At 39.9% G+C, this 72,089-nt stretch overlaps 1 protein-coding gene across 4 annotated transcripts; it reads right to left on the bottom strand.

The window, feature by feature from the left end:
* Positions 1-16,090: 16,090 nt before the first annotated feature.
* LOC104244967 (uncharacterized) lies at positions 16,091-67,217 on the bottom strand. 4 transcript variants are annotated; one of them, XM_070147540.1, is made up of 12 exons: positions 66,986-67,217; positions 66,498-66,539; positions 66,314-66,402; positions 65,687-65,748; positions 53,241-53,327; positions 50,434-53,132; positions 49,999-50,086; positions 39,278-39,463; positions 29,583-39,197; positions 28,908-29,510; positions 28,738-28,825; positions 28,056-28,652 (listed from the first exon to the last, which is right to left on the bottom strand). In XM_070147540.1, exons 10-12 carry the CDS (start codon positions 28,949-28,951, stop codon positions 28,350-28,352), a joined length of 435 nt encoding a protein of 144 aa, XP_070003641.1. In that variant the 5' UTR covers positions 28,952-29,510; positions 29,583-39,197; positions 39,278-39,463; positions 49,999-50,086; positions 50,434-53,132; positions 53,241-53,327; positions 65,687-65,748; positions 66,314-66,402; positions 66,498-66,539; positions 66,986-67,217; the 3' UTR covers positions 28,056-28,349. The 4 variants fall into 4 exon arrangements, 1 of the variants encoding a protein (XP_070003641.1); XR_011400237.1 differs by lacking the exons at positions 28,056-28,652; positions 28,738-28,825; positions 28,908-29,510; positions 29,583-39,197; positions 39,278-39,463 and adding exons at positions 16,091-16,368; positions 23,345-23,414; XR_715635.2 differs by lacking the exons at positions 28,056-28,652; positions 28,738-28,825; positions 28,908-29,510; positions 29,583-39,197; positions 39,278-39,463 and adding an exon at positions 23,179-23,414.
* Positions 67,218-72,089: the final 4,872 nt, after the last annotated feature.

Below are 72,089 nucleotides of genomic sequence, written 5' to 3'. Positions count from 1 at the left end.
AGGAAAACTTCTCATTCTTGAATTCCTGTCATGCGAATATATTGATTCTAGTACTAATCTTCTGTTATTTTATTCTCTCATAGATGATGAGGACACGTGCTACCGGTCAGGATGGACGACCACCAGTACCACTAGTTGGGGCCACTAAGGCCGAGGACACAGTCGAGGCCGTGGTAGGGGAAGGGGTGTAGCCCGCACATCAGCTAGGGTAGCACTTGCAGATCCACCAGTCGGCACAATTCAGGATCAGGTCCCAGTTGTGGATGCTCCAGCAGCACCAGCTCAGGCACCGACTGTGCCTATTGTGATTCCAAGCCTTGAGGAGGCTCTAACTCAGATTCTATCAGTGTGCACTGGCTTGGCTTAGGCGGTCTCAGTTACTATGGTTGCAGCTACTTCTCAGGCTGGGGGAGACACTCAGACTCCCGTTGCTCGCACACCTGAGCAAGTTGTGCAGGGACTTCAGACATTGGTGCCACCTCCAGCCCAGTCGGTTGCACTTACACAGGAGTATGTGGTACCAGTTATGCCTGACGACGAGCAACATCGATTGGAGAGATTTGGTAGACTTCAGCCTCCGACTTTCAGTGGTATTGCGAGTGAGGATGCCCAGGGTTTCTTGGACAAGTGTTAGAGGATCCTTCGTACAATGGGTATTCTAGAGACCAATGGTGTAGCATTTACTACTTTTCAGTTTTCTGGAGATGCCTTTACTTGGTGGGAGGCTTATGAGAGATGTAGGCCTGTTGGTGCAGCGCCCCTTACCTGGCAGCAGTTCTTCATTCTTTTTCTGGAGAAGTATGTGCCATAATCTCGTAGAGAGGAGCTGCACAGGCAGTTCGAGCAGTTGCGACAGGAATTTATGACTTTGACACAGTATGAGATGCGATTCTCTGAGCTAGCTCATCATGCGGTCTGATTGGTTCCCATAGATCGAAAGAGGATCAGGAGGTTCGTTGATGGCCTCACATATCAGCTTCATATTCTTATGACTAGGGAGAGGGTGTCAGGTGCTACTTTTGAGGAGGTTGTTGACATCGCCCGTGAGATTGAGTCAGTTCGTCACCAGGAACGAGAGGAGAGGGAGGCCAAGAGGCCTCGGGGGTCTAGTAGCTTTGGTAGTGCTCCTTCAAGGGGTCAGTTTCAGCACGGCAGATGCCGTCTATTCAGTCATGTTGAGTCAGCTTGCTCAGGTTATCGTGGGGCATCGTCGGGCCATGGGTCTCACAGTTCTCATCAAGGCCATTCATCACTCAGTGCTCTTCTAGCCTAGAGTTCGTCCTGTGCTCCATCAGTTCACGGATCTTTTATGCTAGGTGCATCTGCTAGTCATCCCGGTGCTATGGGTTCCCTTTAGTCCCCATCTCCAGCACCGGGGAGTTGTTATGAGTGTGGAGAGTTTGGGAATATGAGGAGGCAGTGTCCTCGTCTTTTTGAGGGTCCGTCTCAGCAGAGGGTTCAACCCTAGACTTCATCTCAATTTACTTCACCACCCGCTCAGGCAGCTAGGGGTGGTAGTCAGGCTCATTTCTATGCACTCCCAGCTAGAGCAGATGTTGTTGCTTCAGATGCTGTGATTACAGGTATTGTCTCAGTCTGCCACAGAGATGCCTCTATATTATTTGATCCTGGTTCGACTTTTCCATATGTATCATCATACTTTACCCATTATCTGGATACGTCCCGTGGGTCTCTTGTTTCATCTGTTCGTGTATGTACTCCGATGGATGATACTATAGTTGTGGACCATGTATACCGGTCGTGTGTGGTGACTATTGAGGGTCTGAAGACCCGAGTGGACCTATTGTTGCTCTGTATGGTAGACTTTGATGTGATATTGGGCATGGATTGGCTATTTCCGTGACGTGCTATATTGGACTGTCATGCTAAGACAGTGACATTGGCTATGTCGGGTGTGCCATGGATTGAGTGGCGAGGTTCGACTGATTTTGTCCCCAATAGGGTGATTTCGTTCTTGAAGGCCTAGTGGATGGTTGGGAAGGGTTGTATTTCATACTTAGCCTTTGTGAAGGATGTCCGTGCAGAAACTCCTAGTATTGATTATGTTCCTGTTGTGAGGGATTTCCCCGATGTGTTTGCTACAGACCTGACGGGCATGCCACCAGACATGGATATTAATTTTGGTATTGATATGGTGTCGGGCACTCAGCCCATTTCTATTCCACCGTATCGTATGGCACCAGTGTAGTTGAAGGAGTTGAAGGAGCGGCTTTAGGAACTCCTTGATAAGGGGTTTATTCGGCCTAGTGTGTCGCCTTGGAGTGCACCTGTTCTATTTGTGAAGAAGAAGGATGGCACAATGAGGATGTGCATTGATTACAGGCAATTGAACAAAGTAACAATCAAGAACAAGTACCATTTGCCTCGTATTGATGATTTGTTCGACTAGCTTCAAGGAGCGAGAGTGTTCTCCAAGATTGATCTCCATTCAGGTTATCAACAGTTGAAGACCAGGGACTCGGATATTCTTAAGACAGATCTTAGGACCCGAATGGTCATTATGAGTTTTTGGTAATGTTTTTTGGGCTAACCAATGCCCCAGCAGTATTCGTGCATTTGACGAACATCGTGTTTCTGCCTTATCTCGAATCATTTGTCATAGTTTTCATTGATGATATTCCGGTGTATTCGCATAGTCAGGAGAAGCACGCGATGCATTTGAGGGTTGTGTTGCAGAGATTGAGGGAGGAAAAGCTTTTTGCAAAGTTCTCCAAGTGTGAGTTTTGGCTCAATTCAGTGGCTGTTGGGGCACGTGGTGTCTAGTGAGGGTATTCAAGTTGATCCGAAGAAGATAGAGGCGGTTCAGAGTTGGCCCAGATTGTCCTCAGCCATAGAGATTCGCAGCTTTCTTAGTTTGGCGGGTTATTACCGCCGTTTGTTAAGGGATTTTCATTTATCACATCACCCTTCACCAAGTTGACTCAGAAGGGTGCTCCATTCAAGTGGGCGGATGAGTGTGAGGAGAGCTTTTAGAAGCTCAAGACTGCCTTGACCATAGCTCCAATGTTAGTTTTGCCATCAGCTTCAGGTTCATAAACCATGTATTGTGATGTTTCGAGAGTTGGTATTGGGTGTGTGTTGATGTAGAAGGGTAGAGTTATTGCTTATGCTTCCCGTCAGTTAAAACCCCATGAGAAGAACTACCCTGTTCATGATTTGGAGTTGGCTACCATTGTTCACGCGTTGAAAATTTGGAGGCATTATTTGTATGGTGTGTCTTGTGAGGTGTTTACTGATCATCGTAGCCTCCAGCACTTGTTCAAGCAGAAGGATCTCAATTTGAGGTAGCAGAGATGGTTGGAGCTGCTAAAGGACTATGATATCACTATCTTATACCATCCGGGGATGGCCAATGTGGTGGCCGATGCCTTGAGTAGGAAGGAAGTGAGTATAGGGAGTTTGGCATTTATTCCAGTTGGGGAGAGACCTCTTGTAGTTGATGTTCAGGCCTTGGCTAATCGGTTCGTGAGGTTGTATATTTCGGAGCCTAGTCGGGTATTAGCTTGTGTGATTTCTCGGTCTTCCTTATTTGATAGCATCAGAGAGAGCCAGTATGATGATCCACATTTTATTGTCCTAATGGACAAAGTTCAGCATGATGATTCCAGATATGTGACTATTGATGATGATGGAGTATTGAGGATGCGGGGCCGGGTATGTGTTCCCACTGTGGATGGACTTCGGGAGTTGATTCTAGATGAGGCCCATAGCTCGCGATATTCCATTCATCCGAGTGCCGTGAAGAAGTATCAGGATCTAAGACAGCATTATGGTGGAGGAGAATGAAGAAGTACATTGTAGGATTTGTACCTCGGTGTCTCAATTGTCAGCAGGTGAAATATAAGCATTAGAGACCGGGTGGCTTGCTTAAGCAGATGGACATTCCAGAGTGGAAGTGGGAGCGAATCACCATGGACTTTGTAGTTGGGCTCCCACGAACTAAGAAGTTTGATGCTATTTGGGTGATTGTGGATCGACTGACCAAGTCCGTGCACTTCATCCCAGTGTGTACTACCTATTCTTTGGAGCGATTGGCAGAGATATACATCCAGGAGAATGTTCGTTCGCATGGTGTCCCAGTTTCCATCATTTCAGATAGAGGTACTCAGTTTACTTCACAGTTTTGGAGGTCTGTGCAGCGTGAGTTGGGTACTCAAGTTGAGTTGAGCGCAGCTTTTCACCCTCAGACGGACGGGCAGTCCGAGCGCACTATTCAGATATTGGAGGACAAGTTGCGCACCTGTGTCATTGATTTTGGAGGGTCATGGGATCAAGTTCTACCGCTCTCAGGGTTTGCTTATAACAACAACTATCAGTCGAGTATTCAGATGGCTCCATATGAGGCTTTGTATGGGAGACGGTGTAGATCATTGGTCGGTTGGTTTGAGCTAGGTGAGGCTAGGCCATTGGGTACAGACTTGGTGCAGGATACTTTAGAGAAGGTGAAGGTGATTCAGGAGAGGCTTTGTATAGAACAGTCGAGACTAAAGAGTTATGTTGACAAGAAGGTTCGAATGTGTCCTACATGGTTGGTGAGAAGGTTCTATTGACGGTTTCACCCATGAAGGGTGTTATGAGATTTGGGAAGAAGGGTAAATTGAGTCCTTGGTTCATTGGGCCTTTTGAGGTGCTTCGGCGGATTGGGGAGGTGGCTTATGAGCTTGCTTTGCCACCCAGCTTATCGAGTGTGCATCCGGTATTTCATGTTTCTATGCTCCGGAAGTATGTTGGCGATCCGTCTCATGTTTTGGATTTCAGCACGGTCCAGTTAGATGATGATTTGACTTATGATGTGGAGCCAATAGCTATTTTGGAGCGTCAGGTTCGAAAGTTGAGGTCAAAGGATATAGCTTCAGTGAAAGTGCAGTAGAAAGGTCGGCCCCTGGAGGAGGCTACCTGGGAGACCGAGTGGGAGATGCGGAATAGATATCCTCACCTATTTGAGGTTTCAGATATGTTTCTTGACTCGTTCGAGGATGAACGTCTGTTTAAGAGTGGGAGGATGTAACGACCCGGCCGGTCATTTCATGAGTTGCTGCTCCATTTTTCCTATTTCTGCTTCTTATTGCCTTGTTTAGTTGTATTATGTGTTATCGAATTGGTTGATTCGGGTTCAGAGAGGTTTTGGTAAGGTTTGAGACACTTAGTCTCTTTTGAGTAAGCTTAAGTAAGAAAAGTCAACTAGATGTTGACTTATGTGAAAAAGGGCTCGGATATAAATTCCGAAGGTTCGGATAGTTTTGGGAGGTGATTTGGGACTTAGGAGCGTGATTGGAATGTGTTTTGGAGGTCCGAAGTAGATTTAGGCTTGAATTGGCGAAATTGGAATTTTGGAGTTTTCCGGTTGATAGGTGAGATTTTTGATATAGAAGTCGGAATGGAATTCTGGAAGTTGGAGTAGGTCTGTTGTGTCATTTGTGACATGTGTGTAAAATTTCAGGTCATTCGGACGAGGTTTGATAGACTTTTTGATCGAAAGCGGAATTTGGAAGTTTTCGGAATTCTTAGGCTTGAATCCGATGTGATTTTGGTGTTTTGATGTTGTTTTGAGCGTTCTGAAGGTTGAAACAAGTTTGAATGAGGTTATGGGATATGTTGGCATGTTTGGTTATGGTCCCGAGGGCCTCGGATGAGTTTCGAGTGGTTAAACGGATCAAATTTCATGTTAAAAAGCTGCAGATTTTGGCTTCAGTTCTGTTGCATGTTTTCCTTCTTCGTGATCGCGTGAGGAGGCTCATGATCACGTAGAGCTTGGGTAGGGGCACTCCAGGTTTTTCATCACGTTCGCGTATCTGGAGTCGCGATCGCGTGAGTTGTGCAAGTAATGAATCGGGAACGCGTAAGTTCATTCGCGATCGCGTAGGTGTAAAACCCTGTGCATTGCGTTCGCGTGGGAGATGACGCGTTTGAGTAGAGTGAAATTTTGGGCCAGCAGAGTTTGTACTTCGCGGTCGCGATTAAGTAAATTTAATAGCTGGGCAGAATGTTTAAAAAGGTCATTTTCGCGATTTTTGGCCTAAGTTCACCATTTTGACTCGGTTTTGGAGCTTCTTGAGAGAGATTGAAGAGGGAATCAAAGAGAACTTCTTGTAGGTAAGAATTATGGACTTAATACTCAACCTATTTTGATTTCTACCTAATTAAACATGAAATTTGGCGGATTTGAAGCTTAAAATTAGGGAGTTAGGGCTTGGAAACTTGAGACCTTAATCTAGGGATTTGAGGGGTCATTTGTGGTCGAATTTTGGTATTCTTGGTATGTATGAACTCGTGGGAGGATAAGGATTCCTTGGATGTTATTTGTATTGAATTTCGAGACGTGTGCCTGGGGGTCGGGTTGGACCAATTTCGGAATTTTTGGTATAATTTGATCATTTTCGCATGGGCTTCGTTCCCTTAGCATATTCTAATGTTATGATTCTGATTTTGGGTAGATTCGATGTGGGTTGAGGCCGAGGCAAGAGGAAAAGGCATCGCGGAGTAGTGTTTCATTCGGTTTGAGGTAAGTAACTATTGTAAATTTGGACCTGAGAGTATGAAACCCCGATATTTTGTATTGTTTTGATAAATGAGGGATGCACATGCTAGGTGACGAGCGTGTGGGTGTGCACCGGTAGGGATTGTGACTTGGTCTGTCCCGTAGTGACTATTAAGCCGCGTATTTGATTTGAAATCTTATGATATTCTGTATTTTAGAGATTGATACTATATTTTGGGTTGTATGCCATGTTTGGGGCCTTGTGCTGACCTGTTGAGACCCTTAGGGTCATTTTTACTATTTTCTTCACTCTATTTGTTTTGAAAGCATATCCTCAGTCATGTTTTACCTATTTATTATTTAAATCTGGTTTTATCACTCTACTTCTTAAAACGTAAAAACCGTTTGGGTTGAGTTTCCCTGATTTCCACTGTTATGCCCGAGTGGCTGTGAGGTTAATGACTGAGAGGGGTGGATGGCCTTATGGATCGGGCTGCATACCGCAACAATATTATATGTATATATTATGGATCGGGCTGCACGCTGCAGCGATACTTATATGGATTGGGCTGCACGCCGCAGCGATATATACATTTGATCGGGCTGCGCACCGCAACGATATGACGCTTAGGCTGTAGGAGCCCCTCCGAAGTTTGTATACCCCCAGTGAGCGTAGTCGACTATAAACTATGGACCCGGGCTGCACGGCGCAACGATTATTATGATTATTACTATTATGAGATATTATTGAGTCGGAGTGTTGAGTATGAGTACTTTGTGATGAGAGCTGAGTCACGCATGACTGAGAGGCTTGCCCGAGAGGCTATTATTTATGAGTGATACCTTGCCCGAGGTGCCCCTTTATGACATTTTTGCTGATTTCACTCTTCTTTTATAATGAGCCTCTGTTGAAAACTACTAAGTAAATGATTTCAAAGTATTTCAATTGAAACTGAAGTTTTACAAAGTAACTGGCTATTAAACTGTGGAGTTTGACTTGATATTCTGTTGAATACCTTTACATATATGATTTTTAACTGCTCGTCACTGCACTCAAACCTTATTTACTTTAGTTACGTACTGAGTTGGCGTACTCACGTTACTCTCTGCACCTTGTGTGCAAATCCAGGTACCCGAGTGGCAGAGTGAGGGTCCCCAACATTCTCAAAGCTTATCGGAGAATGCAAGGTAGCTGCACGGCGTCCGTAGCCCTACTTTCCTCCTTCCTATCTTAGTTTTCTGCATTTCTAGACTTATTATGTATTAGTCAGTCAGATTGGGTTGTATTTAGAGGATCTTGACTTGTGATACCGGATTGTTGGGTTGTGTTGGTATATTTTTGTACTGTTTTTCGCACATTTCAGTGATTTATATATTTCTTATGAAAATTCGAGACTTAACCAATTTTAGAAAATGGTTTTATAAACAGAATTCACTGTGGTTACTTGTTTGGGTTGGCTTGCCTAGTATTGTGATAGGCGCTATCACGACCGGGGTATTTGGGGTCGTGACATACTTTTACCTTGGTAATAAAATTTTATAATTACCACAAAAAAACTAATAGGATTATAAGGTTAATATTTAGAATTCTGATTATGTCCTTTTATTATGAGTTATTATGCTTAATATTATAAGGTTATTTTTGTAAACCGACATTGTATTCATGTTTTTATAATAATATCGATAGATATAAATTACCAAAAAATAATAGTTAATAATGTGAATATACTTGTTACCAAAAAAGTGTTAATATGAAACTCATGATATTAAAGACTAACTTTTAGCTAATTCATTTTGTTAATCACTATTAGTCTTTTTAGTTACTTTTTTTTTTTTTGTCTTTTTAGTTACTTATACGAAAAAATGGGTAAGAAAGACTTTCGTGCATATTAGAAGACTTGAGAGATTGAACCATAAGAACTTACTTCGTGTCGTATCTTTTACAATATAAAGAAGAAAAAACGTTTGGTCTTTAAATATGTCAACATTACCTTGCAATTTATTTAGAATTGTTATCATTCATACTCTCATATAATTAATTAACCATTATTATTTTTGCTCTTTCTCCTTTATGTATGCAAGACGATTCGAACATCACGGTCATCAAGACAATCTAGGCGGTTCGAAGTGATTTTAAGCATCCAAAATGTATCCCTTTTTGTTGTCAATTTTTCCAATAGTACAAACATGAGTTATGATGTAGACATTACTAAGATCAGTCATATAACGTTTAATGTTTGTTTGCATGACTTATTTATCCATAAAAATATATAGTACACGAGTAAATAATGTTTCCTTTGGATTAAAAAAATTAATATTTAAATTTTAATGGGTTTTTAAACCTTTTTCCTGGGGATTAATATTCTCCCAAAGAACCACTTTGCTAATGGAACTTTTATGAAATAAAAAAATTTAGTCGAAATAGCAATAACCAAATAAATAAATACACACAATAGAGCTTAAAGGAGTACTCCTACACTTCAACACATCCATAGAAAAAAAAAAAAACTAATTGGTTGTTACAAAATTCAGTGTAGCAATTGAAAACACCAAGTGTCTTGGAATTCCGACTAAGTTTGATAAGATGAATGCAGGGAGGTCTGATTATACCAAGCCACAAGTTATACAAATTAGTTGACACAAGTCATTCCTTCTCAAATTGGGACTCCTTTACCGAACAGTTTTCTTATCATTTAATCGATTTCTTTTCGACTTCAAATCCTAGATATTAGAGTATTACATATTATGTAAAGTTTTGGGTGTTACAATTTTATCCATCATGGAGTTATTTATTTAAATAAATACTTCAATTTCATAAGGGTAAAAAAGTCTGTTAATATTTTAATGATATTTTGTCGTTCAATATTTAGCGTTTTAATATTCGTGCTTTTTTAATAACTAGTCTCTATGTTCATGCGTTGCACGAAATATTTTATGTCAAATATTACAAAACACGTAGTAAAATTAAAAACTTTCACTTACCTAAAAATTCTAATTAACCTAGCTACTTATTAGTGAATATGTATAAAAGTTCAATACTCATTTTCTTAAAACCAAACATATATATTATATAATTCAGACAACTCATTAATAAAAGTTTGACAACAATATAAGGATAAAATGGAATTAAACATTATGAGAGTTATGTTAAAAGTAGTAAAATCACTTTAAAATCCAACTTATAGGGATATTATTTTGCTTCAATTTTGTAATACTCCTAATAAATATAATTTCAGTATTTTAAAAATATCTGACTATATACAATTGATCTAACTTCACCTGAATTGGAACGTATGTACTCTACGTTTACCTAGAGGAAAGTTTTGTATGTTTAATCTTAGGTTTCGAAATTCACATAAGTTATTAAAGAATAACTTTTAGTTGAATTTAAAGTCGTAAATATTAGATAAACTTTTCATAAGACAATCTTATCCAACATGAAATTGTCTTTAGAGGGAACTTAACGTTGAAAAGACATAAAAATCGATGAAGTGATATATATATTTTTAGGAAAAAAATTGATTTAATATATATTACTATAGTTTAAATATTAAATAAATATTTGTTGGACGTAAAAGCATATCATACGAGTAAGTACAAGCTCTTTGATCATTCAATATTATAGCTTGTTTGGTCAAGTTTTTGGGAAGCCAATTTCCTTAAAAAGTACTTATTTTGGAGAATTGAGGTATTTGACTAAGCTTTTAGGGGGAAAAATTACCTTTGAGTAGCAGCATAAGCTGTTTTCAAAAGATTTAAAAAAAAAGTAGTTTTTCCTTGGAAACATATTTTAAACTTAGCCAAACACAATTTGATGCTCTAATATTAGAAAATGTACTCTTCAAATTACCTAGCCAAATTATAAAAAAAATTTTAAAAGTACTTTATTGAAAAGCACTTTTAATAAAAAAAATACATTTCAAAAAAAGTAAATTTTAAAAGCTTGATTTAACAAACTATTAATTTCTAATTTGTTTCCTAACCAGATAGGCTAGAAAGCAGACCGAACACAATAACTAAGAAACATTCAAAATTATTCATTGACCCAAATACAAATATATGCACAATTTCCAAAAAGGAAAACATAAAGCAAAAGAGAGCTAAGAATAACTTCAAGAACTTTATCGTGTTTTGTGAAACTCCCTAAAAAGATTGGTGATGAATAATGCGGAGTAATAATATTTTTTAAATAAAGTATTTGGCTTATCCTTTTTGTACATGAATTGATGTAATATATTTAATTTTCATACAAATTGGAGAACCAAAAATCAAGCGTACAACATGCATATTGCTATCCATAAAGTATAATGATACTATCCTTTAAGCCATATGCATATTGGCGGTGAGTACGATAGTAGTCCAAAACGAATTAGAATTTTACATCCATGTGTAGTTAAAATCGAATAAGAAGTTTATCCGCGGATAATGTTTTGAAAATTACAATTACATCCATTTTTAACTTGATTCATTAACAAATATTTTAATTTTTTAAGGGTATAAAAGTCTATCAATATTATAGGGATAATTTTGTCATTCAACATTTAGCGTAAATTATTTGAGCTTTTATAATAATATAGATATAGATAGATATAGATTATCTTTATTTTATACAATTCTTTTTTACAAAATTTAAACATTTTCTTTGATATAGTCTCTCACAACGTTACAAAAAATAAAACATATTAATACTTCAGCTTTTAGTTCAATCGAACGCTGTTTTATAAAATGAATGGAGAGTAGTCTACTTTTCTTTCTTACATCTACCTACAGAATCTATGACGAGATCATATACTACTGCCACTAACTAGAAGATTAAGATAGTGGGTTACATCAAAGAACTCCCAGTGAGTTTCGGTTATACTTAGGTTGTCACTTGTCAGCACTATAATATAATTAATGTGATTTGGATCTCTTTCCAGTTGATTTTCTCAGATTATTTGCGCAACTGATCAAGAATGACAGTATTATAGTATTATCTTTTCGGGAAACCAAATATATTGAATATATGTTTTCATTAACTTTTCAATTTAATAAAACTTCATGTGCTTCCTTTCTATGCAGTTTTTAAGGATAGTACAGAGGGCAGCACAGCTGCAAAATTTTGACGAGTCCGGAATTTAAATGTTGTATTTTTGGACTCAAAATACATAAAAAGGTGAAAAAAACTTAGTGACCAAAATATGTAAAACACAGTTTTGAACTACGTTTTACCTTAATGGCCGTTTCGGACGATAAAATAAAACGCGGTTCATTAACGCATTTTATATAAAACACCTTTTGTAAGTATGTTTTACCTGTTTTGTGGGCCCACCAATAACTCTTCTGCGCTTAACTGACATAACAATAATTCAAATATGTAAAACGTCCTTTTAAAATGCGTTTTACTTCCAAAAATTTGATCTCCCCCCCCCCCCTGACCCGGATTGGGTATTCCTTATTTAAAGGCGTTAAGGGTTTTGCAAAAATTCATTCAGAAATACTCCAACTTCGTGATAAATTTTTCTTATTGCTAAATTTTCAACCTTTTTTTCATAATGTCTAAAGAGCGAAAAGTAAGGTTTCATTATAGTGGGGTGGGGATGGGGGTTGAGGTAGTGGTGGCGAATAACTTAGTGAGCTATAGTTTATTTCCACAGAGTCATGTTAAGTTGCCACTTACAATGGAGCACGATAGACTGGTATCGTTGTTATACAATAAAATGAGGTTGAGCAAACGTTCGGCGAATCTTAAAATAACCAAAAGATATCCGTATTCTGTAACTCCGCAAGGGGTTACTTGTTACGCTGAGTTTAACATCGAAGATGATAAAACTTTGAGAGATTTTTTGGGGACTCCGGATGTGCGATGACCCAAAAGGTCACCTCGATTTGTGTACGCAGTCCGGACGCGTAGTCGGAAAGCTTAAATATGAAATTTTGTGAAAAATGATAATGTTTTACTGTAAAATGAATAAATTTGACTCCGGTCAACATTTTGGGTAAACGGACCTGGAAATATGGGACTTGGGCGTATGCCCGGAATCAAATTCCGAGGTCTCGAACCCAAGAAATGAATTTTTAAAGGAAATTGTTTTCTGAAATTTTTTAAGGAAATTTTAAATGAAGTTTGATTAGAAAGAGATGATATCGGGCCCGTATTTTAGTTCCGGCGCACGGTACAGGTCTTATATATGGTTTAAGTCATTTCTGTAAAGTTTGGTCGAAAACAGATGTCGTTTGACGTGATTCGGACCTAAATTGCTAAATTTGATACTTGATGAAGTTTGAGAAAAAGTTCTTGATTTTGAGGTTTGATTCATTGTTATTGAGGTTATTTTGGCGATTTGATCGCACAGATAAGTTCATATGATGTTTTTGAGTTAGTATGACATTTGGTTTGGAGACCCGAGGGCTCGGGTGAGTTTTGGCATATTTTTACACTTAGGAAAAAGTTGCAGATTCAGAGAAGTTGAAGGTCTCTGAAGCCAGGTCTCGGGGTCCGCGGTGGAAGCTTCGCGGCCGCGGTGAGGACTTCGCGACCACGGTTGGATATGTTCGGTCCGCGGTGAGCAAGGCCAAGCCTTCGCAGCCACGCTCGATTTCTTGCGGTCCGCAATGGAGCTCCGCGGCCACAGTCCTTTTTATGCGGTCCGCGGAGAGGGTCTGAGTGGAGTATATTTAAACGGACTTTTCAGTTATTTTTCACTTTTCAAAACCCCAAAAACATAAGAGGCGATTTTTCAAATAACCTTTCTTCTCCAAATCAATTTTAAGTCATTTCTAACTAGTTTTCTTTAATCATTAACATCTTTTAACATGATTTCAACTTCAAATCAATTATTTTCATGGGGGAAATTGGGTGTTTTGGGTAGAACCTAGGTTTTTCAAAAAAAAAAATGGGGATTTGGACCTCGATTTGAGGTTCGATTTCAAAACAAATTACATATTTGAGCTCGTGAGGGAATTGGTAATCGAGTTTAGGTCCGAATTTTAGGTTTGGACCAAGCGGCCCGGGGTCGATTTTTGACTTTTTGGGGAAATCTTTATAAAACCTATTTTCATGCATTAGAATTGATTCATTTAGCATTTATTGATATCGTTAAGCAAATTGTGGCTAGATATAATCGAGTTGGTGATGGAAACAAGAGGTAAAGCGGTAGTTGAGGCTTGAATTGTGTTCGTTGCATCGAGGTAAGTGTTTGGTCTAACCTTAGCTTGAGGGATTAGGAGTTGTGTCATGTTTGCTATTTGCTTCTTGTCGAGTACGACGTACATGCATGGTGACGTGTATCTATACGTTGGTGTCAAGCATGATCGTGGGTCTTATATTGTGGTTTTCATGATTTCATTGTATTATCCATGCCTTGATGAAGATTCCTAATTGTTGTATAAAGCTTGTGGAAAGAATTGTGACCTATGAACATTGAGGAGCGTTGGCTCAAATTGTATAGTAAAATTGTGAAAGTACAAGTGACAATTGATCTTCTAGAGCATTGGCTCGAGTTGTGAAATGAGTTGTGAAAGAATAAGTGATAATCGAACCTCTAGAGCATTGACTCGAGTTGTGAAGTGAATTATGAAGTAAAATTGAGAAAAAGTTATTAAATTGTTCCCTTGCCAGGATATTGTTGCTTTGTTAATTATCTCCCTTGTCGGGATGTTGAGATTATTGATGTTGTTCTCTTACCGGGATTTAATTGTTTAATTGTGTTCCCTTGCCGGTATTTCTATTATTATTTTGTTTTTTCCCTTGCCACTTTGTTTGTGATTGTTATTTGGGTGAGGAAGAGTGTTAAAGCACGAAGGGTGATACTGTACATTGTTTGTTATTGTGAAGAAAGAGTGTAAAGCACGAAGGGTGATGCCGTGCATTGTTTGTTATTGTGAGGAAAGAGTATAAAGCACGAAGGGTGATGTCGTGCCGCACAACGTACCATTCCGTGCCGATTCTATTGATTATATGGTGAGGAAAGAGAGTAAAAGCACGAAGGGTGATGCCATGCACATTTTGATTATATGATTATTTTGGTGAGAACGAGAGTAAAAGTACGAAGGGTGATGCCGTGCAAATTGTTGATTTCTGCTTCCTTGTTGATATTCTAGTTATGTTCTTTCATTCCTTACTTGATGTCTTTCTATTCGGAACTATTATCTCCCCCACAGCATGTTTCCCTCTCCCACATTGACTGGTTATTTCTGTATTTCTTTCCGCTGTATATATATATATATATATATATATATATATATATATATATATATATATATATATATATATATATATATATATATGAACTGCACAGGTTTATTTGGTAGTCTGGTCCTAGCCTCGTCACTACTTCGCCAAGGTTAGGCTAGACACTTACCAGCACATGGTATCGGTTGTGCTGATACTACACTCTACACTGTGTGTAGATCCAGGAGCAGCTTTCGGACAATAGTTGGAGTGATTCCTTTAGTCCACCCAGAGACCCAAGGTAGACCTGCAGGCGTCCGCAGGCCCTGGCGTCTCCCTCTATCTCTATTTCCTGTTTCATTTCCTTTTGTTCAGAAACAGTGTATTGTATTTCTTCAGACCTTGTATATAGTAACTCTTAGACAGTCTGTGACACCAGGTTTTGGGGTATTTGAGGTTTTAAAAGTTGTAATAGATGTAGCCTTAAGATATATAATTGTTGACTTCCGCTTATTTATTTAAAATTTCGTTTTTATCATATTATCGACTTGTGTTTATTAAAAGGAAGAAAAAAAATGAAAGTGTAGCAATTAGTTAAGGATTGGCTTGCCTAGCTCCCATTAGTATGCACCATCACGACTCCCGATGGTGGGAAATCCGGGTCGTGACAGGATGAATACCGGAAACTTATTTTGATAAAAATGTTGGAAATATACGTGAAGGTTGAAGACATTCACAATAATAAGGTTGTGTAAAGTAGGGATAGCCCTCAATCGTCGGGTGATTATTCTGGAGCAGTTTTAGCCGAACAGGTTCCAGCTGAAAGAGTGTAGCCGGATCTAAACTTATTTCCACCGGCGAACGATTAATGAGGAAATAATTTTTCTCCTACTTTACATAATCCACAAGACGACTAGTAAACTTCAATTTTCCTTTGTGTTACGATGTTTATTTTTGTTGTATTGAATTTGTATTATCCCTCATATATTCCACAGAGGGTACCGTCTAGATATGAATTTTACAAGTTATGAACCCACGTCCAGTTGGAAAATGCGTAGTTTTGGTGTGTTAGATCACGGTGGTTCATCCGGGAGTCATAACCAACAGGATAATATCCATCATAGAATGTCAACACATTACAACGTGCAAGTCAAGTGATATAGCTATATTTAAAGTATTTATCAATTTGAGTAGCTTATTATTTTGTTATTTGTGCAGTGAAAAATGAGCATCTTGATGATCATATCCTCACTCAGTTGCCCATAGACGATGTATTTACTCGGGATTTGGCAGATGTGCAGAGTCATGAAAATAATAGTGATTATGACAACAATGTTGTCATGACCCTAAATCCAGACTCGGTCGTGATGGAGCCTCTCGTGAAGACAAGGCCAACCGACACACTCCCAATTCAATTTAAGAAATTAAAATAATACAAATTAAGTCTTTAACATAATAATAATTCCAAAATAAGGTAAAACAATACAATTGCGGAATAGACATAGCCCGACATCGGGGTGTCACCAGTCATGAGCATCTACTAACCGATTTAAAAACAGGAAGGGTCTACATAGTCTATTACAGAACTAAAACAAGAGAAAATAAGATAGAGGAAGAAGCACTGGGTTGCGAACGCCAAGCAACTACCTAGTGAATCTCCGAATCTGCCTGAGCTGGAAGAATCAACATTCGCTAGCGGGACCTGAAGCGCCTAAATCTGCACACAGGGTGCAGGGAATAAAGTGAGTACTCCAACTCGGTGAGTAATAGTAATAAATGAAGGCTAAGCGATAAGAAATCACGTAAGAGCACATCAACATGCTATAAAGAAACAGTATAAAACCGGTAAAAAATAATGAAACAGTGAAAACATATAAAGACACCTTAGTTCAGAAGAAGCTTCTTTAAAACACATTTTTAACAATTAAACAATTAAATGAAAAGCAGCTAGAACAGATAAACACAAAAAATCCGCCCATCGGGCACAATGTTAACAAAATCCACCCCTCGGGCAATATCATGGAACAACACCAGCCCCTCGGGCTATATCTCATATCACAATGGGTACCCGCGCTCACTGGGGGTGTACAGACTCCAGGAGGGGCCCCTTATGGCCCAAGCGCAAATCAAGCCATCTCGTGGCATAATCAATAGGCTCCCGGCCTCATCTCAAGCCACCTCGTGGCGTACAACTCAGGCCCTCGGCCTCATAATCATAAATCAATGTATCCTCACAACACAGGCCCTCGGCCTTACTCAGTCAGAATCTCATAAGCCACTCGGACAACAGTAAAACATGATGCTCATCCTAAATTATCATTTAAAATATCATTTAATGTATTAAAATAGAGTAAACATGGTTGAGTTATGAAAACAGTAGAATATAGCATGACTGATTACAAGTATAAAGTCAAAACAATGAGAAAATATCAGTAAAGATCCCCTAAGAGTCCAAATAGTTGGCACGAGGCCCAAATATGCCATTCCGCCCAAAACATGATGATAGCAAACAGTTTTCCAACAAATACGCAATAAAACAGTCATTCGGGACGGACTAAGTCACAATCCCCAACGGTGCATGACCTCACGCTCGTCATCTAGTATGTGCGTCCCCTCAATATAGCACAACGATCTGTAATCTGGGGTTTCATACCCTCAGGACAACATTTACAATCATTACTCACCTCGATTCGGTCCAAACTCTAGCCCGCGATGCCTTTGCCCTCTCAAATCGACCTTTGGATGCTCTAAATCTAACCAAAATCAGTACATAACCATTAAAATATGCTAAGGGAACAAAGCCCACTCAAAAATATCCAATTTACATCAAAAATCCCGAAATTGCTCAAACCCGGCCCCCGGGCCCACGTCTCGGAACCCGATAAAAATCACATCAATAGAATCCTCATCCTCTCACGAGTTTACCCATATCAATATCATCAAAATCCGACCTCAATTGCACACTCAAATCCCCAAAAGTATTCTCAAACTTTTCTTCCATTTTCCCCCAATTTCCACTCTAATTTCTCAAATTAAATGATGAAATTCAAGACTAAATTATGGAATTAAACCAAATATGAGTGAAGAATACTTACCCCAATTGCTCCACTGAAAATCCTATTAAATTTCACCTTCTCCCGAGATCTCCAATGGCTTTTATGATATTGGACTTAAACCCTCGATTTTTAAATATAAACTATCTGCCCAGATTTTTCTTCATCGCGAACGTGACATCTCCCTCGCATTCGCGAAGCACACAGCTTCACTGACCGGAATTCCTTCTACGTGAACGCGAGAACCCACTCGCGAACGCGATGCACAGCTGACTCAACTCTTCGTGAACGCGACCTCTACTACGCGAACGCGTAGAACAATCGCCTTGGGGACCCAGCTATTCCTCTTCCTCTATGCAAACCCGACATAAGCCTCACGAACGCGGTGGCCATTGACCTCACCCCTTCGCGATCGCGGAACCATCTTCGCGAACGCGAAGGCCAACTCCACAGCCTCACACCCTAACCCTTCACGAATGCGGGACATGCATCGCGAACGCGAAGGCCAAAAACGTGCAACACCAACAACAGTAATTCTGCAATTTCCACCAACATGAAACGATCCGTTTAACCATCCGAAACTCACCCGAGGCCCTCGGGACCTCAACCAAACATGACAACATATACCATAACCTCATTCAAACTTATTCCAACCTTTGGAACGCTCAAATAACATTAAAACACCAAAATCATATCGGATTCAAGCCTAAGAATTCCAAGAACTTCCAAATTTCGCTTTCTATCAAAAAGTCTACCAAACCTCGTCCGAATGACATGAAATTTTGCACACACATCACAAATGACACAACGGACCTACTCCAATTTTCGGAATTCCATTCCGACCCATATATCAAAATCTCACCTATCAACCGGAAACACCAAAATCTCAATTTTGCCAATTCAAGCCAAAACCTTCCGCGGACCGCCAAAACACATTCTGACCATGCTCCTAAGTCTCAAATTACCTAACAGAGCTAACCAAATCATAAAAATTCCAATCCGAGGTCATCTACTAACAAGTCAAATCTTGCTCAAACCTTTTAAATTTTAAACATCAAACTGAGAACTGTTTCTTCCAAATTCATTCTAATTACCCTGAAAACCAAAACCAACGATTTACATAAGTCATAATACATCACACAGGGCTAGTCATGCCCGAGAACTGGCGAGCAAAGTGCAAAAGCTCAAAACGACCGGTCGGGTCGTTACATCCTCCCCCACTTAAACATACGTTCGTCCTCGAACGTGCCCAAAGTTGCTCTAAAAGCCAACCAATCGCTGAATAACCTTACCATGCACATACCTGGGGGTGATCCCACATCACCCTATCTCATATAGGTCCGATAACATAATGTAACTGAAATTTCACAATCCAACCTAGCTCATAAACCTTAGAACCATATTTCCACTTCTGAAATCATCCACAAGATCAAAATCTCACATCTCTACTTTGAATAATCCCGAACAAGCTGTAATAACTAATACCCGCAACCTCAGGTGCAATTACATGATATACCACATAACTCAAACACTTGTAATGATAACTTCTAATCACAACAGTTGCACACAACAACCGAATACCGATAGTAAACCTCTTATCAACTAAAGTCTCATTCCAACACTTTCATATATTGTCAATGATAAATTAAACACGTAGAAAGTCAATAACCATTCCTCAGATCAACCATTCATGAAACCCTTCCTCTTTTGACAAGGACTCTAGTTAATTTCTGAGCCGAACATTGATATTATCCTTCCAACATACAAAAACTGAATCCGTTTGTATTCATTTTAGATCCCGACAATCTCATCTAATCCAACACAACTACTCTGGTGACACGACACATCAATACAATCTAAAGCCACAACTCGTGAAACCCGCGCATCAATAAGCAATAATCCGAACGTACTCAAATCATAAAAAATGACTCAAAGGAGAGAGATGTACCGCAAGCTCACCAGTACCACCACACACAATGTTGAGAACCCATCACACCTCGTAGAAACAAAGCACACGAATATAACCGGAAGGGTCATACCTCCACATAACTTCGCTACAATGCGCGACCCTATCCAAACACTAGTCCACATGAAACACCTCAAGTCACTATGCTCAAAATCGACAACCACGTGCAACTTGATGTCTAGAACCAAAGCAAATCATCATACCCACGGTGAAGCAATGACATAATGCCACACAAACTCGAAAGGACACAGCCGATACACCATCCACCGAGTAATACCTAATACTCTTCCCCCTCAAACTCCATTGAGAGACCCTAATAAAACCGCACCACATGTGCCTATAACCAACAAGTTCCAATGCCTCGCAACACGTAAAGGTAACTTATAGATCTCTCCAGGTCACTAATAAGCTCAACAATAATCGAATCAACACATCCCTCAATAATACAACTCGGAGTCAACCAAGCCGACTCAAGTTGGAACTCACATCCACATTGTCCTGCCAATGAACCCCTTATTAAGGAATCCCTGAAGTTGTTCCTTCAATTCTTTTAACTTCGCCGGTGCCATACGATGCGGTGCCCGACACCAAATCAATACCAAAATCAACAACCCTGTCCGGTGACATTCCCGACAGCAGGATACATATCCGGAAAACCCCTCATCACCGGAACTGAATCTATGGTAGGAGTCTGTACACTGATATCCATCACGAAGGCCAAATAGGAAAGACAACCCTTCCCAGCCATCCGCTGGGTCTTCAAAAATGAAACCACCCTACTGAGAACATAATCCGTCGAACTTCGCCACTCAATCCGTAGCATCCACGGTGTTGCCAACGCCACTACCTTAGCACAACAGTCCAAAATAACATGACATAGAGACAACCAGTCTATACCCAATATCACCTCCAAAACCTAACATACCAAGCAACAAAGATCCACTCGGGTCTCCAAACCTCCCATAGTTAACACACAAGACCGATATATGCGGTCCACAACCATGAACTAACCTGTCTATGAGAACTCCTAGTCTCCAACTCCATATAGCACATGAATCACCATATCCGATCCCAACTCCGCTGTTCGAATATACAACACACCTATAATACCCAATCATCCCACGAGAGGTACTACTATAATTCTTCTGTGCCACCAAGCAAACTCAAATATTAGCAGTCGATCCATCAAGAGAGTGCCGCAATACTAATGATGTATCCTCAACTCAAACACATCGCCCTTTCTAAAATGTATACCCTCCTCAAGCCACACCAATCCGTGATCTCATTTATCTAGTCAACTGAAACTGTCCATGCTGTCTAAGAATTTGCGACCTTCCTTTCAAATCTTAACCGTGACCTTACACATGCAAATCTCAATACTACACAACATATCACACATACCATATCATCCTAGGATACACATGAGAACTTTATACCCCTTGCAGGCTACAAGTAGCTACGTACTCAACTAGCTAAGGACTTTTCATTGATCCCATCTAGAAGAAAATCACTACACATCCCATGCTCCTCACACTCGTAGAAAATACGCATCTCTAATTGTGGTAGAGACCATCAAGAACTCTCCGAATTCCATTTAAACAAAACTAAACCGTCAGGACTGAATCCTTCTAACTCAACCAAGCTACGCAGGCTACTAAAACCCAAGAGCATTGTCATGAAACACTTGTGTAAACTCACTACCTCATAAACATCCAAAGAACTAATCATATCCTTACCATGCCGATCCGGCCTACTACCAAGCTATCCCATCTATCCGAGTTTCCTTTTGATTTACCTTCAACTTGATACTCCTTTTTGCTATAACACCACAATTCCTCAACCTAGACTCACCACACAAGACCCAAGCATAAAACTACACCATCTAAGGCTCATAAGTCGCTGAGTACTCTCTTAAATATTCCCAAAAGCACCACGTTCAAAATACCTACCCCGAAGAGACTTCCTGCAAATCCAAAGTCATTACCTTCACCTTTCTGATACTGCTATATAGAATCTCCTAATGATATAGAAATACCACGAGTCTTGACACCCTCCAATGCAAACCTCAGTTTCTAGCCAAACATACAACCAGAAAATCTCTGATTATTACATGTAAAATCTTGAACCCACTAGAACCATTCTCGAGAGTCATCCACTCTACTGAAACCTCAATTAAACTGATCAAATGAATCGAACAACCTGTGCCTCATTAGCACTCCGACACCGCAGGATGTAACCTCACCTACAACCAAGCAACTTCCTGCTCTATGCACCGCATATCCTTTACCAATAACCACTCAAGACATTTCGTGATTCTCATACACCTATGAAGCATAATAAAACCTTTGTCAAAATTTTCCTTTACTCGAGCCATCCTCGGTCTCAATCTCCGTAAGCCATAACTGATTCACCAGCACGCCTCAAACTGGAACCAACATAGCACATAATTGTGCAATCAACTAATCAATAGCAGACTCCCCCACTTGGCTCGAAGCCATTGGTCAAAACACACACAATAACTCATAACGCATATACTCTATTGCTGCCATAATACCATAGTGAGATTAAACTCAATCCTTTATAAGCTCGTGAAACACAGACCATCTAGTATTTTAAATCTTCTGCAAATCTCGCATTCACTCTCGTAACAGTTAAACCCACTCTCTAAGGCGACCCAAATTCAAATTGCAACATATATATTTTCCTGGTAACAGAGATCTTCCAATAAACGACATAAAGGATTACGGAAACTTCAGAACAATCCGCAGGAGATAACCCACATGCTTCGCCTCAACTAATATCTCTTTATATCCTTCCACCATCATAGACATTACGCAGTCACTTGATCTTCCTGAGTCTGAACTCATATCACAACTTGAAATCCACTTCACTCCCCCAACTAAAAAACATGAAAAGATTCTTCACACATCCATAACTCGAGCATCTATTAGTTCCTCTATTTTTCAGCAGACCCTTCTCGTCGCTTCCAAATCATATGAATATATCTCGCAGTCATAACAGACTCATCGCAAAGCCATCCAGCCAGCACTTCTACTAATAGGGACACTACCGAACATATAAGTTCAAAAACATATGCTCACACAATCAAAGAATAACAAGCCATCGATGCACATCTGATATTGAGTGCTCATGCACACATACGAACGTGTGGAAGGAATCCAAAGAGTTACATTCCAAGCTGAATCAAAGACGCACGATAAGAATTCAAGAATGCGAAGTTTTTCCTAAAGGTTCTGCAGCCTCTCGAGGATAAGTACAGAAGTCTCCGTACTGATCCGCGAGACTCTACTAAAACTGCTCATGACTCGTAAGACCTAGGTAACCTAGGCTCTAATACCAACTTGTCACGACCCTAAACCCAAACCCGATCGTGATGACGCCTCTCGTGAAGACAAGGCCATCCGACACACTCCCAATTCATTTTAAGCAATTAAAATAATACAAATTAAGTCTTTAACATAATAATAATCCCAAAATAAGGTGAGACAATACAATTGCGGAATAAACATAGCCGGACATCGGGGTGTCACTAGTCATGAGCATCTACTAATCAATTTAAAAACAGGAAGGGTCTACATAGTCTATTACAGAACTAAAATAAGAGAAAATAAGATAGAGGGAGAAGCACTAGGCTTAGAACGCCGAGTAGCTACCTAGTGAATCTCCGAATCCGCCTGAGCTGGAAGAATCAACACTCGCTAGGGGGACCTGAAGCGCTTGAATCTGCACACAGGGTGTAGGGAGTAAAGTGAGTACTCCAACTCAGTGAGTAATAATAATAAATGAAGGCTGAACGATAAGAAATCACGTAAGAGCACATCAATATGCTATAAAGAAGCAGTATAAAACCAGTAAAAAGCAATGAAACAGTGAAAACATATAAAGACACCTTAGTTCAGAAGAATCTTCTTTAAAACACCTTTTTAACAGTTAAATAATTAAATGAAAAGCAGCTAGAACAAATAAACACATAAAATCCACCCCTCAGGCATAATGTCAACAAAACCCGCCTCTCGGGAAATATCATGGAACAACACCAGCCCCTCGGACTGAAGTTATGAAAACAGTATATATAGCATGACTGAGTACAAGTATAAACTCAAAACAGTGAGGAAATATCAGTAAAGATCCCCTAAGGGTCCAAATAGTTGGCACGATGCCTAAATATGACATTCCGCCCAAAACATAATGATAGCAAACAATTTTCCATCAAATACTCAATAAAACAGTCATTCGGGACGGACTAAGTTACAATCCCCAATGGTGCACGACCCTACGCTCGTCATCTAGCATGTGCGTCACCGCAATGTAGCACAACGATCTGTAATCCGGGGTTTCATACCCTCAGGACAACATTTACAATCATTACTCACCTCGATCCAGTTTAAACTCTAGACTGCGATGCCTTTGCCCTCTCGAATCGACCTCCGGATGCTCCAAATCTAATCAAAATCAGTACATAATCATTAAAATATGCTAAGGGAACAAAGCCCACTCGCAAATATCCAATTTACATCAAAAATCCCGAAATTGCTCAAACCCGGCCCCCAGGCCCACGTCTCGGAACCCGATAAAAATCACATTAATAGAATCTTTATCCTCTCACGAGTCTACCCATATCAAATTTATCAAAATCCGACCTCAATTGCCCATTCAAATCCCCAAAAGAATTCTCAAACTTTTCTTCCATTTTTCCCCAATTTCCACTCTAATTTCTCAAATTAAATGATGAAATTCAAGACTAAATTATGGAATTAAACCAAATATGAGTGAAGAATACTTACCCCAATTGCTCCACTGAAAATTCCCTCAAATTTCACCTTCTCCCGAGCTCGCCAATGGCTTTTATGATATTGGACATAAACCCTCGATTTTTAAATATAAACTGTTTGCCCAGATTTTTCTTCATCGCGAACGTGATATCTCCCTCGCGTTCGCAAAGCACACTGCTTCACTGACCGGAATTTCTTCTACGCAAACGCGAGAACCCACTCACGAACGTCATGCATAGCTGACTCAACTCTTCCCAAACACGACCTCTACTACGCGAACGCGTAGAACAATCGCCTTAGGGACCCAGCTACACGAATGAGGCATAAGCCTCACGAACGTGGTGGCCATTGACCTCACCCCTTCGCGATCGCGGAACCATCTTCGTGAACGTGAAGGCCAACTCCACAGCCTCACACCCTAATCCTTTGCGAATGCGGGACATGTATCGCGAACATGAAGGTCAAAAACCTGCAACACGAACAGCAGTAATTCTGCAATTTCCACCAACATGAAACGATACGTTTAACCACCCGAAACTCCCCCGAGGCCCTAGAGACCTCAACCAAACATTTCAACATATCCCATAACCTTATTCAAACTTGTTCCAACCTTTGGAACTCTCAAAACACCAAAATCACGTCAGATTCAAGCTTAAGAATTCCAAGAACTTCCAAATTCCGCTTTCGATCAAAAAATTTACCAAATCTCGTCCGAATGACCTAACATTTTGCACATACATCACAAATGACATTACGGACCTAGTCCAACTTCCAAAATTCCATTCCGACCCCTATATCAAAATCTCACCTATCAACCGAAAAACGCCAAAATCTCAATTTAGCCAATTCAAGCCTAAACCTTCTGCGGACCTCCAAAACACATTCCAACCACGCTTTTAAGTCCCAAATCACCTAACAGAGCTAACCAAATCATAAAAATTCCAATCTGAGGTCATCTACTAACAAGTCAAATCTTGGTCAAACCTTTCAAATTTTAAGCTTCAAATTGAAAACTGTTTCTTCCAAATTCTTTCTGATTACCCTGGAAACCAAAACCGACGATTTACATAAGTCATGATACATCACACGGGGCTAGTCATGCCTAATAACTGGAGAGCAAAGTGCAAAAGCTCAAAACGACCGATCGGGTCTTTACAAATGCCGACAAATCTGGATATGGCACACCTTTCCCTGACGAGGGTGATGATGAGGAGGAAGAGAATGCCGAACCTGAGATGACAAGGGAGCATGCTCCACCTCCCATTAGACCAAGAGTGTACGAGTCCCACTTTCTGTTTCATTCAAGGCACATTCCCTACCTTGATCATTTGCCAAGTATGCCGGATATGGATGCCCTCACAAGGGATCTTGATGAAATTCGCACAACAATGTGGGATGAGACTAAACCAATGGTGCTGGCAAAGGTCATGTTTTTTCCTGACAAAGCTCGCCTAACTAGGGCTGCAAAAATGTACAGCGTAAGAGAGTGTCGTGAGATGATAGTATGGGAGTTAAGTCTGAATGTATACAAGGTTGTTTGCCATAGATGGTTTATGGGTTGTTATTGGATACTAAGTGCAAGCAAAAAGGAAACAGGGTTCTGGAAAGTTGGTAAATATATTGGCACCCTCAACTGTGAAATGGACACATTCAATGGCAATCACTTCAACTTGGATGTTGACTTGATTTCTCTTCAACTCATTCCACACATTGAAGTGTCCATAAGGTACAAGATCAAAAACTGTATTACATCCATCCACCAGGAATATGGGTGTAGTATTACCAAAAGAAAGGTATATCTCGGGCACAAACGTGCATTTGAAATTGATTATGGTGACTGGGATAAGTCATTTGCATCTCTAGCGAGGTATATGGCCGCATTGAAACACTTTAACTCCGGGACTGTTATTGAATGGAAGCTTGAGCGGAGTGTAGAATTACCGGAATATATATTCAGATACGTGTTCTGGGCATTTAAACCAGCAATTGATGGTTTTGTGCATTGTCGTCCGGTAATTTTCATAGACGGTACTCATGTCTATGAAAAGTATGATATTAAGTTGTTGATCGCAGTTGCAGTAGATGGCAATGGACAAATATTTCCACTAGACTTTGCCATCTGTGCCAATGCGATGCACAACTGACTCAACTCTTCGCGAACGCGTTCTCTACTATGCGAACACATAGAACAATTGCCTTGGGGACCCAGCTATTTCTCTTCCTCTACGCGAACGAGGCATAAGCCTTGCGAATGCGGTGGCCATTGACCTCACCCTTTCGCGATCGCGGAACCATCTTCGCGAACACGAAGGCCAACTCCACAGCCTCACACCCTAATCCTTCGCGAATGTAGGACATGTATCGCGAACACGAAGGTCAAAAACTTGCAACACCAACAGCAGTAATTCTGCAATTTCCACCAACATGAAACGATACGTTTAACCACCCAAAACTCACCCGAGGCCCTCGGGACCTCAACCAAACATGCCAACATATCCCATAACCTCATTCAAACTTGTTCCAACCTTCAAAACTCTCAAAACAACATCAAAACACCAAAATCACATCGGATTCAAGCCTAAGAATTCCAAGAACTTCCAAATTCCGCTTTCGATCAAAAAGTCTACCAAATCTCATCCGAATGACCTGAAATTTTGCACACACATCACAAATGACACAACGGACCTACTCCAAATTCCAGAATTCCATTCCAACCCCTATATCAAAATCTCACCTATCATCCAGAAAATGCCAAAATCTCAATTTTGCCAATTCAAGCCCAAACCTTCTGCGGACCTCCAAAACACATTCTGACCACGCTTTTAAGTCCCAAATCACCTAATGGAGCTAACCAAATCATAAAAATTTCAATCCGAGGTCATCTACTAACAAGTCAAATCTTGGTCAAACCTTTCAAATTTTAAGCTTCACACTGAGAACTGTTTCTTCCAAATTCTTTCTGATTACCCTGGAAACCAAAACCGACGACAGGTCGGGTCGTTACAAATGCCGACGAGTCTGGATATGGCACACCCTTCCCTGACGAGGGTGATGATAAGGAGGAAGAGAATGCCGAACCTAAACCGACAAGGGAGCATGCTCCACCTCCCATTAGAATAAGAGTGTACGAGTCCCACTTGCCGTTTCATTCAAGGCATATTCCCTACCTTGATCATTTGCCAAGTATGCCAGATGTGGATGCCCTCACAAGGGATCTTGACAAAATTCAGACAACAATGTGGGATGAGTCTAAACCAATGGTGCTGGCAAAGGTCATGCTTTTTCCTGACAAAGCTCGCCTAACCAGGGCTGCAAAAATGTACAGCATAAGAGAGTGTCGTGAGATGATAGTATGGGAGTCAAGTTTGAATGTATACAAGGTTGTTTGCTGTAAATGGTTTTCGGGTTGTCATTGGATACTGTGTGCGAGCAAGAAGGAAAAAGGGTTCTGGAGAGTGGGTAAATATATTGGCACCCACAACTGTGAAATGCACACATTCAATGGGAATCACTTCAACTTGGATGTTGACTTGATTTCTCTTCAGCTCATTCCACACATTGAAGCGTCCATAAGGTACAAGATCAAAAAGTGTATTACATCCATCCACCAGGAATGTGGGTGTACTATTACCAAAAGAAAGGCATATCTCGGGCGCAAACGTGCATTTGAAATTGATTATGGTGACTGGGATAAGTCATTTGCATCTCTACCGAGGTACATGGCCGCATTGAAACACTTTAACCCCATGTCTGTTGTTGAATGGAAGCTTGAGCGGAGTTTAGAATTACCAAAATATATATTCAAATACGTGTTCTGCACATTTAAACCAACAATTGATGGTTTTGTGCATTGCCGTCCGGTAATTTCCAAAGACGGTACTCATGTCTATGGAAAGTATGATATTAAGTTGTTGATCGCAGTTGTAGTAGATGCCAATGGAGAAATATTTCCACTAGCCTTTGCCATCTGTGCCAATGAAAGCCAAGAGACGTGGATGCTATTTTTGAACCACTTGAAGCAACACGTTGTCAAACAAACACAAACTGGCCTGAGGCGCATCCCATCCCGCCCGGATACGCTATTAGGATAATCCTCATCACGTTGCCTCTTTATCGCAGGATGCGCTGTAGCATGATTGTGAGTAGTGCTGGTAGGAATGGTAGAAGGGGATATCGGTCCATCAGCAACCTACAGAAGAATAAATCAGCTCAGTATATAAAAATATATATTAGTAATGTACGTGTTAAGTCAACAAAATTTTAAATTATTTTACCATGGTCTCGTCGGTCTTCTGAATATAAGCATCTCGTATCCTGCTCAACATCGCACAAAGTGGCCTCCGTAACGGGCTAGGATGAAGCCTTAATAAGAAAATTATAATGTTATTTATGGCGAATCAATGAGATAAAAACAAATGTAAATTTAATAGTAATACAAACATACCTACGTCTGTGAAAGATCCCCAGCACCCGTCGACGATAAGCCATAACTCAGTCGGCGCCCACCATCCATATCTTTGGTCGACCGATCCTCAGCAGTGGTCGCTAGGCCTGAAAAGTACTTCTCCCAATCATCTCCGGTAATGCTCATGACCGTGATCAACAATGGATCTGACGGGGTCACCTGCGATGCTGTTGGAGTGAACGACAACTGAAGGCTGAATGACGGCATGCTGCAGTGATGCTCGTCTGGCTGATGGAGGTCACCCAGCAGATCACCTCCAACATCCTCAATAGGTGCCTCAACGCCCCCTTGCTGGGGACCACCTCCTTGTCGGCCCCCACGACCCCATGGGACAGCCCTGCCTCGTGGGGTATCCCTGCCTCATGGGAAAACCCTACCTCGTGCTCCCCTACCTCGATGGTACTGCTCTGGAACCACATAATCAGGGACGTGCACTAAGCGATCATTCTCTCGGGCTCGTTGTAGTGTCCGGGCAACTAGATTTGTAACCTGCTGGCCATACTCGTGCAAAATGGTCGCTCCCTCACCGGCATGCTGATGCATCTACAGTCCCAACCAGTGGAATAAATGTAGGCCAATAGCCTACACAACATGTAAAATATAAACTACGGAACGCTAGGTGATAGTTATAAGTAAGAATACCAAATAACATACCAGTGCCTCGTGCCTCCCGACGTATGGGACGTATCGACCGCCAGCTCGATGAATGGTATTCCCAATGAAAAGTCGGGTAATGCCGCGGTACCATCCCATATAATCATGCCCAATATCCGGCCGACTCGGTAAATGGGGCAGAATCAGGTCAAATCACCGGTCCCAAGTAAATATTTGCTCATGTAGCCATGCCAAATATTCGGCGTCCACTTTGGTACGATCATCCCGCTGGTAATGTGTGGTTTGTCAGGTGGGCAGTGTTGATACTATGACGACCAGGCCAGTCATCTCATGAGTTACCGCTCTGTTTTTCCCATTTCTGCTTCTTATTGCTTTGTCTATCGGTTCTATATGTGATCGGGTTGGTTGGCTCGGATGTTGACTTATGTCTTAAAGGGCTCGGATGTGAGTTCCGATGGTTCGGATATTTTCGGGAGGTGATTTGGGACTTAGGAGCATGATCGGAATGTGTTTTGGAGGCCCGGAGTAGATTTAGTCTTGAATTTGCGAAATTAGATTTTTGGCGTTTTCTGTTTAATAGGTGAGATTTTGATATAGGGGTTGGAATGGAATTCCGAGAGATGAAGTAGTTCCGTTGGGTCATTTGTGATGTGTGTGCAAAATTTCAGGTCATTCGGATATGGTTTGGTTGGATTTTTGATCAAAAGTGTAATTTAGAAGATTTTGAATTCTTAGGCTTGAATCCGATGCGAATTTGGTGTTTTGATTTTTTTTAGCATTCCGAAGATTGGAGAAAGTTTGAATGATATTATGGGATATGTTGGCATGTTTGGTTGAGGTCCCGGGGGCCTCGGGTGAGTTTCGGGTGGTCAATTAGACCATTTCATGTTGTTGAGAATTGCAGAAATTGCTAATAAGTGTTGCAGAGAAATGGACTTCACATTCGCGAGTAGGCCCTCGCGTTCGCGAAGGGTTAGTTGAGGAGGCAGATGATTTAGCCTTCGCATTCGCAAGGAAGGCTCCGCATTCGCAAAGGGCTGTAATCAGGTGCATCGCGTTCGCGAGGTGGAGTCGCATTCGCATAGAGGGAATTGAACAACTGTTTTTCAAGGTATTTTGTTCATCGCGTTCGCGAGAGAGGGAGCACGATCGCGAAGGGTCAAGCTGAGGAGCCATCGCGTTCGCGAGTGGCTGGTCGAGTTCGCGTAGAGGATTTTTCTAGTCAAAATTGGTTTGTGCAATGCCTCGCGTTCGCGAAGAAGAAATTAAGGCCTGGGCAGAATGTTTAAATAGTCATCTTGTCCGCGATTTTTGGGGTTTATTTCCACCATGTTTGAGAAATTTTGGAGCTTTTTGAAGAGGATTGAAGAGGGATTCAAGGGGAAACGCTTGGAGGTAAGGTTCATGGACTTAATACTCTATTCTAATGTGAATTCTACCTAATTAATCATGGAAACTAAGCCTAAAATTGAAGAACTAGAGCTTGAAATTGGAGACCTAGAATTTGGGATTTGAGGGGTCGTTTGTGATTGGATTTTGATGCTTTTGGTATGAATGAACTCGGGGAGTGATAAGGAGTCCACTGATGTAAATTTTATCGGTATCTGATACGTGGGCCCGGGTGTCGGGTTTGGCCAATTTCGGGATTTATGTTGTAATTTGATTTCTTTCGAGTAGGCTTTGTTCCCTCAGCATATTTTGATAGTTTTGCACTGAATTTTGTTAGATTTGGAGCATCTGGAGGCTGATTCGAGGGGCAAAGGCATCGCGAGCTAGAGATTTGGACCGGGTAGAGGTGAGTAATGATTGTAAATATTGTTCTGAGGGTATGAAACCCCGGATTGCACATCGTTGTGCTATATTGAGGTGGCTCACATGCTAGATGACGAGCGTGGGGTTGTACATTGTTGGGTATTGTGACTTAGTCCATCTTGAATGATTGTTTTACCGCATATTTGACTGAAAGCTATTTGTTATCATCATGTTTTGGGCTGAATGTCATATTTGGGCCTCATGCCCACTATTTGAACCCTTAGGGGATTTTTATTGATATTTCCTCACTGTTTTGACTTTATACTGGAACTCAGTCATGCTATATTCTACTGTTTTCATAACTCAGTCATGTTTACTCTGCTTTATCACTTAAATGAGATTTTAAATGATATTTTGGACTGATCACCACGTTTTACTATTGCCCGAGTAGCTTGTGAGATTCTAACTGAGTTAGGCTAAGGGCCTATGTTGTAAGGAAACACTGATTATGATTATGAGGCTGAGGGCCTGAGATTTGTACGTCGCGAGGTGGCTTGTTGATATGAGGCCGAGAGCCTAGTGATGATGCCACAAGATGACTTGATATTGCGCTTGGGCCATAAGGGGCTCCTTCAGGAGTCGGCACACCCCCAGTGAGCGCGGGTACCCATTGAGATGTGAGATATAACCCAAGGGCTGGTTATTATTCCATGTGTTGCCCGAGGGGCTGATTCTGTTGGTATTGTGCCCGAGGGGCGTTTCTTTATGTGTTTACCTTTTCTAGTTGGCGTCTTTTACTTGCTTAACTGTTTTAAAAGGGATTTTAAGAAGCTTAAACTAAACTAAAGTAACGTTGCATAATTTCACTGTTTCATGACTTTTATTAGCTTTTACTGCTTCCTTATAGCCTGTGATGTGCCTTACGTGATTTCTTACTTCTCAGTCTTTATTTATGATTATTACTCATTGAGTTGGAGTACTCACTTTACTCCCTGCACCCTGTGTGTCGATTTAGGTGTTGTTGATCTTGCTTACGAGGGTTAAGAGATCCCGGCAAATTTCGGAGTTCACGAGGTAGCTGCTCGGCATTCGCAACCCCGTGCTTCTCCCCCTTTATCTCGTTTCCTTTCTCTTGTTAGTGATTCTTTAATAGCTTGATAGACTCTTCAGACTTGTAGTACATTGTTAGATGCTCATGACTAGTGACACCCCGATGTCGGGCTGTATTCGTTTTAATTTTGCAAATTATACTGTTCACTGCTTATTTTGGGATTTTATCATGTTTAAGACTAATTACTTATTATTTTAATTGCTTAAAATGAAGTGAGAATGTGTCGGCTGGCCTTGTCTTCACGAGAGGAACCATCACGATCGGGTCCGAGTTTAGGGTCGTGACAAGTTGGTATCAGAGCCTAGGTTACATAGGTCTCATGAGTCATGAGCAGGTTTAGTAGAGTCTCCCGGATCGGTACGGAGATGTCTGTATTTATCCTCTAGTTGTGGCTACTAGAGGCCGAGGGCGCGGTCGTGGTCGTGATAGGGGCAGGGGTGTGGCCTGCACAGTAGCTAGGGCATCACAGTTGCAGATTAGTGAGGCCCGTTTCTATGCACTTCTAGCTAGACTGGATGCTATTGTTTCCGATGCTGTTATTACAAGTATTGTCTCAGTCTGCCACAAAGATGCTTTTGTATTATTTGATCCTGATTCCACTTTTTCTTATGTGTCATCATAATTTGCTCGTTATTTGGATATGCCTCATGAGTCTCTTGTTTCACCTGTTCATATATCTACTTTGTTGGGAGATAATGTTGTTGTAGACAGTGTGTACCGGTCATGTGTAATGACTATTGGGGGCCTGGAGACCCGAGGGATCTGTTGTTATTATGTATGGTAGACTTCGATATTATTTTGGGCATGGATTGGCTATCTCCGTGTCATGCTACTGTCATGCTAAGACAGTCATATTGGTTATACCGGGTGTGCCACAGATTGAGTGGCGAGGTTTGACTAATTATGTTCCCAGTAGAGTGATCTCATTCCTGAAGGCCCAACATATAGTTGGGAAGGGTTGTCTTTCGTATCTAGCCTTTGTGAGGGATATCGGTGCAGAAATTCCCAGTATTGATTCTGTTCCAATTGTGAGGGATTTTCCCAATGTGTTTTCTGCATACCTGTCAGGCATGCCATCGGATAGGGATATTAACTTTGGTATTGACCTGGTACTGGGCACTCAGCCCATTTCTATTCCGTCGTATCGTATAGCACCAGCGGAGTTGAAGGAGTTAAAGGAGCAGTTTTAGGAACTCCTTGATAAGGGGTTCATTCGATCTAGTGTGTCACCTTGGGGTGCGCCGGTTCTATTTGTGAAGAAGAAGGATGACACTATGAGGATGTGCATTGATAGGCAGTTGAACAAAGTAACAGTTAAGAACAAGTAGCCTTTGCCTCGCATTGATGATTTATTCGACTAACTTCAGGGAGCGAGAGTGTTCTCCAAGATTGATCTCCGTTCAGGTTATCACCAGTTGAAAATCAGGGACTCAGATATTCTTAAAACAGCTTTTAGAACCCGATATGGTCATTATGATATCTTGGTGATGTCTTTTGGGCTGACTAATGCCCCAACAACATTCTTGCATTTGATGAATAGTGTGTTCCGGCCTTATCTCGACTCATTTGTCATAGTCTTCATTGATGATATTCTGGTATATTTGCATAGTCAGGAGGAGCACACAGAGCATTTGAGAGTTGTGTTGTAGAGATTGAGGGAGGAGAAGCTTTATGCAAAATTCTCCAAGTGTGAGTTTGGCTCAATTCAGTGGCTTTCATGGGGCACGGGGTGTCCAGCGAGTGTATTCAGGTTGATCCGAAGAAGATAAAGGTAGTTTAGAGTTGGCCCAGACCGTCCTCAGCCACAAAGATTCGTAGCTTTCTTTGTTTGGCAGGCTTCTATCGCCGGTTTGTTCATGGGTTCTCATCCATTGCATCGCCCTTGACCAAGTTGACTCAAAAGGGTGCTTCATTTGCATGGTCGGGAGAGCTTTCAGAAGCTTAAGACAGCCTTGACTACAGCCCCAGTGTTAGTTTTGCCATCAGCTTCAGGTTCATATACAGTGTATTATGATACTTCAAGGGTTGGTATTAGGTCTGTATTAATACAGGAGGGTAGAGTTATTGCTTATGCTTCTCGTCAGTTGAAGCACCATGAGAAGAACTACCCCGTTCATGATTTGGAGTTGGCTGCCATTGTGCACGCGTTGAAGATTTGGAGGCATTACTTGTATGGTGTGTCTTGTGAGGTGTTTACTGATCATCGTAGCCTCCAGCACTTGTCCAAGCAGAAGGATCTTAATTTGAGGCAGCGGAGGTGGTTGGAGTTGCTAAAGGATTATGATATTACTATATTGTATCATCCGGGGAAGGCCAATGTGGTGGCCTATGCTTTGAGCCAAAAGGTGGTGAGTATGGGAAGTTTGGCATATATTCCAGTTGGGGTGAGACCTCTTGCAGTTGATGTTCAGGCCTTGGCCAATCGGTTCGTGAGGTCAAATATTTTAGAGCCCAGTTGGGTATTAGCTTGTGTGGTTTCTCGGTCTTCCTTATATGATCGCATCAGAGAGCGCCAGTATGATGATTTGCATTTGCTTGTCCTTAAGGATAGAGTTCAGCACGATGATGCCAGAGATGTGACTATTGGTGATGATAGGGTGTTAAGGATGCAGGGCCGGATATGTATGCCCAATGTGGATGGGCTTCGGGAGTTGATTCTGGAGGAGGCCCATGACTCAAAATATTCCATTCATCCGGGTGCCGCGAAGATGTATCAGGATTTGAGGCAGCATTATTGGTGGAGAAGAATGAAGAAGGATATTGTGGGATTTGTAGCTCGGTGTCTCAACTGTTAGCAGGTGAAATATGAGCATCTGAGACCTGGTGGCTTGCTTCAGCGGATGGATATTCCAGAGTGGAAGTGGGAGCAGATCACCATAGACTTTGTAGTTGGGCTCACACGGACTTTGAAGAAGTTCGATGCTATTTGGGTGATTGTGGATCGGTTGACCAAGTATGTGCACATCATTCCTGTGTGTACTACCTATTCTTCAGAGCGGTTGGCAGAGATCTATATCCGAGAGATTGTTCATTTGCATGGTGTCCCAGTTTCCATCATCTCAGATAGGGGCACTCAGTTTACTTCAGAGTTTTGGAGGTCGGTGCAGCGAGAGTTGGGTACTCAGGTTGAGTTGAGCACAGCTTTTCACCCTCAGACGGACGGGCAGTCCGAGTGCACTATTTAGATATTGGAGGACATGTTGCATGCTTGTGTCATTGATTTCGGAGGGTCATGGGATCAGTTTCTACCACTTGCAGAGTTTGCTTATAACAACAGCTACTAGTCGAGTATTCAGATGGCTCCATATGAGGCTTTGTATGGGAGGCGGTGTAGATCTCCAGTTGGTTGGTTTGATCCAGGTGAGGCTAGGCTATTGGGGACTGACTTGGTGTAGGATGCTTTAGAGAAGGTGAAGGTAATTCAGGAGAGGCTTCGTACAGCACAGTCGAGACAAAAGAGTTATGCTGTATTTCAGCACGGTTCAGTTGGATGATGATTTGACTTATGATGTGGAGCCAGCAGCTGACTTATGATGTGGAGCCAGCAGCTATCTTGGAGTGTCAGGTTCGAAAGTTGAGATCAAAGGATATAACTTCAGTGAAAGTGCAGTGGAGAGGTTGGCCCGTGGAGGAGGCTACTAGGAGACCGAGAGAGAGATGTGGAGCAGATGTCCTCACCTATTTGAGGCTTCAGGTATGTTTCTTGACTCGTTCAAGGACGAACATTTGTTTAAGAGGGGGAGGATGTGACAACCCATCTAGTCGTCTCATGAGTTACCGCTCTGTTTTCCCCATTTCTGCTTTTTATTGCTTTGTCTATTGGTTCTATATGTGATCGGGTTGGTTGTCTCGGGTTCGAAAAGGATTTGGTAAGGCTTGAGACACTTAGTCTCTTTTGAGGAAGCTTAAGTTGAAAAAGTTAAGTGGATGTTGACTTATATGTTAAAGGGCTCGGATATGAGTTCTGATGGTTCGAATAACTTTGGGAGGTGATTTGGGACTTAGGAGCGTGATCGGAATGTGTTTTGGAGGTCCGGAGTAGATTTAGGATTGAATTGACAAAATTGGATTTTTGGCATTTTTCGGTTGATAGGTGAGATTTTGATATAAGAGTTGTAATGGAATTCCGAGAGTTGCAATAGTTCCGTTGTGTCATTTGGGATGTGTGTGCAAAATTTTCGGTCATTCGGACGTGGTTTGGTTGGGTTTTTTTATCAAAATCGTAATTTAGAAGATTTTGAAATTCTTAGGCTTGAATCCGATGCGAATTTGGTGTTTTGATGTTGTTTTGAGCGTTCTGAAGATTGGAGCAAGTTTGAATGATGTTATATATGTTGGCATGTTTGGTTGAGTTCATGGGGGCCTCAGGTGAGTTTCAGGTGGTCAATCGGACCATTTCATGTTGTTGAGAATTGCAAAAAATTGCTGATCAGTGTTGCAGAGAAATGGCCTTCGCGTTCGCGAGTAGGTTCGCGTTCGCGAAGAGTTAGTTGAGGAGGCAGATGATTTAGCCTTCGCGTTCGCGAGAAAGGATCCGTGTTCGCAAAGGGATGGAATGAGGGGCATCGCGTTCGCGAGGTGGAGTCGAGTTCACATAGAGGGAATTGAGCAGCTGGGTTTCAAGGTATTTTGTTCATCACGTTCGCGAGAGAGGGAGCGCGACCGCGAAGGGTCAAGCTGAGGAGCCATCGTGTTCGCGGCTGGTTGCGTTCGCGTAGAGGATTTTTCTGGTCAAAGTATGTTTGTTCTTCGCGAACGCGAGGCGTTGACCGCATTCGCGAAGAAGAAATTGAGGCATGGGCAGAATGTTTAAATAGTCATCTTGTCCGCGATTTTGGGGTTTATTTCCACCATTTTGAGCGATTTTGGACCTTTTTGAAGAGCATTGAAGAGGGATTCAAGGGGAAACTCTTGGAGGTAAGATTCATGGACTTAATACTCGATTCTAAAGTGAATTCTACCTAATTAATCATGGAAATTAAACCTAAAATTGAAGAACTAGGGCTTGAAATTGGAAACCTAGAATTTGGGATTTGAGGGGTCGTTTGTGATTGGATTTTGATGCTTTTGGTATGAATGAACTCGGGGAGTGATAAGGAGTCTATTGATGTAAATTTTATCAGAATCCGAGACGTGGGCCCGGGAGTCGGGTTTGGCCAATTTTGGGATTTGTGTTGTAATTTAATTTCTTTCGAGTGGGCTTTGTTCCTTTAGCATATTTTGATGGTTTTGCACTGATTTTTGTTAGATTTGGAGCATCCAAAGGCCGATTCGAGGGGCAAAGGCATCGCAAGCTAGAGATTAGGATTAGGTAGAGGTGAGTAATGATTGTAAATATTTTCTTGAGGGTATGAAACCCCGAATTGCACATCGTTGTGCTATATTGAGGTGGCGCACACCCTAGATGACGAGCGTGAGGTCGTGCACTGTTAGGGATTGTGACGTAGTCCATCCCGAATGATTGTTTTACCGCATATTTGACTGAAAGCTATTTGCTATCATCATGTTTTGGGGTGAATGCCATATTTGGGCCTCATGCCAACTATTTGAACCCTTAGGGGATTTTTATTGATATTTCCTTACTGTTTTGACTTTATACTTGAACTGAGTCATGCTATATTCTACTGTTTTCATAACTCAGTCATGTTTACTCTGCTTTAACACATAAATGAGATTTTAAATGATATTTTGGGCTGAGCACCATGTTTTACTGTTGCCCGAGTAGCTTATGAGATTCTAACTGAGTTAGGTCGAGGGCCTGAGATTTGTACGCCGCGAGGTGGCTTGTTGATATGAGGCCGAGAGCCTAGTGATGATGCCACGAGTTGGCTTGATATTGCGCTTGGGCTGTAAGGGGCTCCTCCACGAGTCTGCACACCCCTAGTGAGCACGGGTACCCATTGTGATGTGAGATATATCCCGAGGGGCTGGTTATTGTTCCATGTGTTGCCCGAGGGGCTGATTCTGTTGGTATTGTGCCCGAGGGGCATTTCTTTATGTATTTACCTTTTCTAGTTACGTGTCTTTTACTTGTTTAACTGTTTAAAAAGGGATTTTAAGAAGTTTAAACTAAACTAAAGTGACTTTGCATAATTTCACTGTTTCATGACTTTTACTGGCTTTTACTGCTTTCTTATAGCCTGTGATGTTTACGTGATTTTTTACTTCTCAGTTTTTATTTATGATTATTACTCACTGAGTTGGAGTACTCACTTTACTCCCTGCACCCGGTGTTCAGATTCAGGCGCTGCTGATCCTGCTTGCGAGGGTTGAGAGCTCCCGGTAGGGTTCGGAGTTCACGAGATAGCTGCTCTCCGTTCGCAGCCCCGTGCTTCTCCCCCTTTATCTCATTTCCTTTCTCTTGTTAGTGATTCTGTAATAGCTTGATAGACTCTTCATACTTGTAGTACATTGTTTGATGCTCATGACTAGTGACACCCAATGTCGGGCTGTGTTGGTTTTAATTCCGCAAATTGTACTGTTCACTGCTTATTTTGGAATTTTATCATGTTTAAGACTAATTACTTATTATTTAATTGCTTAAAATAAAGTGGGAATGTTTCGGCTGGCCTTGTCTTCACGAGAGGCGCCATCATGACCGGGTCCGAGTTTAGGGTCGTGACAGATACGAGCTGTGAACTGCCAAATTGGCGAAATACCCGCTTGGTGGCATGATGCTCCACTATATCAAGGCAGATCAATGGGACGGAAGAGCCCCACATAAGCCGGCCGGCCGAGCAATAACTGGGCAAGCCAGCTATCAATGCGTCGATGTATGACGTCCAGATGAACTATTAAGTAAGAACAGAAAACATCAGTATACGCAACTTGTATTTGAATCTATGACAAGTAAACTTAGATATACATTTACATGTGCGCCATCCAGCAAATCCAAAATATCCCTGCACAAGGAGAGATTATGCTGAGCCTCGTACTCGCGCGTATGTCCCTGCCGGAGAACCCACCTCCTAGCTAGAGGGAGCAACGCTGGTGGTACACCCGGATATAATAGTGGTAGAGGTGGCTGCAATTGTAGAAACTGCTCCCAGGCCCAAACCTAACATAAAAAGTTGACGTAAAATTTAAAATACATTTTTATTAGGTATGTTAAAATGAATAGAGTATTCGAATATGTTGTCATTTGTAGTAGCGGTAAAAATCCAGCAACGTCATGCTGGGTGCCCATGCTCGCCCGACACATCTTCCTGTACAAGTAGGCGAGAACAACAGCACCCCAACTGTACGGGGGTAAATCATCTAGATGCTCAAAATGATGAAGAAATCTCAAGCTGACTAGGTTCCCCGAAGTGTTCGGGAACAAGTCCCCTCCAAACATAAGGAGTAGCAGCAACCTTGTATACCCGCGAAGCAATCTACAAAGAATTGGAGTTCATGCTTGGCGTAATTATCAATCAGGATGTGTATATTTGGCAGTGGAAAGTCGTCCTTGGGACTTGCTCTGTTTAAGTCTCGATAGTCAACACATACTTTGACTTTTCCATATTTCTTCGGAACTGATACAATGTTGGCTAACCAGGTTGGGTATTCAACTACCTTGAGGACTTTGGCTTTGATTTGCGTACTAACTTCCTCCTTGATTTTCAGGCTCATATTTGGTTTAAATTTTCTGAGTTTCTGCTTCACCGACGGACACATGGGATTGGTAAGCAACTTGTGAGTCACTATGGACGTGCTCAAACTGGTCATGTCATCATATGACCATGCAAAGATATCCTCATACTCCTTCAAGAAACGAATGTACTCCTCCTTCTCTATCGGTGATAAGTGAATGCTTATGTGAGTCTTCTTGACGGTTTCGGCGTCTCCCAAATTTACTGCTTCAGTTTCGTCCAGGTTGGACTTAGGCTTATTTTCAAAGTTCTCAACCTCTCTGACAATCTCCTCAACTATTTCATCTTCTTCATCCGAGTCGCTATCCTTACATTGCGTTGCCTCATTACATATCACAGTCACTGGTTCATCAGGAAAAGTAATAATAACGTTGTAGAAAGAAAAGTGTGGAAGATAATAATGAATAGTAAATAGCAATGCATTGATTAAAACTGAAAACACCCAAAACAAGTACGGTTCGATGAATCGAGCAATTATTTTGAAACAAGTGATTCTTTAAAACAAAATTACTGAAAATATCTTAGATGCCTAGCATGGCTATAGAAATAAAATTAAGTTGATTGCCAAGTAATCCCGGGACTCGGCGGGCCCGGGATGGTGTGGCAGTCCAGTTCGTGAGAACAACTCCCTTCTCCACAGTCTGAATAGTGAGGCCTTCTTCCTCCTCCTCAATTATTGCACTGCAATCCATGTCTTCGTCCTCCAGGAACAGATTCCTCAGCCCAGCTAACAATTCTTCTTCTGCAGTTCCCAATATTGTATCAGCTTGGTGAAAAGTCTGACCCAGATATGGCACTAGTTGCTCGAGAGGATAATAAGATCCACGCCATGGAGGCGACCAGTCATCATACTCTTGCCATGTATACTGGTATATGAGCCCGAAGGTAGTACCATGACGTTTTAGCTGTATTGGTTTGGTGATGCCTTGGAGATTCTTCCCAAGCCCTTTGCCGGGTTCATACCCAGACCATGCTAGTATGCTTTCTATTTTGTTACTCCACCATTTGTCTTTCTCAACGGCATTGACGCGTTCGATGTGATGATAGGTTTCCCCTCCTAGCCTTCTTCTGTTCCCGATAGCTGGGATGGTTTGATTGGTGTAAATGGAGTTACTCCCGTCCTCGTGAAAGTTCACCCCCTAATGGTTACATTCGAACTTCATGGCCTGGTGTAGTGTGGAAGCCACAGCCACAGCGGCATATATCCACGGTCGGCCCAACACAAGATTTTATGAAACTGATATGTCAAGCACTTGGAATTCAGCGTCGAACCAAGTGTGCCCCATCTGCAGACAAACACTAATCTCCCCAATCATGGCCCTTTGAGACCTATCAAAGGCTTTCACGTTCATGCTTCCTGCCCGTATTTCATGGAAACCTTTGAACAATCTTTTAAGAGTATCCAACGGACAAATATAGAGTTTTGAACCTCTATCAATCAGAACTCTGGCAATGAATTTGTCTTCAAATTATACCGTGATATGCAATGCTTGGTTATGATTCAACCCTTCAGGCGGTAGTTCGTCCTCGTGGAAGATTATTTTATGACTTTCCAGCACCTGTCCTACCATGTTGGCCATCTCTCTGCAGGTGATATTGTTGGGTACATAAGCTCCACTTAACACCTTCATCAAAGCATTTTTGTGCGCCTCTGAATTTTGCAACAGTGATAGAATGTATATCTGAGCTGGGGTTTTGCTCAAATGATCAATGAGGGAGTATTCCCTCGCTTGTACTTTCCTCCAAAGGTCATCTGACCTGTTTCAATGACATGTTGCTTCGTAGTGGCATCCTTACTTGGTCCTCCCAAGTGTTCAGGTGTATAGATTCTTCCAGTCCTGGTCATTCCTTATGCAACATCAGATTCTTCCATCTTTGCCTTTCCTTTTCGATTAGCTTCGACAACGTAATCCCAGGGTATTGCTTTTGAATCGAAAGGAGGTGTGGTTGATACTGTCACTGTGAAAGGTGTGGCCACTTCTACTTCAAATGGAACAGGGGTGGCTGTAGGTGGAGCTACCTCTACCTCAAATGGAACCGATGCAGCTACCTCAACCTTGACTGGTGACTGAGTCTGTACTACAAAAGGAGTAAGTGTGACTGCGCGTTTAAAGTCATCGCCTTCTCGAATAAGCCCGATTGACCCCTTAGGATCTCATTCTTCATCCATCCCGATCACATGTATTCCACCGCCCCTATGATTCAGGAGAGGATTATTGCGGATATTGGGTGTAGCTTCTTTCGCATGTATGACCTTGTTGTCAATCAGTGTCTGGATTTTATCATTCGATGTTAGGCACTCGTCAATGATGTGCCCCTTCATACTAGAATGGTATGCACATGTTTTGTTTGGGTTGACCCATTGGGATGAGTTCTCCACTGCCACAGCAGGAATAAGAGTGACGTAACCAGCGGCCTTTAACCTTTCATACAGCTGGTCGATGGGTTCATCAATGGCGGTGTATTGTCTGGGTGGTTTGCGATCAAAATTGGGTCGTGGTCTTGGATAATTTTGGCGAGTTGGAGGAGATTGGAATTGAGATGGTTGAGAATTATAGGTGTGATAGACAATGGCTGGTTGGGGATATCTGGGAGATGAGGGTTGATATGTAGGTGGAGGTGTTTGGTATGTGGGTGGAGGTGTTTGGTATGTGAGTTGAGATTTTAGGCCCTGAGCCACCATTACTGCCTCGACGTCTTTTTTTATCGATATGCCTCCTGATTGTAATACTTTGTTTGTGGCCTGTAGTGCCTCAAAGTTTGTTACCATCCCGCTTTTGATGCCTTCTTCGATCCTTTCACCAAGTTTGATGATATCAGAGAATTTATGGTTTTCAATAACCATCAACCTTTCATAGTATTGCGGATCCTGTGCTCTAATGAAGAATTTGTTCATCTGTTCTTCATCCAAAGTTGGCCTGACTTTGGCTGCTTTCGACCTCCAACGAGTAGCATACTCGCGGAAAGTCTCAGTGGGCTTTTTCTTAAGGTTTTGAATGTAGAAAACATCTGGTGCATTTTCTGTATTGAACCTGAATCAGTCCATGAAATCAGACGCCATACTCACCTATGGCTTGGCTTTCAACCGGCTACTATCTAGCCTTGGCTTTCAACCGGCTAGACCCACAATTAGCACAAATAGCAAAGAAAGAAGAGAGAGCTTGAATGTATGTGTGTGTATTCTGAACTACTGTTTTTGTTTAGGAGAATCAGAATGAGAGTATATATAGCACTTAGTGAGGTAAGAACAAATAAGGTAAGGATATGTCAGTTCATAAGACAAGGGTAATCGAATAAATCAACCAGTTAATTGGGGATTTAACCAATCAAATCATGCAGAAGAATCTGGGAAAGACCCTTTAGAATAGGGAGAGCCAATCAATGGTACAAATTAGGGCTCAAATAAGGTAAGAGAATCAATCATACCATATAAAACTTCTGAATCAGAATAATAGTCTAATTAAGGAAAATTGTACTAATTAAAGTCACGAATAAGGTAAACAAGAAAATCACAAAGAAATACTAATTTGAACGGGAAAATATGATTCAAATGACTAATAAAATCATCCATGATGATTAATTGACAAAAATAAATAGATAACGGAAGAAAAATTGAAGAAATTAGTGCCATAAACAGAAGTACCTAGGGTTTAAGCATATACATGAAAATCGGCCCAACCAGTAAAGGAATAATCAGGTTTAACACTTGAAAATTAAGAAAAAATCATTTGAAGAGAACTTAGGACAAACCCTAGCTCTGAGAAGTCACTGAAATTGAATAATGATAAGGAAAATAGAAATTTTTTCCGAAGAAAATATCAAATAATGTTCAAAACGTTTCAAATCTACAAAGATCTGAACAGACCCAATTAGCCATGAGATTAGGGTTTTGAATATGACAGATGTGAAAGAGACTTGGTCCAAAGTCATAGATTCGTATTGAAAATAGGAAGAAATAGCAGTCACAAACGATAATGGCCATAGGTAGACCTTTGAACGGTCTTTGAACAAAATATGAGTTGGATCCTTTCAAGATCCCTTCATGCAACAAAAGGGTCGAATAACCAGGAGAGGTAAGAGGCCGGTAGGGAATCAAATCACCATGGAATCTCATGGAATAGGTAGGAATCGAAGGGATTTAGGGTAGATTTTAGGTGACGACGCTAGGGTTTGGGCGAGTCTATGAGAGAATAGGGAGACGAGGGATTCAACGGCGTCGAAAGTGATAAATGAGTCGGGTTAGGGTGTCCTAATGCACCCTAATCATTAGGTGAAGACTCTTCAAATTCAAACCCAGTTCCCAAAAGGAATGAGTTGTCCTTCCAAATATCATAAACCCGATTTCGCTCTAGAAAAAGGGGGCGCGTCAGCATGGCGACTCTGCTGGGGATATTTAGGCTTTTACCATTTCAGACTATTATTGTGGATTCATACCTCATTATGTGCAATTACTTGTTTAATTCTTTTAAGCATTCAATTCCCTTTTCAACTGCAAAACTGACTTGTCTTCTTTGTTTCTTTCCTTACTACTACTTTAAATTATGAAGTTGCTGTATTTACTACTATCTTAACGTGAAATTACGTGACAACATGCTTTTAATTATTGCATGATCATGTTCAACATCATACTTCACTCGTGGGAAATAAATACTATAGCAACGCTTATAATGAGTGGTTGCGCTCTTCCTATATTATTACCCCCTAAATCCGAAAAAGGCATATTTGCGGTAAAACCAGTCGATCAACGGTGTAGTCGACGGTTCTGTGCCTTTCCCCTTGAGTTGTCCGCTCAAGGGTACCAGTCTAAAACCCCATAGAAACACTACTCTATTTAAATTACGCATGCATCATGGCCAAACCTAGTTGGGTCAGTTATGTTGTCCACATAATGATCCTTTAAGATAGTCTTGTCCAAAGTCCACTGGGTTTCCCTAAACCCAAACGGATATCATCACGTTCTGTGCATATATTTGCAGAACTAAAGGCTTCATGCTAATTGTTGATATTAAATAGTCGAGTTTGGTGGGGGTATGGTCTTAACCCTTTTGTTTTGTAGAAAATGAAGAACGAGGTCCCTAATTTCGGTATGGTTAGCACGGCCCCACTCTAGCTAGACTGTTGGAGGAGTCTTCCATCAGATGACCAAATCAATGAGTGGAAAGAGAGGGTCGCCAGAGCTAGCGAAAAGTTGGAATATCTGGAATACAGTCTGCTGGAATTAGAAGGAAAAGTGAGGAAGAGAGTCACCGACTGCCAGAACGTTAAGGGAAACGAAGGAGAACACCTGGCAAAGGCATTTTTACTGGTGAACCTAAGTGAACTGGAGGATTTGATCAACGAGAGCATTCAACCTGAGGAAGGTCCTTCTGGGACCAAGTAGATAGGAGTTTTTCTTTTCGCTTTATAAAATGTAATAAGGCCAATGGCCATTAGTAATTTTCATTTCCTGTTTATTTAGTGTCATTTTGGGATTCGTCTACTTTTTATCAATGAAATGAGGCATTTAGCATCCTAAGTTCTCCAAATCAATTTGTCGCTAGGCCTAACTCGGGCACTAAGAGGTTCCCAAATTAGGACATGCTTTACATTCTTGCACTATGTGTTTAAATATTGCAATACTTTTTATAAACCTCACTAACTTGGTTACCTTTTTGTTTTTACTTTTTGTTTTATTATTCCCCTCCCCAAAGGTTAGTTCGTGCACTCTGGCAACATTATCCTATTCCAAGAGATCCAGGGGCCCTCCACCCACTCCTCCTCTTAGTCCCATTAAAGGCAAGAACAAAGGGCTTGGCAAGAACCTTCAAGGAATCTCTAAACCCATAAAACTCAAGAAACATGGCTTTACCTTCGGTTTAGGATATGGATACACTTGGGAGGAATTCGGTCGCCACCATGGCGTGGTCCTTATTATCCACTAGAGCAGCCAATACCGCATCTGGAGCAGACTTTCCAACAGGCTGACATTATTTATGGATCAGATGAAGAAGAAGCACTTGCAACGGTGAAGAACTTGTTCCTAGAAGACAATGATATGGACTGTTGTGTTGTTCTCGAGGAAGAGGGGGAGGAAGGCCCTTCCATACAGGCTGTAAGTAGAGGGGCATGCCTCAATAACTGGACCATCAGGACAACCAGAGCCCGATGAGCCTCGGGGTAGCAAGGCTAAAACAAGCATTGTCTTCTTTACTAAAAGATTTTATTTTTCGCATATTTTCAATTCCCGCAATAAGATCTCCAATGTTTAAAACGATTATGCAATTTATCAAAGCATTTTTTATCTTATGAATCGACGCTCATTATTATTTTTCTCTCATTAGTTTACTTATACATCATTACTATTACTTATCTTGGTGAACCAATGACTGTGACATGCAACGAGACAACGCAACAAATGGACATAGATTCAGAGGAAGATGACATACTAGAAAAGATTGTTAAAGATGTTGAGAATTTTGAAAATAGACCGAAGTCTAACCTGGACGAAACTGAGATTATCAACCTGGGAGATGCAGAAAATGTCAAAGAAACACGAATCAGCGTTCACTTATCGCCGTCAGAAAAGAAGGAAAACACAGAATTTCTAAGAGAATATGAGGACATATTCGCCTGGTCGTATGATGACATGACTGGTCTGAGTACATCTATTGTGGCTCACAAACTGCCAACCGATCCAACATGTCCGTCGGTAAAGCAAAAGTTCAGAAAGTTCAAGCCTGATATGAGTTGGAAAATCAAGAAAAAGTCACTAAGCATGTCAAAGCTAAGGTTCTCAGTGTAGTAGAATACCCGACATGGTTAGCCAACATTGTACCGGTGCCAAAGAAGGATGGGAAGGTCAGAGTCTGTGTCAACTACCGGGATCTCAATCGGGCCAGTCCAAAAGACGACTTCCCTTTGCCAAACATACACATCCTGATCAACAATTGCGCCAAGAATGAGTTGCAATCATTTGTAGATTGTTTCACGGGTTATCATCAGATCTCTGGATGGATGAAGAAGATGCTGAGAAAACAGCTTTTATTACGCCATGGGGAATGTATTGTTACAAGATGATGTCGTTTGGGTTGAAGAATGCAGGGGCCACCTACATGAGGGCCATGACCACCATTTTCCACGATATGATACACAAAGAGATTGAGGTATATGTAGATGATGCCATCATCAAGTCCAAGAAAGCCACCGATCACATGGAAGATTTGAGGAAGTTCATCAATAGACTAAGAAGGTACAACCTAAAACTGAATCCCGCAAAGTGCGCATTTGGGGTTCCTGTTGGAAAATTACTTGGGTTTATTGGGAGTCGCCGAGGAATAGAACTAGATCCATCAAAGTCAAAGCCATTCAAGAACTACCACAGCCAAAGAACAAGAAGGATGTGATGAGTTTCTTGGGAAGGCTTAACTACATCGGTCGGTTCATAGCACAGTCTACAATTATCAGTGAGCCAATCTTTAAGATATTGAAGAAAGACACCGCTACCAAATGGACTGATGACTGCCAAAAAACTTTCGACAGGATCAAGGAATACCTGTCAACACCACCAGTTTTAGTCCCGCCTGAGCCGGGTAGACCCTTATTACTCTACCTTGCAGTATTGGATGGAGCTTTCAGTTGCGTTCTAGGGTATCATGACAAAACGGGGAGGGGGGAGGGAGGGAAGGAGCAGGCCATCTATTACCTCAGTAAGAAGTTCACCCCGTACGAGGCCCGGTATTCTCTATTAGAACGCACTTGTTGTGCTTTGACTTGGGTAGCTCAGAAGCTGAGGCATTACTTCTGTGCCTATACTACATATCTCAGATCAAGGATGGATCTTTTGAAGTACATCTTTCAGAAGCCCATGCCCACTAGCAAGCTAGCCAAGTGGCAAATCCTGTTGAGTGAGTTTGACATTGTTTACGTCACTCAGAAGGCAATCAAGAGACAGGCACTAGCAGATCACCTTGCTTAAAACCCCGTGGACGGAGAATATGAACCCCTAAAAATGTATTTTCTTGATGAAGAGGTATTGTTCATTGGAGAAGACATTGCAGAATCCTATGACGGTTGGAGAATGTTTTTCGATGGAGCAGCAAATTTCAAAGGAGTTGGCATAGGAGCAGTCCTAGTATCAGAAACCTGTCAGCATTATCCGGTGTCCACCAAGCTCAGGTTTCCCTGCACCAACAACATGGCCGAGTATGAAGCCTGCATCCGAGGGCTCAAAATAGCCGTTGACATGAACATTCAAGAGTTTCTAATGATCAGAGATTCAGACCTACTTATAAATCAGGTCTGGGAAGAATGGGCAACCAAGAACTCCAAGATACTTCTGTATCTGCATTATGTACATGAATTGAGAAAGAGGTTCGTAAAGACATAATTCCAACATGTTCCCAGGGTTCAGAATGAGTTTGCCGATGCATTGGCTACCCTATCATCCATGATACAACATCCAGACAAGAACTTCATTGATCCCATTCCAATAAAGATCCATGATCAGCCTGCTTATTGTGCGCATGTTGAAGAAGAGGCAGACGAAAAACCTTGGTTTCATGATATCAAGGAATACTTGGCGAAAGGAGAATACTCAGAACTTGCAAATCCTACTCAGAAACCTTTTAGGATTAGTAGTCCTAAGTGCCTCCAGGACTGATAGGAATGGGACAGGTAATAACATGCAATAAGTAATCGAGACTAACCCGCGCTTTAAATACCTTAACAGGGTGGGAAGGGTAGATATGGATATGATGACCGCGCGATAACGTCACGTGTAGCCCCTCATTGAGGAGTGATTACCGGACGTTGTGTCGGGTGATCCATATTTTTAGTAAACCTAGGACCCCTCCCCCCTTCCTTTACTCTTATTTCTTTAACATTTTCATTCTAGAATCCGCTTCCTCAAACTGCTCTTAAACTTTGTCTATTTTCAAACTTTTATATGTGAAATCCCCTCCTATCTGAGCTTTATTTGTCTACATGTTTATTGTACCCCAAATTCACAATAATTGTCTGGCCGGGAACCACACTAGTGGATTCTGAGGGGTGCCTAATACCTAAGGGCTTGGAATAATTTCAAGCCCTTACCCTATCTCTGGTTTTTCAAAATCAAACTCTTTTGGTGTCCTAATGCACCCTAATCATTAGGTGGAGACTATTTAAATTCAAACCCAGTTCCCAAAAGGAACGAGTTGTCCTTCCAAATGTCATAAACCCAATTTCGCTCTAGAAAAAGGGGGCGCGACAACACTCAATCACTCAGCACTCGGCACTCAATCACTCGGCACTCGGTACATGCACTCACTGCTAGTATGTCAAACTCCGGATGGGCGGATCTTGCCCAAGCGCTAAAATAAGCCATCATGGTTTGTTGCGCCGTGCAGCCCGATCCCATCATGAATCAATAAAACCTATTGCAGCGTGCAGCTCGATCCCATCAATAATAATATATATAAAGCCAATATTGCTGGTTGCGGCATGCAGCCCAATCCACAATATCTCTCATAACACGACCCTCAGGCCCCAACTCAGTCATCAATCTCTCCAGTCTCTCGGGCTAACAAATCTCATGCCAATCAACCCAAACAATGATAACATGATGTGACAACAATTGATAATAAAGACTGAGATATGATATGCAAATGAATAGATATGACTGAGTACATAACTGTAATTTAAGCAAATAACTCAACAGCAGAAATGACCTCGGTGGGTCTCAACAGAATAAGCATGTAGCCTAAACATGATTTCTAACATGATTCACAGCTCATATAATCAATCAAGTAGGGATAACATGGAGGTAACAAGATATAACAGCAAAACAAGTCTGATCATAGTGTAATAGTCGACTAGAATCATGATTTCCTCAGTGCATGTCCGCACGCTCGTCACCTAGCATGTGTGTTACCTCAATACATCTCTTATAACACAGTTTCCATGGTTAAATACCCTCAAATTTAAGTTTAGATATGTTTCTTACCTCGAGCAAGCCAAATCCAATACCGAGCAAGCCAACCCATACTCTAGGAATGCCATCCCACGCATATCAACCTCCGAACGGCTCGAAACTAGCCAAAAGAAACTCAACTACATCAAATAATGCATAAAGAAACAATCCCAAATGATATTGGTGGTATCTCAAAAATAAAAAGCCCAAAGTTAACCAAAAAGTCAAAACATAGCCTACACCTCGGAACCCGACAAAACTCACAAAATCCAATGACATATTCAATTATGAATCCAGCTATACTAGTTTCACTCAAAATCTGGCTCGGAATCGATATTCAAAACTCAAAAATTCACATTATGAAAGTTTAGTCAAAACCCTCAATTTCTCTTTCAAAATTATCAATCAAATGCCAAAAACGAAGATGAAATCACAAAATAAAATCAATACCGAATAGAAAATACATACCCCATTCCATGTGGTGAAAATCGCCTCCAAAATTTCCTAAATCCCAGCTTCATAGCTCCAAATATGATAAAATGCCCGAAACCTTCGAAATAGAGTACTTAAAGGTCTGCTCCAAGTATACTTTTCACGCACGCGGAAGGACCATCGCGTTTGCGATGCACAAAAATACTTTGCCACAAAAGACCCGACGCGTTCGCGGCATAGACCTTGCGAACGCGATCTGCACCAGATCCAAACCTTCGCGAATGTTGCTGATACTTCATGAATGTAAAGGCATTTCTTCTAGTCCCCAGCTTCTCAACTCACTCTATGCGAACCCGAGCTAAAGAAGGCGAACACGATGCTCAGGTCTCACAAAGGTACGCAAACGTGAGAACACAATCGCGAACATAATGAAGAAAAAAAGGTTAGATCCAATAATACACTATGCAATGAAAAGGGTCAGCTACACCAGAAATTAGCAGTGCCAAAGAACATGGAAATTATCTGAAACTTACTTGAGCCCCTCGGGATCCCGTCCAGACATGCAAACAAGTCCCAAAACATAACACGGACCTTCTCGAGGTCTCAAATCACACATAACAAGATCAAAAATCACGAATCGCACCTCAAATCGAACTTAATGAATGGTTGACTTTTAAACCTCCAAAACTTGTGCCGAACAATATCAAACCAACTCAGAATGAACTCAAATTTTGCACACAAGTCCCAAATAATATAATAAAGTTGTTGAGATTCCAAATCATCAAAGTCAACTCTCAGTAAAACTTATGAATATTCCAAACCTTCAAATTTCCATCTTTCGCCAAATAGTGCCAAAACCTTCTAGAAATATCCAAATGCAAGTCCGGGCAAACGCCCAAGTCCAAAATCACCATACGGACCTAACAGAACTATTAAAACTTTGATCCGAGTTCAAATACTAATAAGCCAAATTTGGTCAATTCTTCCAACTTAAAGTTTTCTAGTTGAGAATCACTTTTCCAAATCAATTCTGAATCACCTGAAAACCAAAATTGATGATTCACGCAAGTCATAAACATCATACGAAGCTACTCAAGACTTTAAATAGCTGAATAGAATGCAAATGCTCAAAACGACCAGTGGGGCCGTTACATTCTCCTCCCACTTTAATGTACATTCGTCCTCGAACGCGCCTAGAGTCGTTCCAAATCCATCAAATCGCCGTGTAACTTTACCACGCACATATCCGAGGGTGATCCCACGTTACTCCAATCCATGTAAGCCTGAAAACACAACATAATTGAAGATCATTACTTTAACCTTAGTTCATAAGCCTTAGAACCCAATTTCCAACATCCAAAATTCCTTACAAGACCTGAACTCGCATTTACACACTGTATAAGTCTCAACAAGCAGTATCAAGCCATAATAATCACCCAAGATATAATCACATGATATACCAAACAACTCGCATACTCGTAGCAATAATTGCTGATCACAGTAGCTGTTCAAAACAAACCCGACACTGGTAGTAAACCTTATATCAAATAAAAACTCATTCAAAACCTTTGTACACTGCTGAGGATGAAAGAAACACGCATAAACTCATAACCACTTATTAGATCAACAAGTCATGGAGCTCTCTCTCTTGTCCGACAAGAACCAAAGCCAAATCCCAAGCTGACTTCCGATATTATTCTTTCAAACATACTGTAATCAATTCCGATAGTATCCATTTTGGGTCCAATGACCATATATCATCAAACACAACTATTCTATTGACATGCCACACCAATACAACCTAAAGCAACAACTGTACAATCTGTGCACCAATAAGTAACAATTCAAAAGTATTCAAACATGGAAAATGACTCAAATGAGAGAACCATCCCGCAAGCTCAACAAGTGCCACCACAAACGCAATGCTACGAACCCATCACACATAGTAGAACCAAAACACATGAATCTATCTAAAATGATCATATCTCAACATAACTCTGTTGCAACACGTGACCCCATCCAAACAATGGCCCTATGAAATACCTCAAGCCACAATGCTCAAAATCGACAATCAGACGCAATTCCACATCAAGTACACGAAGTGCATGACCATAACCATGGAGGAGTGAATAACATTATATACCACGGCCCGAAAAGACCATAGCCAAGGCACAATCAACCATTCAACTCCCCAATAACTATCTCACTCAAAATTCGCTACAAGGCCCAAATAAAACCGCATCTTATAAGCATATACCCAATAAATCACAAGCCCTCGTAGCATAGAAGAGTAATATATAGAACATATCAGAACACGAGCAAGATCAACTCTAACTGAATGACACACCTTTCAGTAATAACAGTGCTGAGTCAACAAATCCGACTCGGTGTAGAATACACATCCTCATTGGGCCTACCAATGGGCCACCATATCAACTCCAGTCATCCCCAAATGGACAAATGGCCCTCCAAAAGTCCACAATGACCTAACCATAACACATACTACCTTCTAGTTAACTTTGGGCACGTCTTCACAATCCACAAACACGTCCCAGTCTCCAAATCCATAGATAACATGAATTACCATAGCCGGTCCCAACTCCACCACACCATATGAAAACACGAGAACTGCATTATCGACCCTTGGTCACAAGCAAATTACATACTCGATTAGTTGGAAACCTTCCTTGATCCCATCCAGGAGAAAATCATAACATGTCACATATCCCTCATACCTGTAAATAAATCCATCTCAAGTTATGGCAAAAATCACCAAGAACACTTCGAAACCCATTTACACATAACCGAGCCATTAGAAACTCTCTCGGCGCATGATAACTAACCTGTGCACGCCATGGGTAAGAGTGCTCAGATTCTTACTCAGAAGGTGCTGATGATGCAAGCAGCAACTTTGCAATGAGGTATTCAGGCTAGGAAGAGAGGAAACAACGCAAAAACAACATCAATTGAAAAACAAAGCATAACCGAAGAAGAGATTAGCCAAATCGAGGAGGTAATCATAGAAGAAAAGGAACTTCCTAAATCCCCCTTGTTAATAGAATGGGATCGAATTGTGCAATCCCCGATGAGTAGCCGCAAACTCACATGGGCGGAAGAGGTGATGCAGCAGAAAGCCAAGTGAAATGATCATCAATTTGGGATAATTTTGATGTTACAAAAAATTTCAAACGCAGGTTTCAAGTTGGAGTATGTTCAACCGGAAGTACATGGACAAACAAAAGTTTGCGCAATAGATTACTTGAGTACTGTCGTTATATGTTACGTACTTGGTGCCCGCCCCCATTCTCTATTTTGAATGGATTCATCCAGCGACTGTGGGAAAAATATGGTATAAACAAAATTTCAATGTTGAGGAATGGCATAATTTTGGTGAGGTTCAACTCAGAAGCAGGGGAAAATGATGTCCTTGAAGGAGGAATTTATCACTTTGACAACAAGTCGTTCATTGTTAAAGCATGGAGTGCCGCCATGGAATTCACAAAAGAGGAATTACAAACGCTACCAATTTGGATTAAGCTTCCTAGGCTTGATTTCAAATGTTGAAATCCAAAAGGGCTTAGTAAGATAGGAAGCTTAATTCGAAAACCATTAATGGTGGATCGTAACACTAAGAAGAAGAAGGGTTTAAATTTTTCTAGGCTACTGGTTGAAGTGGAACTAGATTCCAATCTACTGGACACATTATTTTTTAGAAATGAGAAAAGGGATAGTGATTAAACAAAAAATACAGTATGACTAGAAGCCAACCCTATGCAAATTTTGTCAAATATATAGACATTCAGAGGATGAATGTAAGAAAAAGAAAGCTCCCAAACCAAAGGTGCCCAAAGAGCAAGGGGAACACCCTGATCAAGCTAATTATAGGAACAAGGGAGTCGAGCAAAAAGAAGGTACAAAGGCAGTAAAGGGGAAAAAATAGGTGGAAGTTAATGTACGAGAAAGGGCGGGCACATAGAGAACAAATAAACAGGTTGACAAAGGCAATACACCAACAGCTGGTTGGGTTACCCTTGTGAATAGGCATGCAGCAAGACAAAATCCATAATTGACAAAGTAAAATTAGATAGTGGTAGCACAAAATTCGTTTCAGGCACTTGGTAAAAAGGAACAACGAAGGAAACAGTTGGTGAGTCAAGCTATAAATGAGGGAGGACATGACTTTCCTCCCTTAGCTAATGGTTAGCATCCTAGCATGGAATGTTAGTGGCCTCAATGCCCCTAACAAACAAAAGGAGGTTAGACTCCATTGTAATGAACAAAATATTGGTCTAATAAGATTGTTGGAAACTAAAGTTAAGGTATGAAAACTTGATAATGTGATTAACAATATGTTAGGGGGTTGGCAGTACATCACTAATTTGGAGCAACATTAGAATTGAAAAATTTGTATTGTGTGGAGGCAAGATATTTATCATGTTATAGATGTACCTAAGTTAGCCCAAGCTATAACATGTCAGGTGACTAGTATAGCTGAACATGTGGAGTTTTATATAACTTTTGTGTATGCTTATAATCACATAAGTGAAAGAAGAGAATTATGGGAATACTTAACTAGGCAAAGGGTGGTATGCACTGGTGCTTGGATGGTATTAGGTGACTTTAATTCAGTCCTTGATTTAGAGGATAGATTAGGAGGCAATCTAGTTACAGTGGCTGAGGTGGTGGAGTTTAAGGAATGCGTGGAAGATTGTGAGATCATGAAACTTCCACATCATGGGAACAGGTACACCTGGAATGACAAGCAAGGTACAATGTCTCCACTGAGTGACCATTTTCCAGTGAAAATAGCAGCACTAAGTGACTCCTCAAGAACAAAGAAAGCCTTTTAGTTTTGTAATATTTGGGTCAGTCATCCTCAATTTTTGGAAAGGGTGGAAAATGTGTGGGATACAGAGATTCTGGGGGTATAAGATGTTTCAAGTTATCAAGAAATGAAAACTTTTTAAGGGGAACTTAAAGAAGCTAAATGGTCAGCAGTTCAGCAGATTCATAACTGATGCTGAAGAGAATAAAATAGCTTGTTAAAAATTCAAAGCGCATTGCAAGAGGATCCTATGAACATGCAGCTGCAACAAGCAGAACAAGCAAAATATCAGGAATACAGAAGAACCTCTTACTTGGCTGAAATATTTCTGAAGCAAAGAAGCAAGGCTAGATGGATACGACTTGGCGATGATAACACTAAGTACTTCTTCTCTGTCATTAAACACAGGAAATTGTAGCATGCCATAGTACAACTACAAGATAAGAACGCTATCACTCAGAATGATCCAATAGCTATTGCAAATAAATTTGCTTAGCATTATGAAGAACTAATGGGCAAAAGGAGGAATCAAGATGTAAGGCTAATGTAGGTGTACTAAAAAATGGGTACATACTAATAGTGGAGTAGCAGGTATAGCTATTACAAAAGTATAATGCAAATGATGTTAACAGGGCTATGTCTGAGATAGATAGCAATAAAAGACCAGGTCCAGATGGATATGGAAGTGGCTTTTATAAGGCTGCATGGAATGTAATTGGTCAGGACATCTCAGCAACAATTTTGGAGTTCTTTGACAATGGGCAGTTGTTGACACAAATTAACTCCACCATGATAGCACTCAACCTTAAGGTGAAAGTTACTACTATTAATTCAAACCAATATAGGCCTATTTCACGTGCAATGTTATATACAAATGCATCTCAAAGATGACCTGTCAGAGATTAAAGAAAGTTTTTGGGCACATAGTAGTTGAAAACCAGGCAATGTTTGTTGAGAGGAGATATTTGGTACATAATGTCCTAATATGCCATGATTTACTTAGGAATTATAATAGAAAAACTTCTCCTAAATGTCTAATGAAAATTGATCTATGGAAAGCATATGACATGGTTAGTTGGGAGTTTGTAGAAGAAGATCTGAAAGGGTTTGGTTTCCAGATAAATATTTCTTCTTAGTAATGGCTTGTATTTTATCCACAAAATTCTCTGTAATGTTCAACGGTGAGGGGCATGGATATTTTGAAGGCAAGAGGGAATTAGACAAGGTGACCCAATGTCACCCATGCTATTTGTGATTGTTATAGAGTACCTGTCCAGAACTCTTAAAAAATGAGTCATTTACCTGATTTTATGTTTCTTCCCATGTGTAAAACACTCAGTCTTACTCACTTGATATTTGCTAATGATTGTACGATCTTTTCTAAATGTGATCATACATCAGTAACACGAGTTATGGAGGCACTACAACACTTCGATCATGCTACTAGGCTAAAGGCTAACTTAGACAAGTCGAGTATGTTTCTTGCTGGAGTGATGAACAAACAAAGCAGGTGCCACTAGCTCAAACACGTCTCACATTAGGTACATTTCCCATAAGATATTTGGGATTGCCATTGTCAAAGAAATGGAGTAGAATGGAATGTCACCAACTGGTGGAAAAACTCACAAATAGGATAAACGTTAGTTACTCTAGGCAGTTATCATATGCTGCGGGTTGCAAGTCATAAGTGTTGTTCTGTTTTCTATTTTTAATTTCTGGGGTACAATGTTTATTCTTCCCCAGTGTATTTTGAAAGAGGTGGATCAAAAATGCAGAAGCTATCTATGGGGTTCCTCAACTGAGAAACGAAAGGTGGCACTAGTAGCATAGGAGAAAGTTTGCATACCTAGGAAATTTGGTGGACTCAATATTAAAAGCAACAGGTGTTGGATTGTGGCTTCTATTGGGAAATTAGTATGGTAGTTAGCTCTAAATATAGATGTGTTGTAGGTAAAGTGGGTCAATGGCCTCTATATGAGAAATCAAAACGATATTTGGAATCATTCTCCTTCTCAAGATTCTAGCTAGTACTGGAAGAAGATTACTGCTATAAAACAGGACATGTCAACTTGGTATTAATTGACACCTAATGGGAACTACTCTATTAGCAATAGCTACATTTCTTTGCAAGGGACTTTGAGCAAAATGAAGGCGGCAAATTTAATTTAGTGCAGAGTTATACAACCTAAACATAGAGTTATCTTATGGTTAGTAGTACAAAGCAAATTATTACCCAAAGATAGAACGGTAAAGATGAATATTCATGTAGATGATGGTGAAGATGAATATTCATGTAGTTGATACCACATATTGCCTATGTGATGAGAATGTCACTAAATCACACCTGCACTTGTTCTCAGAGTGTAGATGGTACAAAGAGATAAGAGAGACTTGCAGCATGGACTAGAATCAATGGACAACAACAAGGAGTGAAGCATAAGCTAGAATGGTTGAAGCGGATGAGATGGGGTCTGTTCAAGAATGAAGTCATTGTTGTTGTTTGGAGTGCTACAATATATCACATCCGGAGGGCTAGGAATTGGAAGTTATTTAGAGATTAATTTGTAAATAGTTGTTATATAGTAGCACAGATAAAAAAAAGAGGTCGTAGATAGAATTATATTTTTGAAAGAGACTAGGAAAGATCATAGATGTAGAGATTTGAGATGGGGTCTGTTCAAGAATGAAGTCCAAAACGCTGGTAAGTGATTTCTAACTTATTTTCTTCACTCTTTAACATCTTTTAACATGATTTCAACTTCAAATCAAAGATTTTCATAGGGGAAATTGGGTGTTTTGGGTAGAACCTAGGTTTTCTAAAATTGGGGATTTGGACCTCAATTTGAGGTCCGATTTCAAAACAAATTATATATTTGGATTTGTGGGGAATGGATAATCGGGTTTTGGTCCGAACCTCGGGTTTCGACCACGTGGGCCGGGGGGCGGGGGGAGGGGGTGATTTCTGACTATAGGGTAAAACTTTAGAAAACTCATTTTCATGCATTGGGGTTGATTCATTTAGCACTTATTGATGTAATTAAGTAACTTGTGACTAGATTCGAGCGGATTGGTGGTGGAATCAAGGGGTAAAGCTATAGTTGAGACTTGAGTGGTGATCAAGGCATCGAGGTAAGTGTTTGGTCTAACCCTAGCTTGAGGGATTAGGAGTTGAGTCATACTTGCTACTTGCTTCTTGTTGAGTACGACGTATAGGCATGGTGACGAGTATCTATACGTTGGTGTCAAGCATGACCGTGAGTCTTAAATTGAAAGTTGTTGTGTTCTTAAATGACACTTGGGTGCTTTACTTAATGATATTCTATGATTGAGCATTTTCAATAATTGAACTGAGTACAAGTTGAGTTGAGGTTGGTTATAGCTGATTCTCTCTTGCCAGGATGACTAATTCAATATTGTTGTTCCCTTGCAGAGAAAATTATAACATTGTTGTCTTCCCTTGCCGGGAAGTTATTATATTATTTATGTTCCCTTGCCGGGATTTCTTGTGATTATGTGATGAAATGTAAAAGGGAGCGGGTGGTACGCCTACCACGAGATATAATGAAATGGGAGCGGGTGGTACGCCTACCACGAGATATAATGAAATAGGAGCGGGCGGTACGCCTACCGCGAGATATAATGAAATGGGAGCTGGTGGTACGCCTACCACAAGATATAATGAAATGGGAGCGGGTGGTACGCCTACCACGAGATATAATGAAATGGGAGCAGGTGGCACGCCTACCACAGGATATAATGAAATGGGAGCGGGTGGTACGCCTACCACAGGATATACTGAAATGGGAGCAGGTGGTACGCCTACCACAAGATATGAGAAATGGGATCGGGTTGCACGTCTGCAACAAGATGAAACTGAAAGTGAAAGTTGCCTTATTTCTCTTTATCCGTGTTAGAAGTTAAATTGTAGTTTCTTTACTATTCTTTGTTATTCTATTTTACCTGCTACCCCCGGAGCATGTTTCCCCTTTCCCAGCTTTGATTGCTTATTGTCTGTTTACTTTCCCGTCATATAGTATATAACTGCACAGGTTTATTTGGAGTCTGGTCCTAGCCTCGTCACTACCTCTCTGGGGTTAGGCCAGACACTTAACAACACATGCGGTCGGTTGTGCTGATACTACACTTTGTGCTCTTTTGCACAGATCCAGGTCTTGGACAGTAGCAGTAGCGCGGGAGCCAGCTTTCAGTCTAGTGAGACACCGAGGTAGCCTTGTAAGCGTCCGCAGGACCGGCGTCTCCTCTCTCTTTATTTTAGTCTGTTATCTCATGTATTCGAGACAAACAGTTTATATTTTTCTTTCAAACGGTTGTATTTAGTACTCTTAGAAGTTCGTGAGTAATGTGACACCAGTTCTTGGGTAGAGGCATATGTTGATTTCCGTATTATTGTTCCGTTTCTTTAATTTAAGTCTTCCGTACATTTACTAAATTCCGTTGTTTTCATGCTATCACTGATAATCGTTAAAAGAAGTGATTTGTTAATGAAGTAAGCTGTTAAGGATTGGCTTGCCTAGCTCATATTAGTAAGCGTCATCACGACTCCCGAGGGTGGGAAATCCGGGTCGTGACAAATTTCTTTTCTATACCTCCTAGATCTGTACAAATATAGGACAATTTGAGTTTGTTTCTTGTGTGTTTTACAATATCCTTGAGATTCTCTACCAGAATCGTTTGATTTCAAGTGAATTCTTCACTTTTTCTAAAATTAGGATTTTCAGAATTTCTTTTAAAACTTTGTTTGATGATTCTTTGTGTTTAAACTTCTGATTCTCACACGTTTTTGACTAATTTTATAAACTTGTTGCAACCCTAGCCCGTTTGTACTGAAAACCCTAATGTTAGGGTTTTTTCGTTTGGTTTCTGATATGGGTACTTCTGACTGTGTTCTTGCCTTAGTTTCTTGTGACTTCTCATGATTTACTTTTCCTAGTATGCTTCTATTGAATCTTTTTTGTTCAAACTTCCAGTGATATTATGAATTTGTGTTTGTACTATCCATTCATACAAAACTTGCATGCTTCTCTTTGCATCAGTGTCGTTTAACCATGGGTTTTGTCGAGGCTGTGTGAAACTCTGACTGTTCATGCCTTACCTCATTTTGTATGCTAAGCATGCTGCTTCTTTCACGATTTTTTGAACCCTTGATTACTCTGAATCCCTTATTTTCTGGTTTAATTTGACTACTTTCCTTTAAACGTTTGATTCTTGCTTCTTTACTCAATTTGATTGATTTGCTTGCCTTAATTAAACTTCCCTTACCTTGTCCGCATTATGAATTGATTCTTACTGATTATTTCCCTAATTAGAACTTTATGTACCTAGCCCTTAATTACCTATTCTATACCTAAGGCTTTACTTTATTCTTTTCCTTAAATGCCTGGCATGTTTACCGTTGATTGAATTGTCCCTTGATTAAGGGAAGATCTTGCTTATTTATGGGTAACTTCCTTGATTTACTACTCAATTGATCTCTTGCCTTGTTTTGTTAAGTTTTCGACTCCTATATAAATCTCCTCTTCCTTTAAGTTAACAACCATAACAAGGCACCCTAGTTCATCTATACTATTATACTCCTAAAACCCTCTATTCTCTTCTGTTCCTTACAATTCCTACTAGTTCAGCCGGCTGTAACCCAAGGTTGACTACTGGCATTATCTTTACTCTGTATTCTGCATACTCTCCTGACTGGTATGTTCTGATTAAATTCACATTCCAAGTTATGTGTTTACTTTGTTACTGCACTTTATCAATCTTGATTTCCAGTTTTATGAGTTATTCTACTTAGATGCAATCAGTATGCCTAGATTACTGTATCACAAAGCATGTTTCAAGCTTATGATTTCATACTATTTAGCATGACCAAACCCTGCTTGTTCTAATACCTTGAATGTTTTTCATGAAATGTTTGTCTGGTACAGTTTGTTCTAATGTAATTCTGCTTGTGTCTTAAACCTATGTGTTCCCAACTTAACTTTGTAACTACCATCTCTGTACTTGATTGACATCACTAAGGTGTATGCTAGGTGTTCCCCTACCTCTATCCCTTGTGTGAGATTTGTTCTGAAGCTGTATGTTCTCTAACCTGATTTCTGACTGTTTAAATGTCTTCTTAAACTATTCCTACTCTTAAAACTCTATTATGTCTTTCCTAAAAGTTCTTTCTATTACTAAGACCTTCTTTCTCTGTCTACTAAACTTTTTCTGTGTCAAGCACTCTCCATTACTCCTAGAATATTTAGATCATGCCCCTCTAGCATGTGTACTCCCTTGAGATCCATGAGATTTCTCTGAACTCTAGCATGTCAGAGCTGGCCCTTCCACACTGCACTTAAATCAGTTATTTTTGAAAAAGGGTCTAGGTGTGAGCACTGCCCGGGATCCTTGAGGTCCTTAGGGAACTTTGACACACCTGGACAAGATATTGTCTATGGTACTGTGGCACTTGAGGCTATTAGAGGCTTGAGAAGTCATTTGGGCCTACTTCAGGCTCCCTATAATTAACTTCTTCTTTTTTCTTCTTTATTTGTTTATGTAATTTGTTCAGCTGGTCTGTAATAATTATTTGTAAACAACATTGGAGGTGATTAGTGAAAAGGGGTGGGTAGTTACATATCTGTGGGGTAATTCGGGAAGATACCATGTTTATAGAATTATATATTAATATACTTGCTATGTTTGCTTTACCACACTAGAAACCATGCCTATAGGGTTTAAAAGGTTCCCATATTAGAAATTATGTCTATAGGGTTTAAATGGATTCAATAATAGAAACCATGTCTATAGGTTAAAAATCAACTTCATAATTAGATACCATGGCTATATAGAGTGTAAATTGATTGAGTTCAATTCCTGCTACTGCATGTGTTTACATTTGTCTCACTAAAATCATGCCTATAAGTTCCAACATCAGCTCTTAACAATTAGATATCATGCTTATAGGAATTAAAATCAGAAATTCTGCCTATATAATTAAAATCAATTTAGTTACACAAGTCAGTCTAATTCATGTTAGTTCACTTTGAAATTGGCTTAAGCAACTATCAACTTCATTAATTGAGTTTTTTAAAACAATGCCTTAACTCATTACTGCTAGAAAGCATGCCTATAGGATCTCAAATGTCCGTTTAACATTGTTCATTGATTTACTGCACCCACATAGATACCTTGCTCTTAGGACATCACTGTTCTGCGTTTAGGCAAGCCTATAAGGTGATTTTAAATTCTGCAACTCTGAAACTGTGTTTTGCTACTTAAGCTATCCAGATTTAACAGGTTTAAACCACTAGGCAAGTTAAATAGGATTTTGATACTTTGTCCTAATTCAAGGTTGTATAACCCCTGCTCACCTAGATATCTTCTTCTAGGATTTTCTCTTAAGCATTGAAATGTTGTTTGAAGACGTACACTTACTTGCTAAGTTTGAGGAGGTAACTGTCAGCCTATAACTTATTCTTTTTTATATGAAGTCCTAACTGTTCTTGATTGACGCCTAGATTTTATCCTTTAAAACCTTAGGAAAGTCTAGAACTGTCCAAAGAATAGAGGTCCTAAAATACCTCCAAGGCCACAAGGAAGGGATGGGTAGTGCACGCGTAGGACATTGTCAAGGTTACTAGAACACTTTAGGATATGACCAACGGGAGGGAATTGGGTAGAAAAGATATGATGACTACGCGCTAATGTCACGTGTAGCCCCTCATTGAGGAGTGTTTACCGGGCATTGTGTGGGGTGATCCTGTAGGCTAACCAACCTAGGACTCCTTTTCCAATTCCCAATGTTTAAACTTTACTCTTTTGTATGCAACTCGTTGAAATTCCTTGTCTTATTGTTATTTGTGTCAAACAATGTCCAACATGCTTTTATTTACAAACTATGTGTTTCAACTTCTTGTTTGTTAAAGGACTAATTCATAAGTATAAATTCGGCCGAGACCCACTGTTGTGGACCAAGAGAGGTGCCTAACACCTTCCCCTCTAGGTTATTTCGAGCCCTTACCCTAAATCTCTGGTAATGCAAACCAATCCAAGAGTTAATCGCTCTGGGTGCCCTAACGCACCATAATCCGTTAGGTGGCGACTCTTCAAATACTCAAATCCCAAAAGAAAATGAGTTTTTTACCCCCATGAATGTCGGAACTCGGACTTTCTCTGCGGAGGAACAAACGGGGCGCGACAGGCGTAAGGAGCATGTGATGTATAGTGATTTTCTCCTGGATGAAATCAAATGGAAGGTCCTTGGATAATTGAGTATGTAGTTGCTTATACCCGGAGTGGATTATGAAGTTCTCGTATTTTTCATATGATGGCATGGTATATATGGTGTATTGTGTGGGATGGAGATTTGCATGAACAAGGTCACAACTCAGTTTTGAAGAGAAGATCATAAAATTCTTAGGCAACATGGACGGTTTTAGATGATTAGGTAATTGATATTACTATTTGGTATGGTTTGATGATAGTGCACATTTCAGAAGAGGCGATGTGCTTTGATTTATGGATACTTCATTGGTATTAAGACATCCTCCTAGTTGATCGACTGCTGATATTTAGATTTTGCTATGTGGCACGGAAGAATTCTAGAAGTATTCCTCGCAGGATGATCCTATATGAGAGATGTGTTAGATATTCGGGCGGTGGAGTTGGGATCAGATATGGTGATTCATGTGCTCTATGGATTTGGAGACTGGGAGTTCTCATAAATAGGTTATTTCGTGGTTGTGGACTGTGAAGATGTGGGCAAAGCTAGTCAGATGATAGTATGTGTTATGATTCAGTCATTGTGAACTTTCGAAGGGTTATTCATCTATTTGTGGGTGACTAGAGCTGATTTGGGGGTCCATTAGTAGGCCCAATTTGGATGTGTATTCTATACTGAGCCAGATTGGTTGGCTCCATATTGCTATTGTTGAGGGATGAGCCATTCGGTTAGAGTTGATTTTATTCGTATCGGATATATTCTATGTGCTACTCTTCCATGTTGTGAGGGGTTGTGATTCGTTGGTTATATGCACACACGGTATGGTTCCATTTGGGCTTTATAGCGAAATTTGAGCGAGATGAGTATTTGGTTGTTGCATGATTGATTGGACATTGGTTATGTTCTTTCAGTCTTGTGTGGCATTTGCGTCATTTGCTTCTCCGTGGTTATAGTAATTCACTTTGGGAACTTGATGTCGAATCACGCATGTTGTTGATTTTGATCAAGGTGGCTTGAGGCATATGCCATGGACCAGTGGTTGGATGAGATGAGGTCATTGGACCTAGAATGAATACTATCGAAATTGATTACAACATGTTGGAAGGATAATATCGAAAGTCGGCTTAGAAAATTTGCTATAGTTCTTGTCGAAGGAGGCAGAGATTCCATATCAGGTTGATCTGATGAATGGCTATGAGTTTCTGCGTGTTTCTTTTATCATTGGCAGTATATGAAGGTGTTAGACCGAGGTTTTGTTTGATAAAAGGTTTATTACCGGCATGGAGTTGTTTTGAGCAGCACTATGATTGAAAATTATCTCTATGCGTATTTGAGTTTTGCTGTATATCATGTGATTACATCTTGGGTTATGGATAAGGCTTGATACAACTTGTTCAGACTCACACAGTGTGTAGATGCGAGATTCTAATCTTATAGTAAATTCCGGATATTGGAAATTGAATTCTAAGGCTTATGGGCTAGGTTGAATTAAGAAATTTCAGTTATGTTATGTTATCAGACCTATATGGGATAGGGTGACATAGGATCACCCCCAGGTATGTGCATGGTAAGGTTACACTATGGTTTGATGGCTTTGAGAACAACTCTGGGCACGTTCGAGGACGAACGTATGTTTAAGTGAAGGAGGATGTAACGACCCGGCCGGTCGTTTTGAGCATTTGCACTTCGCTCGCTAGTTCTCGAGGAGAGCTTGTGAATGTCTTTTGATCTTGCATCAACTTTCCTAACTCCTGCTTCTATTTTTTTAGGTTTTGGATCATGTGCAAGATTGTGAACTGAGTGGAGTTTATACTTTCCTAACTCCTGTCTCTTGTGCAGTTTATACTCTTCTCCATTTTCTATCTTTACCATTTAACCTCCAATTTTACCTTATACAATTTGATGCACCAAATCATAGTGGAATGTCATTTAGCATTAAAAAGAATATGCGGCTATATCACCGAATGCAACGAAAAGATCATGCAGCTCTAACTGGCTTTCACCTGGCAGAAGGGTGCTAATTCTCAATGCTACTCATCGAACTAAAGCTAACCAGAAATCTATAATGTACTCCTCCCTCCATATTCTGTTTATCCTTCCTTCACATCATTTTTAGTTTCATTCTGTTTACTTAAAAATTCCTCAATCCTTTATTGAATTCTCAATTTTACTTAGATAATTCAGACAGAATAAGAAAGAGGAAAGGAAATAAGATGAAGAAAGAAAAGTCATGCATTGACGCTCACCTACAACTGCAATGTCTTTCCAGTTCACTCATTAAAGTGTCGAAAGTGGCGAATGAAGCTCACTGAAATTCATCAGAGAAGAAGGTAGAATAAAGTCATGTACCATTAAAAATTACATAAATAATGAAAATATATGGATGTAAAAGCTTAAATATGGAACATAGAGAAGAGTTACTTGGATTATAGAGAAAGGTCGGGCAATTCCAAGATAAGAAAATAAATTCCACCTAATTGTCAAGTTCTCACTTCCGTAATAGGTAAATAGTAACACTTAGTCACAAGGAAACAACTCAGTATCTAATGAGAATCAGTAACCAACCAAACAAAAAATGCTTAAAAGAAATCCTTAGAGAAAACTGCTTAAAAGAAAATATTATAAAAAATGCTTAAAAGAACTAATTCTAGGGCAATCTTGAAATGTCGATTCGTGAAACCAAAGCACACTTCTTCCACATAATCACACATTCATGTGCGCAACCAAGGAAATTACGCAATAAATTAATTATTGTAACAGAAAAATACAACCGAAAAGGTATCTTAGCTATAATGCAACCCTTTGAGAAGTTTTTAAACACGATCAAAAGTGTAATTATTGTTGAGCTAGATAATTCAATCATCATTACATACCGAATAGAAAAATGGATCAAAAAAAGAACTCCATGCCAGTTTGGATTGTATCTGATTTTCCCTGTTTATTTAGACAAACAGTAGTAATACTGCAATAAACATATAGGAAAATTAAATGCATTTCAAATAAATATAATGCACATTATTGCTCAGTATTCCTATCCAATAGGAATAAGTAATATACCTTTGGTGCTGCCAGATGATAGATCTCTGCCTTATAGATTACCTACAAGTAAAAAGAAATGAAATTAAAAAATTACAATAGTTGAGGCATATCGTCAAACATCTTTGCTGCATCTAAGTTCTTCCCTTTTCAGTACGATTTTTTCTTTCTGATGGTAAATTCACTGTACTTTTATAGAAGCATTTAAACAATCAACCACATGCATGTACAAAATCCACTAAGAGAACATAAAGAAAGAGCAATGTCCATATATGAAAGAACCAAATAATAAAAATTATATACGACTAACTGACAACAAAATAAAGCAAAAATACAAGGAGAATTTCAGAGGCAGAATGATAATTGTAGATCAATATTATCTAAAAAGGATAGAATCGCAGGTTTAGATGTCCGTCGAGATATAACAGATAAAACTAAGCAAAATTTACAAATGCCACTAAAAACAGGAATCAAAATGTAAATGCATAAGACTGTAACATCGTGGTTACCTCATGTTTGTACTCCTAAATCCTAATGCACAATCTATCGTCTTAGTGACATTTCTCTATTATTATTTGGAATTAGGCCTCCATAGCCTGTGCCTAAGTGACCTTTTATTTATTAGTTAGTAACAGAGAAGTGTAAGTAAGAGAGGAAGGGAGAGAAGCGAGAGAATGAGGAGATGGAATTAGGTATTAACCATTTAGTTCAGTGGGAGAGGTAAGGGTTACACGTGTTTGTAGAAGCAGTACACGTCTTGGAGTGTGAGAGGCTTCTTGTACAATAACACGTCTTGGTAAAGGTACACATGTGTATATAGAAACCAATCCGAGAATACAACTTTTAAGGCTTCTTGTACAATAACATCTAGCACATGTTCGTCCCATCAACTCTCATTTCTAAAATATAGTAATAAAGAAAAGGAATTCAATATATACAATATTGATAGCATCATTTCGATCAAAATACGAACAATGTCTACCAGAATTCTTTTTGATTAATATGTCTATCAACGTAAGATTACAAATATTGTGCTCATGATCTTACTTTTGTAGGTAGAAAATCAAAGTAATCGAATTATAAGTTGAGAGCAGACCGATAATGAAGTACTTATTAATAATGTTACTGTCCTCCACCTAAAATTGTAGCTGTGACAAATCATTTTTTTTAACGATAAGAAAGCATATCTATATCTATATTTATCTTGTATCTATCTATTCATATTTATATTTTTATAAAAATACGAATAATATAGGCTAAATGTTGAACGACTAAAATATCCTTGAAATATTGATCGACTTTTATAACCTTATTTATTTGTATAATTTAAGGATATAATTGTAAATTACCTAAGGCTGATTTTTCTTTCCATTTAAATTACGTATACATTAATGTCACATAGTTAACTTTGGGTCAAATTCTACACGCCTACTTTTTGGCCGATTTGGTTTACAATTTGGCCGATTTGGTTAGCTCAACATTTTTTTTTAAGCCTTTTCCTTGCCGATTTGGTTTACGGTTGGTTTCTTTAGCTCAACTTTTTTTTAAACCTTTTTCTTTTTTTACAAAAATATTTTTCTTTATTTATCTTATCCCATAAAATTCAGTCTCACCGCCAATGTTTTTCCTGTAGCCCTTTCCTTTTTTGACAATAATATTTTTCCTTATTTAATCTTCTCCCATAGAATTCAGCTTAAATGCACGAATCCATGTAGGAAAAGAATACGCCAATTATTTCTATAAAAGATGATATGGTTTCACATTATTCATTATTCTCTAAAGGTTTTGGCGTAGAACGAAGTAATTTTTTCCAAAGGTATTATTAGTTCTCTTTATTGTTCCCGTTTTTCGTAATTGAGTAATGCTTTAGGGTCATGTATATGAACTAGAGAGAAAAACAATGACATCTTAACTTTTATTGTAATTGTTTTTTGTCTTGTACTTCTTTCTTTTTCGGCGTAGTTTTTAGTTTTACATATCAAAGTCTTTTACATTGAAGTAGTATTATGTGTAAATTGTATAGCTTTAGAGATTAATGGTTTATGTTATTTCAACTAATGTTAGTGTAACAATATTAATTTTCAGCTATTACATAATATTTTGCAGCTTTTACTTATATATTGCAGGTATTTCACGCAGTGTAATGGAATCGAATTTGAAAAACAATGTGTCTCAATAAATAACCTTAAACTTTATGATGTTGAATGGGTAATTAAGCTATTGGTTATTCGAAGAGGACCAATAATAAAATATAAGAACGACAAAGGAGAGGGTTTGCGTTGGCATTTAACATTTGTTGACGAAGAGGTAGGCTTATTTTGTATATTATTTTGATTTAATTTATTACTTATTTGTGTTATTTTTAATTAATCTAAAATTATTTTTATATTAATTTATAAGGGACAAAGATCCAGGCAGTACTGTTCAATAAAAATGTTGAAGATTGAAAAAATTTATTTCAACAAAACAAAAGCTATTACATTATAAATGGTCGCGTGAAGGCTGCTAATTCTACATATTTATCTGTGCACAAGGAGTTGGAAATATCCTTTAGCAATTATACTACAGTTACGGAATGCACCAACCACTTTTCCACCACAAAATTTTCGAATAATTTTCTATCTTTAGAAGAGGCAACAAAATCCACTTCTATTTGTATAATCGGTGACAACGAGCCAGGCAGAGATGGAAAAGGATATAATTGTAAATTATCTAAGACTGATTTTTCTTTCCATTTAAATTACGTATACATTAATGCCACATAGTTGACTTTGGGTCAAATTCTACACGCCTACTTTTTGGCCGATTTGGTTTACGATTTGGCCGATTTGGTTAGCTCAACTTTGTTTTTAAGCCTTTTCTTTGCCGATCTGGTTTACGATTGGTTTCTTTAGCTCAATTTTTTTTAAGCCTTTTCCTTTTTTTACAAGAATATTTTTATTTATTTATCTTATCCCATAAAACTCAGTCTACTCACCGCCAACGTTTTTCCTGTAGCCTTTTCCTTTTTTGACAGCAATATTTTTCCTTATTTAATCTTCTCACATAGAATTCAGCCTAATTGCACGAATTCATGTAGGAAAAGAATACGCCAATTATTCCTATAAAAGATGATATGGTTTCACATTATTCATTATTCTCTAAAGGTTTTGACGTAGAACGAAATAATTTTCTCCAAAGGTATTATTAGTTCTCTTTATTGTTCCCGTTTTTCGTAATTGAGTAACGTTTTAGGGTCATGTATATGAACTAGAGAGAAAAACAATGACATCTTAACTTTTATTGTAATTGTTTTTTGTCTTGTACTTCTTTCTTTTTCGGCGTAGTTTTTAGTTTTACATATCAAAGTCTTTTACATTGAAGTAGTATTATGTTTAAATTGTATAGCTTTAGAGATTAATGGTTTATGTTATTTCAACTAATGTTAGTGTAACAATATTAATTTTCAGCCTTTACATAATATTTTGCAGCTTTTACTTATAAATTTCAGGTACTTCACGCAGTGTAATGGAATCGGATTTGGAAAAACAATGTGTCCCAATAAATAACCTTAAACTTTATGATGTTGAATGGGTAATTAAGCTATTGGTTATTCGAAGAGGACCAATAATAAAATATAAGAACGACAAAGGAGATGGTTTGCATTGGCATTTAACATTTGTTGACGAAGAGGTAGGTTATTTTGTATATTATTTTGATTTAATTTATTACTTATTTGTGTTATTTTTAATTAATCTAAAATTATTTTTATATTAATTTATATGGGACAAAGATCCAGGCAGTACTGTTCATTAAAAATGTTGAAGATTGGAAAAATTTATTTCAACAAAACAAAAGCTATTACATTATAAATGGTCACGTGAAGGCTGCTAATTATACATATTTATCTATGCACAAGGTGTTGGAAATATCTTTTAGCAATTATACTACAGTTACGGAATGCACCAACCACTTTTCCACCACAAAATTTTCGAATAATTTTCTATCTTTAGAAGAGGCAACAAAATCCACCATCGTAACATTATTTGTTAATTTTCTTCTCGCTATCTTTTGATAATACATTAATACTTTTATTTTGTTGTATTTAAGTTTCACATTAATTCCTTTTAATAGTTACTTTGTAACTTATGTGTGATTTCTCTTTATACTTTTCACAGACGTAATCTGCATACCGATAAAAGCAAATGAACCATCGATGGTGGGAGAAAAAAAGAGGCTCAAAATAATAGTTACAGATGAAATGTAAGTAAAAATTAGTTAAGCCATTTAATTTTTATATTAAGTAACTACAACAGATAAAATATTTACTTATTTCTTGCACAACTAATACATATTTCAATTGTAAAATTTAGGCATGATCGTAAAATTATAACCATGTGGGGGTGAGCTAGCTGAAAAGGATGGTGAAATTCTACAACAACTGATAGATGAGAAACTTGTCGTAGCATTTTGTGATGTGAAAGGGTCGATTTTTCAAGGTATTATATAAGAAGTTTTTATAAGAACAATTAATTCTTTATCAATTAAATTTATACTAAGCTTTATTTGTCTTTTGTGAGTAGGGGATTTTGGTATATCTACGACTCATATTAGTAGTGTGTTGATCCACCCGACATTTCAAAGAGCAAAAGAGATGCAAACTTGGTAAGATATGACATTTTTTGTTGACCAAAATGTTACTTCTTAAGATGCCAGAAAATATTTGATAATCCATTAAATTTCATATTTACAGGCATGATGGTATGAAAGCACAAAATAAGGATATTACTTTAATGTCATCTAAGCTAATTAGAGAAGCCAAAGAAGTGAAGATCAAAGATATCATAAATGGTTCATCTGCAACTATGAAGGTAAGTTTTGTCAAATACTTTAGAATAATTATACTCCTTTTGAACGTGCTAAACAAAATTAAATAATTGTTATTTGTAGGATTCATATTGCAGATTTAATGCACGAATAACAACGCTTGTAGACAAAGATGAGTCGTGGTATTCTTCTTGCAAGAAATGCTATAAGAAAGTCAATATTGAAAATAAAATTGCAAATTGTAGCAGTTGTATGTCAAAAAACATTGACCACGAAGAAAGGTAATATTCATACTCATTCACTTCCTTTATATCTCTTGATATTAAGAAAGTGTCTGTATTTATCCTCGAGTAGCTGCAGAACCTATAGGAAGATTCTTCATACTCTTGAAATTTTTGTCGTGCGAACTTGTTGATCCGAATACTAAACTTCTGTTATTCCATTCTTTCACAGATGGTGAGGACACGTTCTACCGGGCAGGGTGGACGACTACCAGTTCCACCAGTTGGGGCCACTAGAGGGCAAGGATGCGGTCGAGGCTGTGGTAGGGGCAGAGCAGCTAGGGTAGCACCTGCAGATCCACCAGCTGCCCTAGTTCAGGATCAGGTCCTAGTTGTGGATGCTACAGCAGCACCAGCTCAGGCACCAGCTGTGCCCATTGTGATTCCAGGCCTTCAGGAGGCTTTAGCTCAGATCTTATCAGTGTGTACCGGTTTGGCTCAGGCGATTTCAGTTACTATGGCCGCAGCTACTTCTCAGACCGGGGGAGGCACCCAGACTCCCGTTGCTCGCTCACCTGAGCAAGTT

This window comes from Nicotiana sylvestris, chromosome 6, assembly GCF_000393655.2.
Source record: "Nicotiana sylvestris chromosome 6, ASM39365v2, whole genome shotgun sequence".
NCBI lineage: Eukaryota > Viridiplantae > Streptophyta > Magnoliopsida > Solanales > Solanaceae > Nicotiana > Nicotiana sylvestris.
Note: the sequence above shows the minus strand (reverse complement) of the source record. Positions and strands in the feature narration are given on the sequence as shown.

Coding starts and splice junctions, on each gene's coding strand:
- LOC104244967 (XM_070147540.1), bottom strand. CDS start 28,951: ATGGCTTATCGTCGACGGGTGCTGGGGATCTTTCACAGACGTAG. Junction 28,826..28,907: donor GGGATCTTTCACAGACGTAG/GTATGTTTGTAT, acceptor TTTCTTATTAAG/GCTTCATCCTAGCCCGTTAC. Junction 28,653..28,737: donor AGAAGACCGACGAGACCATG/GTAAAATAATTT, acceptor ATTCTTCTGTAG/GTTGCTGATGGACCGATATC.